At 46.5% G+C, this 70843-nt stretch overlaps 2 protein-coding genes and 1 long non-coding RNA gene across 15 annotated transcripts in view; 1 reads left to right on the top strand and 2 right to left on the bottom strand.

The window, feature by feature from the left end:
* Window positions 1–556, bottom strand: part of LOC121020506 (uncharacterized) — a 14012-nt gene extending 13456 nt beyond the window's left edge. For both annotated transcript variants that reach the window (XR_005786169.1, XR_005786168.1), the window contains exon 1: window positions 136–556. This is a non-coding gene — a long non-coding RNA (uncharacterized LOC121020506). The remainder of the gene's footprint in view (window positions 1–135) is intronic.
* Window positions 1–12007, top strand: part of PHACTR1 (phosphatase and actin regulator 1) — a 567250-nt gene extending 555243 nt beyond the window's left edge. For all 10 annotated transcript variants that reach the window (XM_040460558.1, XM_040460556.1, XM_040460562.1 and 7 more), the window contains 4 exons: window positions 772–833; window positions 5209–5349; window positions 8146–8222; window positions 9032–12007. In XM_040460558.1, coding sequence (XP_040316492.1) covers window positions 772–833; window positions 5209–5349; window positions 8146–8222; window positions 9032–9047 — 296 coding nt within the window. In that variant the 3' untranslated portion in view covers window positions 9048–12007. The remainder of the gene's footprint in view (window positions 1–771; window positions 834–5208; window positions 5350–8145; window positions 8223–9031) is intronic.
* A 16465-nt stretch (window positions 12008–28472) lies between these two features.
* On the bottom strand, window positions 28473–55435 carry TBC1D7 (TBC1 domain family member 7). 3 transcript variants are annotated; one of them, XM_040460563.1, is made up of 9 exons: window positions 55218–55433; window positions 53279–53398; window positions 52200–52280; window positions 48648–48835; window positions 42721–42858; window positions 35008–35153; window positions 33543–33672; window positions 31036–32490; window positions 28473–29254 (listed from the first exon to the last, which is right to left on the bottom strand). In XM_040460563.1, the coding sequence occupies exons 2-8, from the start codon at window positions 53388–53390 to the stop codon at window positions 32404–32406; spliced, it is 882 nt and encodes a 293-aa protein (XP_040316497.1). In that variant the 5' UTR covers window positions 53391–53398; window positions 55218–55433; the 3' UTR covers window positions 28473–29254; window positions 31036–32403. The 3 variants fall into 3 exon arrangements, with proteins under 3 accessions (XP_040316497.1, XP_040316498.1, XP_040316499.1); XM_040460564.1 differs by having other exon boundaries at window positions 32219–32490; XM_040460565.1 differs by lacking the exons at window positions 28473–29254; window positions 52200–52280 and having other exon boundaries at window positions 32012–32490; window positions 55218–55435.
* Between the last annotated feature and the right edge of the window lie 15408 nt (window positions 55436–70843).

Below are 70843 nucleotides of genomic sequence, written 5' to 3'. Positions count from 1 at the left end.
GGCTCTTTAAACATCTGGTGAGTAAGTCACCCCGCATATCAAGCCAAGAACGTTTAGACTCCGAAGTCTGCTCTCCTAAGACACTCCTTAAAAGTCTAAATGCAGGCCATTGTGTCCCACACTCTGGCCTCACACCTGCTCTGTGGACTTCTTGGAAGACTCAAAGAATTAATGGAATCAGGGCTTGCGAAAGGTGAGCGTTTTGAAATCCCTCTCCGCGTGCCCAGTGCTGCATTCGGCCTCAGCCGTGCCTGGTTTCATTTCTGCAGCCAGTGGCAGGCCCCCCCCACAGGCTGTTCTGTCCCCACAGAGCACCAGACATGAGGCCACATCACAATGAGCCCCCGTCAGTCACTGTGAGGCCCAAGGCAGAGTTGAGCCGGCCTGAGTCTTGTCCAAAGAAGGGAGCCTCGCCTCGCTCCAGAGGCCCATGTCCCTGCTAACAGCACCCTCATCCTGTTAGGACCTACCTCCCTGCCTTAGAGCCATACTTCTCAGCCCGGCATTTCTGCCTGGAGACTTGAAAACCTGTGACACACACGGAAAACACAGTAAGGTCAGCCAGCTCACCATCAATTTGAAACAAGGCAGGCAGTTTGGAAAGCGTCCCATAGGCAGGAGGGTGGCCGCGGTGGGGTGGTGGGGGACAGGAGCTCGCTCTCCCCTTGTTCAGGTCGTGAGGGGCTTGGCCTGGAGCCTGCAGAGGTTCAGAGGGTACACTTGCGTGTGACACTGTTCCCAAAACCAAAGCATGGTCAATGTTTCTTGCAGCTCGGAATGAACAGGAGGAACAAGAGGAGAAAAGAGAAATCAAGAGGAGGTTAACTCGAAAGGTGAGCGGGTTCTCCAGGCGGGAGCTGGGACAGGACAGCGCGGGCCACCCTTGGCTCCCGGGCCGCCCTTGGCTCCCGTGCCGCCTGCGGGCCCCGGTGGCCTTGCAGCTGCCTGGCCTGGAGGAAGTTCTGTCAGTGGCCCCGCGCCTCGGCTGTGAGAGTGAGCGGCTCTCTAGATTTTCTGGGACTCCCCCCGGGGATGGTGGTCATCAGCTCAGTTTCATGGCCTTCAGTGCTTTGGGCTGGTGACATTCCACTGCTTGATTCTGTGACACCCATGCCTCCCTCCCCCCAGGCAGCTTGATGTCAGGTGCATTATGTTTTCAGTTACCGCGAACATTTTGTTTTTGAGAAATTCACCGTAATGCCACCAAGCATGGGAACGTCATGATCAAAATCGGTAGTTCAAATGTAATGCAGTTATTTGCTGTGACCCTGGGAGAGTAAGTTTTCCTTGCCTCCCCTGATACTGTGCCTTACCTATGAACTGAGAACTACTTGGTTTTATTATGCCAGATCCAGCTTGAATTCCTGAATTTAGGAAAATGCCCAAAGAGCTGATAAATTTACTGCAGGTGTTTGAAAAGCACTTAAAGTCACAAAGCTGGAATTCTTATGTATTTTCACCCCCAGAATAGGTGATGCGGCAGTGTGACACAGACCCGAGTGGATCTAATTCCATATGAGTGGCCTCTCCAGTAACAGACTCTTAGTTGAGGCTATTCCTGGATGGTGTTGACAAGTTTAATCAGTTGATAACACAGGAAATGGAACTATGTTCTGTTTTTAATCAGCCTCCTACAGTGACCTTCTTGAGAGAAAGATACTCAAATCTTAGAGACAGTTAAGAGACCCATTAAAATTAATTTTCAAAGGTTTATGAATGGACTTTTCTCCCTAGAAATATTATGTAAAGGAAGAAATGCAGAGATCCTAAAACATCATGCCAGTTATTAAGGTGATGATTTGTGCGTCTCTGACTTTGTCTCCCTTGGAGCATCCCAAATACCCAGTGACAAGCCAAATGCTATCCCAATTATAAGGAAAATAAACAAGAGCCTGAAAGGCCAGATGACAGGCTGGCGTCCCCCTGGTTGGGAACTCGAACAAGAGCTAAGTGACCTCACTTTGTCCAGGTGCCCTCACCCAAGTCAAGGTCTGATTCTTTAAATCCCTAAGACCACCCCATCTTTGGAGGCAGGGCGTCCTTTCTCCCGAGACTGAGTAGTGAGGAGGACTGGGGAAGATATGCCGCCTTGTTTTAAGTGTGTCCTTGAAATGACTTAGACTATCCAGAGGAGGCTGGTGATAACCCCTCCTTTCTGATACAGAAAGGTCTAGACATTTCAGGAAAAAAAAAAAATCACATTTTCATAAAATTCATTGGGGTTGATTGCTGCGCCCAAAGTCTCCTAAACTTGGGGGTTTCTTGCTAAAAGCTAGAAATAGGAAAATACTTAAGACTATATTTAGCTCGTGTCTTTTTAAAAAGAGTATACAAAAAGTCAGCTAATTGCATAATTTGGCAAGGGAGGAGGGTTCCCTCCCCCGCCATCTCCCGAAGGATGGGTACCGCTAGGGACAGGTGCCCCCAAATAGCCCCTCGTTTTTGCAGGTCTCCAAGGCAAGAGAACTTCCTTCTCTTCCTCCCGGTCCCCTCTCCCTCCTTCTCCCAGGAAAGCTGCCTTATAATTTCGGCATTTGCCCTCCCCTGGGACTGGCTTGGGGAATGAAAAATGACTTTAAGGGAAGGGAGAACCGCTTTGAAGGGGAAGACTGGAAGGCACTTTCACCTCTGTTTTTGCCGACAGAGATGTGAGCCTGCCAGCAGGTAGGGAATTCTGTGGTGCCTCCTGGCCCTGGGCAGATCTTTCTCCTCTGGAGCCTTGAGCACGGCAAGACCAGATGCCAGGGACCATGGCTGTCGTTCGGTTACCCGCAGCCCTAAGGTTTCCTCAGTTCAGTTCTATTTCGTTCTAACGCAGTAGGAAGAGGAATGAGAGCCAGGAGCTGATACAGGACACTGATAGCAACAGACCAGTCGTCTTCTTCAGCCACATTGAGACTAACCTAAAAATTATGTGCTCTGTCTTTTAATAAATGCCAGCCTCCCCCTTTGGGAAAAAAAAAAAAAAAACATGCTGGCTAGCTAAATGGATAGATGGATGGGAAGAAGAAAAGAAGGGAGGGAGGAGAGGGAAAGGGGAAGTGCGCTTGGGTCAAGTTGTATTAGTGGATCTGGGGCCTCAAGTAATTTACTTTTCAGTATTTGGTTGCAAGTGATATTTCTGCCATAGATTGAAACATAATGCTTCCAACCTCTGCCCCCCCCACCCCCCCCCCCCCGCCCCTTCTTCTAGCCCGCCATCCCCAGAAAACGGACTTCGGCCACAAAGATCATTTCCTCGCCATCTGAGGAAGGACCCTAGGTTCATGTACCCCAAAGGCAAGCCAAAGGCACATCTGAGCACTAAGTAGCCAGGGGCACGAGCCCATGCTCGCAGTGGAGGGTCCCAGGGGGCATTGGTTAGGTGGCCTACACACCACCCGAGACCCCCCCCCCCTCCGGGGGAGAAACCTGTCCCCTCCTCATTCCTTCCCTCCTAGCACTTGGGAGCAGCGCCTTATCGATTTGGAGAGATCGTGTCTAAAGTCTCCGATGGAACTCAGGCATGAAAAATAGCCCCTGACCTTTGGATCTAACATTTAGTTTTCTGTTCGCTCCAGACTGCCACCAAGTCTGTTGGTAAAGTATCCAGAGCATGATTTCTGGAAATATAAACTAGAACTTCCGTGCTTAACCTTCCTCTTGTCACAGTACGCTTAGAAATTAGCACCATGTGCCCAGCATTTCGCGGTAAATCTTGCTAGTCCTAAGAAGCACAAGAGTTGTTGAGCAGGAGTCCTTGTGTAGCTGGGGAAACAGGAAATGTTTGCATGTATTTTAACGAGTGTGCAAAAGCTGCCTGAACTCACATTGCAGAGGGCATGTGTTTGAGTCCGGACGGACTGTTCACGGTACCCCACGAAGCCTGGGACAGCTGTGGGTTTCCTGCGACAGGCCAGCACTGACACCAGAAGGTCCTGTCCCAGGAACACCAGGGCTGCCTCAGCACAGATGGGAACCACTCTGACAGGGGGCTGCGTGTGGCCCAGGCAAGTGGGCCACAGCCCGCTAGGCCTCTGATCCCCCACATCCCCCCCTCCCACCATTGGCCAAGAGGGAGCCGCAGGCTGCTTTGGTCCCGCCTGCAGCCTGGCCGTACCCGGCTCCATTCTGTTTGATCCCAGCCAGGCAATCATCTAAATCCTTTTCCGCGTGCTCTTCCACGGTCCACCAGCTGGCAGCGGGCTGGAGCACGCTGGCACCACCAAAGGTGTGTGGCAGCCGCGGGAAATCGAGTCAGGACAGCCAGGGTGGTTGGGATTCACTTGTGCGTCTGTGTGTGTTGTATAGGCCTTTGTGGTGGGGTTGTATCTGACTGCACTTTCTGTTGATAGAAGTATATACAGCGTAGGGCTTGGAGGAAAAAGTGCTTTAAAATAACGTCGGTTAAACGTGCGTTCACAGCATCCTGAAGACACGGTGACGGTGTTGCTCCAGGAGAAATAAACCCAGTGACAGGAAGCGATGATAGAAACGTCAGCCTTGTGCCGCCCAAGTACAAAGGGAGGGTGCTCGTGACTGGGACCGCGAGGCGGCTAAATAAATACACATTCTCGTCCTAGTTGTTGCACCCCTCACCGCAGACCCGTCCTGAAGGCCTGTCCCATGCCTTCCTGGCCTAAACCCAGCCTCGCCCTGCATTTGCGGACAGACTGTGAGGAGCAGGGTCCCCTCTGGCCTCGTACATCATGGCTGCGGACCCCTGAATTTGCATATTGTTTGCACATCCGCCCTTTGGGGGGTCTAAAACACACGCATTTAAAACGATTTCCAGCCCCATCCTGCAGAGCACACTCAATCTGACACACGGGCATGGGCTTACAAATCCAAAATGAGACCGAAACCTGGTGTGAGGTTCCCGTCCCCGAGTGGGAGGCACAGTACGGGTGTGGGAAAATCCACAGCGGACGCCTGCACCCACGCGGGCAGACAGGCCGCTTACGAGGAGACGCTGCAGTGTTATTAAGAGTCAGCCTACCTGTCTATCCGGATGAGCCTGAAGGTAGCTCAGGGGATAATAAAGCCCTCTCTCTTTGAGTTCTGGAAAAGTCCCAGGTCCAGGAGTCAGAAGCCCTAGGTCCCCACCCCGGGCCCTGCCCCTCACTTGCTGAGGGATGTGTTGGTTGCCTCTCAGGACCTCGTTTTCCCACCGACCCAGCAGTCTACACTCCTCTGGCTGACCGGGTCCATCTCTCTCCCTCCCTGCAGCTCAGCCAAAGACCCACAGTGGAAGAACTTCGAGAAAGAAAGATCCTCATCCGTTTCAGTGACTACGTGGAGGTGGCTGACGCTCAGGACTATGACCGCAGGGCCGACAAGCCGTGGACCCGCCTCACCGCTGCCGACAAAGTAAGCCGAGGGGCGAGGAGTGGGGTAGGGGGTCCTCGTGCCTCAGTCTCCCCCCGCGTTGGCGTTCCCGCTTGCTGCCGGGACCCCGGGCTGAGACCAGCAGCGAGGCCGTGGTTGCAGTGGCCGTCATGGGGTGCCGAGCGCCCCCTGGGCCTGCTGAGGGTGCCGCTTCTCCCAGGGCTCCAGATAACCTGCGGGGAGGTCACCGAATTGATTCTCCACTGCCGGAGAGAAGGCACGCGACAGTCACATAATGTCATGCTGAGTGACAGCAGGAGGAGAGGCCGCGTGGGTGGCTGTGCCCACAGAAACAGAACATCTGTATGGGCCCAGAACGGTTCACGAGTGCGAGGCTCCAGGCTTCTCGCAGCCCTTCGTGGAGAGGACGCTGTCCTCCGCACCCAGTAGGATTCGCAAAACTAAAGAGAGACCAACTCACTGTGTCTGCGATTGTTATACCCTAACGGTAGAAACGGGCCACAAATCACAGAGACGGCAAAACGTGCCTCGCTACGCTAAACCGTCATCCGTTTGGAAAACAAGAAGAATCTGAGGCTGAGTTTTGTAAGAAATGCAGTGAAGCAAAAGGGAATTCTCACCTGTCCCCTGGACCATAAAGCGAAATGAACCTCTGCTGCGTAATCCTTTGGGACCCTAGTCCAGTCACTGTTAGGAACTGGAGAGCTGAGGGCCTTTTAAAACAAAATCTAAAATAATGACCACGTCTGGTGTGCAGGTGACACTGGGGAGACTCTGGCATACATCGGGGGCCTTCTCTTGAGTCCTGCCTTCGCCCCACGAATTCGCAGGGCCGGTGCCTTTCTTACGTGGGCTGCGGGGCGAGGCCGTCTACAGTGCAGACTCTGGCCTGATGGAGTGCAGGGAGTTTGAACACAGGGAAGCCGCGGCACGCGGGTGGGAACACTGGGGCCAGAAGCAGGCTTTCCAGAAATGCCTCCCACACGGTGGGTCCACCCACAGGTCCCGATGGAGTGGAAGCCTCTGCCCTCCTCTTAAACGTAACACTCATCGCTTCCCCAGACAGGCATCTGTGGTAGTGACCCCAGGAACCGGCACCACCATCCACCAGACAGACACACAGACCCAGAGGCCCAGCCCCCAGGCTGTTGTGTCACAGAAACGGGAACAGAGGAAGGAGCCCTGGCGCCTCCTGCCTTTTGTTCACAGCCTGACTGCAGCGCCCTTGCTGACCGAGGATGAGGGAGGGTATCAGAAAAGCGGGGGGAAAGTACAGCGCGTCTCCCCGTGCACGTGCTGAAGTTGTGCGTCGCATTCAGGGGACCCAGTTCCTCAAGAGCTGCAGCACAAGAACAGGAAGTGGCGCCCACAGAGGGGGGTGTGCCTGCCTTCTCTGGGGGGAGCCACTCTGATCCTGCCTGCCGGCCTTTCCGGCCTCTCAGTGCCTTGACAGTCCCATCGAAGGAAATACAGCAAAACCTCGGACTGTGAGGAAGACAAGCACACATTTCTAATAAATGTTAACTTGATAAATGAGCGACATCTTGGAATGTGAGTAGAGCGTGACGCCGAACGTCACATGATCACAGCTGAGCCAGTGGTTCTTGAAATTCGCTTTGGGACACAAGTGCTTTGGATTGCAGGCGTGTTTCCAGAATGAACTGTGCTCACAAACCAAGATTCTACTGCACTCCCATTAGAAGGAGCTCTGGGAGGGAGCGCCTGGGTGGCTCAGTCGGTTAAGCGTCTGACTTGGTCTCAGGTCACGATCCCACGGTTTGTAGTTCGAGCCCCGCGTCGGCCTCTGTGCTGACTGCTCAGAGCCTGGAGCCTGCTTTGGATTCTGGGTCTCCCTCTCTTTCTCTCTGCCCCTCCCCCCCCTCAAAAATAAATGAACATTAGAAGTAGCTCTGGAAAAGCGCGCATGTTTAGAATTTCAGTGCCTGGGGAGGAAGTGAGGTTTTCTGCAGTGTCAGAACCTTCTGTTCCACCTCCTCGTCTGTCCTTGCATCCTGCCTGCCTGCCCTCCCTCAGCCACAGCACATCTACGGGTGCTGCTGGAAGCGGGCAGCTACTCAAACGACGCCATACCCTGGATAATGGCATAGACCACCTCCGAATCAACAGAGCTGTGAAAGAGCGAGGTCTTTGTAAATCAAACGGAAAGGAGGCAGCTGGCAATCACCCATTCCCTTAATTTGAGGAATTTGACCCACCCCTTCTAGAAGGACCCATCCTGAGGCAGCACAGTGCTTGTGCTGAGCTTAGATTGTTTGCCTACGGAAGATGAGGGGTTGACATTTAAATGTGCACTCGGGGCATCAGGTGGCTCTGTCGGTTGAGCTTCTTTGTCTCAGGTCATGGTCTCACGGTTCGCGGGGTGGAGCCCCGCATCAGACTTGATGCTATCGGTGCGGAGCCAGCTTTGGATCCTCTGTCCCCCTCTCTCTGTTCCCCTCCCCTGCTCGCACTGTCTCAAAAAGAAAACATTGAAAAAACACCACAACTTTAAAAGTGCACTCAAGACCCCAGGAGTGTGGGGCAGATCTGCATGGCCTCTTGCTGCCCCGGAGGCGCTCCTCGGAGAGAGGAAGAAAAAGACACTTTGGGCAGTAGGCCAGATATCATTTGCGATTTACATTTAGGGGGCGGGGGGATTCTCTGTCGGTTCCAGGTGATTTTCTTTCCCCTCCCAGTGAAGGAATTCATTTTCCATACTTATACTGGGTCGTTCAGCTTTGTCAAACAAAACAGGTAATAAGCGAACTCCCTTCCATCTGTCTCTTCTGCATATTCACGGACCTCTCTTCATTCCAGGCTGCCATTCGAAAGGAGCTCAATGAATTTAAAAGCACTGAAATGGAAGTTCATGAATTGAGTAGACATTTAACAAGGTTAGTAAATTGAGGGGTTCTTTTCCCTTTTTTTTCCTTCAGATGGTCATACCTGCTTCCCAACTAACTGCCATCTGCTGCCGGATTACAGGTGGTGTGGTGGGGAGGGGTGGGGGATAAGAGAAGGTCCGCTGTGGTTTCTGAATCGAGGGGAAGGAGCACCGCGACCTTCTGAAGGCCTGGTTTTTCACTTAAAGATCTGTTAAGTGCCAGACCACCCATAACCCCAGAGTGGGTTTTTATGGAAACCTAAGCTGAGAAGAAAAGCCCGTTGACATTGATATCCAGTCAGCCCAAGCCAAGCCTGGGCAAAATACCAAATCCACACAGGACTTCCAGAGTGGGTTTGCTGCTGTGATTCCGTGTGCCCATATCCTCCTTTGGGGAAACTTAGGCAGAGAGAGATTTAAGGGGCTGATACAAGGTCACATGGCTAGCTAGTGGCAGAGCCATTGACTTAATTCTTAGGACTCCTGTGGCGAACACTTAGAGAAGCAGGACGTGCCGACTGGCGCCTGGGCTCAGCCTTGCTGCCGAGTCCAGGCTGAGAGCGTGGGCCGAGGGCCACCAGGGCCGTCCGGTTTGGGCCCCCAGGAGCTCCAGATGAAACTACTCCCGAACATAAGTTGAATTCCGTGGGGGCTCGAGTACTTGAGGAGTTCTGTTAGGGATGTGCTTTTGGCCGGAGGTTTAACCAGATTTAACCTGCCACTCGTCAGCCACGGGGAGTCTGAGGATGGGAAGCTCGGGCTGTGGCATCAGGCATCTCTAGCAGCCCCTTGGTCTTGACTTAATTATTTGTTTTCTAGGTTTCACCGACCTTAACAGTCAAATTCCTCCTGAGTGCTATGCTGTCTTCGAAACATAAATTTATAAGAACCATAAGTGCTGGTATTTATTCACTTCCCCATTATGATGTAAATCTTCTGAACTGCCTTTTTTTAAAAAGAAGAAGAAGAAAAAGGAAACCCGATCAGGATTCTCTTTGCGAAAGCCCAGTGGTCACCACTCCGCGGTCAGAGCTGCTGGTACCGCCGTGGACTCCGAGGGCACTGGCAGGCCAGAGTGGAGACTTCCCGGCGCTCGGAGCGGTCCTGGTCCTCTCCCTCCAGGCCTGGCAGGTGCCGTGTTCATTTAGGCTCCAGCGAACCTCTTCCCCTCAAGTGTCTGTCACCTGGGTCCAAAGAAAGCTGAGGCGGTGGGTTCGGCCTGGAATGGACTGTGCACGTGGTCTGGTTGGCTTTCTAGACTTGGCCAAACACACTGGCTCCGGGTGTGGTGTCCGACTTGGGGGCCTCTTAGGAGGAGGAGGCTGAGAGGGAGCACTGTTCTCAGTCACCCCTGTCCTTTCTCTCCCGTCAGCCGTCATCCATACCGTGAACAAAAGGGAAGATGCTTTTCTGGGGGAGTCTGTGGTCGACTGTCTCGAGAGTGTGTGGGCTGCAGGTATGGAAGGCCGGCACTGAGCACCTATCCTGTCCCCTCAGACTGAGTGGAGCTGCCTCCCGGGAAGCTCTGGTGTGCACAGGGGAAGTTGTCATCTGCTCAGTTCGAATTGACCCATCTGTGTTCAAAAAGCCAAATGTCACGGGTGGTCTTGTGCACCCGGCCACTGCTGTGGGACGCCCGTGGCAGTGGTGCATCTGAGTGTAAGGAGCCTGGTGAGGACGGAGAGGCTGGGGAGAGAAACTGCTTGGCTGATGTTCGTTTTCTCCACGCACCCCAGGGCCAGTGACTGTATGGGTTGGAAGGTAACAGCTTCTGAGTGTAGGACCAATGCAGGCAAGCCAGAAACCATTCCTGAAAGACTGGCTTGCCGGTCTCTGACGGACTGGGACTCCAGAACCACCCAATGGCCTCCTAGTCTCCTTTCTCTGCACTGAAGAGTCTCTGTGGAGGGCCTTCGGGGTTTGGCATATGCCAGAATGCGCAAACACCAGCCACACCTGCCTGTGCTGTACCTTCCTGCTCCTACCCATCTGGAGAGCATCCTTCCTCTCCCTCGTGGTGCTGGTAAAGCTGATGGGAGGTGTATCTCTAGCTGTCCCATTCGCTTGGGACCACAGGAAGGCAGTGCCCTCCTGACGGGGACACCCCGGGTAAGATGTGCAGTGAGTGGAAGGACAGCCCCCAAACCCTAACCACTCTCTTCACGGGGCCCGTCGCGGCTGCTTCTGTTTTCCTGCCTGACCCTGTAGGGCCCTCTGTCACCAAGCCCTGCCTGGACCTCCGTCGTGGTCTCACAGTTACCGTGATTTTTCTCGGTAATGGCTTGCTCTCCTCCACACGTGCCCGAGATTTAGAAAGATCCCAGACTGGCCTTCACAGAAAGGAGTTGACCAGTTCCCACCCCAAAACGTGTGGGAAGCAAGTTACTCTTGGGATGCACACCCATCGGCGAGGCCGTTGTATTCTCGGCAGCCATTAACAGCCCCTGTGGCCGCCGTTAACCCAGGAGCTGTGCAGAGTCTGGGGGGAGCTCAGGGCAGTTCTTCAGGCAGTGCCCAGTAGCCGTCGCAAAGTTGTCCCCGTACCACCGGGAGTGAGCACGCCGCTGCCTGGCCCAAGGAGGGGCCGTCACTAGATCTTTTCTCTTTGAATGTGGAATCTGATAGTTCAGGGAAAACGTGGTCGGGATTTTAGCGTGGCTGTAAACACAGTCTTCCCGAAAGGCTTACTGACGTTTGAATGTGCAAATGGTGTGACGAAAGATGTAGGGCTCTTTCGTTTAACTTCTCTACAGCAGGCACGTATTCCAGGCGGAGGTGCCTGCCTTGCCCGGGTTGGAGTCTGAGCTTCCTGTAACTCACAGCTGTCTTCATGCGGCTCACAGGGCCCTGACATGATGGCCAGGCCTTCCGCGGGCCCAGGAGCGAGTCCTACGGGAACTCATTCCATCGCCTGGACTCCTCCCTCGAAGGCCAATGGCTTCTTTGCTGGCTTTGATTTTTGGGCCTCTGATGCCCTGGGAACGTGACGCCCAAGTCCGTTTCCTGCAGCCAGCCAGCAGCCCAGGTTTCCTGCCCAAAGTGCCCTGTTCTGCAGTCCGCTTGGAGCTGGGGAGAAATTGAACACAATCTCAGCCTCCATCCCCGAAGAGCACCCTTTGGGAGAAGTCAGTTGCAGGAATTAGGGTGCACCTGCTGTGCTACAGAAATCCCACCCGCCATCAGGGTGGGCGATTATTTCAAGCCCAGCTCAGGGGGCTCTGCCACCTCCGTGGACCACAGGTTGGCCCTCTGCCACCTCCTCCCTTTCATGAAATCCTGAGGTCTTTCTAGAAATCTATCCCAATTTCTTTTTTTTGCCATATCGTTAGGACAACTGGAAGAGGTGTTACTTTCTAAGATGGCAAATTGACAATTATAAAAAAAAAGGGGGGGGGGAAGAGATGGGCTAGATGGTTTAAAATGCATCCCCTTTTCTGAAAAAAGCTGCGATTCTCAAAGGTCTTGTGCGTGTCAGTTCCCAGTTGAGCCTTCTGTCCTCTAGGTCAGTGTGAGGAAGAATGTGAAGTTTCTCAAGAGGTTTCCCTCTTGAAAGCAGACATTGCCCCATGCTCCGCACCACCTCCTGTGGCAGAAGGGACTCCTGTTGGCCTCCTTGCTGTGTTTCAAAATTGCTGATCGATTCCTCTCCAAAGCCCTGTAAAACTTTTAAAACGTTAGCCTTTATGTCCAATTAGAGAAACCAAACAACGTGATGGTAGGTGTGATAAAAAAAAAAAAAAAAAAAAAAAAACCAAAAAAAAAAACCTCTGGGTTTATTTTTCTCCCGCTATGGACGTGTATTTATATTTGCCGAATGAATATTGTGCTGTGTGCTTCGATGAATGGGATTTCAGACTCTCCCCGTGCACAGCCAGTGGGTGGAGGTCACCTCCGATGACTTTTTCTTCCCATCTGTCTGTCAGTCCCCAAACCAGTTGCTTTTTCCAGTGGCTTCCCCGGGTGTCTGTACATAGTTTGTCTTCGTATAGGAGCGCTCTCCTGTGTTCTAATTTAACAGATGATGGCTGTGTGAGGAAGACGATGTAAATACAATACAAATTAAACTGGATCTCTATGGCCTAGGTTTTGTACATATAGAAACTGCATGGTATTTAAATTATTGTTTGTCTCTGATGTATGCAGTTTCTTTAAAAACCAAAAAAAAAAAAAAAAAAGTCTAAAAAAAAAAAAAAATCCTTTCCTTGGCTCCCGTGTGTCTTGTCAACCACCGAAAAGAGTTGGGCTACGGCTGGGATGAAGGGCAGGTCAGCTCAGCAGCAAAGCGTCAGAGTTATGGAGGCAGACAACCTCCTCGTGTATCAGGTGTTACTGGGTGCAGGGAGGACGACTGCATGTAAATTAGCCTTCTAGGACTTTCTAAGACCTACTGCCCAGCTGCCCTTTAATAAACTGCAGTCCCTCAGAGTCCTCCCCATAAGAGCAGCTATGAGACAGCTTTGGGTACCAGCAGTGCCGTGGGGTGTCACTGCCCCAAAGCAAAAGCCACCAACTACTTGGCTTTTGAGTACTTTCTCGGTCTCTGGGCGAAGTCTGAGTATTTGTCCTGTAAAGCTAAGAGCTTTATCGCCTAACTTTCTGGTCCTGACTTGTCTTTTTGAAGTGCTGGGGGGGAGGCAAGACAAGTTTCAGTGCTTGTTGGCTGCATTTTTCTAGGTGGATGAAGTGACCGGACAACCGATGTTTGGCCCGGCCCTGGAAGAAGGTGACCCTGGGGACAGGGAACTTACCCTAGCGCGGCTCCCCTGTGCCGCTCCTGGGAGTCCTGGTGAAGGTCTTACCACGCAGGTGCCAACTCAGGAAGTCTGGGTGGGCCTGAGAGTCTGCATTTCTAGCTAGCTCCCAGGACATGCTAATGCTGCTGGTCCAGAAATCATGCTTCTGGGTAGCAAGGGCTGGGACGACAGGAGCCGCTTTTGCTTCGCCTGGGAGTCTCCAGCTCCGAAGACCAGAGTGAGCACACACACCGCTTACTACTTTGCTGAGCAGCGACCACAAAGCCCGCACTGGCCCTCAGCACTCCGCAGCATTGCCTCAGAGGGCACACAGGCTCTCACCTGTGCAGGCGGAGGGACTCTTGGAGCAGGAGTGGCTATGGCAGAGGGGGCGAGGGGTTACAGAAAGGTTTTCACATTTCGTGCTGAGAGCTTCGGCCCCATTCTGCCCCTGCGCACCTGCAGAGCTCTCTGACTCGTAATAAATCTAACCAGCAGGACAGAACTGCAGGTACCGAAAGGCGTGGAAGACCTATAAAGAGAAGCTTTGGTGGCGCCCCCAATAGGCTTCGCCCTGCAAGACGGAAGGAAACGGGCCATCATCCTGAGGGAGCCCTTGCTGAAGTGAACAGAGGCTATGGCTCTACATCCCCAATAGGTAGAGGTGGCCGGGCGTGTCCCATCCTGAGATGTTTAGTCATCCTAGGACAGACAAGTGGTGGCTATGCCACAACACCTAACCAAGCAGTTTGTCCGAGTCATTTTACTTCTCTGGGCCTCAATTTTCTTACCTGGAAAATGGGGACACAATCAGATGTCCTATGATGTCCTTTAGGACATCAGCTTTCTATGACTTGGGTTCATCTGAATTTTAAAACACTACGTCCCAAAGAAAGAGTAAGCTTTAGGTAAGTCCTGGCAGGGCAGTCTCTTAGAGAACAGTCTGGATTCCTCTCCTTCAGACCACCCGCAAGGCTAACGTGCATGCCTGCCACCCCTCCTTGCCATAGGTTGGCCTCCTGGAGGGCTCGTTGCTAGTGGGACCTCCCTGCCCTTTCCCAGTGTGCCTTCGTGGGAGCTCATCCTGAAGCTATCAACCAGACTACCTTCTGCTGTCCCACCTCCCCCTTCCTCTGGGCAAAAAAAAAGCATCCTGGAGGGGCTTGTGGGCCCTGAGCAGTGATGCTTAAGACACAGTCTGTTATCTTCTACACACCCCAACTTCGGGATGCATCAGTGATATGCTTGCTTACACCTGATTATTAACAGAAAGGACAAGTTGGACACCAGAAACACTCCCTCGCTGGCTCTCCACAGGTCCTAAGCACTCGCCTGGCCTCAGATGAACCACAGGTCTACAGATACAGCTCAAATCTACCCTGAGCTCCTGGCCAGGGTTTCTGGATGTCACAAAGCAGCCGTGGAGCATATGTGTTAGGAGCATGCAGTGCTGCTACCCTGGGACCACCTGGCTTGCCTGGTCACACCCTGTGTGGAGCCCTCCAGGCCCCCAGGCTGCACCTGCCTTGGCTAGGGTACTCCCCATGCAAAGCAGCCTGGGACCGTTCAGCCTGCACCCTGCTTCAGCTGCTCCGCCAGGGCACCCTCTACATGGGGTGGCCCAGTACCCCTGGCCTGTGCCTGCCTTGGCTCCAGAGGCTCCATCAGGGTGCCCTCTGCATAGAACACCATGGGACACCCCAGCTCATGCCCACTTCAGCTCAGGCCATTCCACCAGGGCAGCCCCAAGCACAGCCTGTCCTGGGACCCCCCCCCCCCCCGCCACCCATGCCAACTACAGCTCCAGCTGGTCAAAGTCACCAGGCGCACACAGTCTATACAGGGCATAACCATACACAAGACCATTCTTTCAAATTAGGGGAAGTAGGTGCTCCCCCACCCCTGCCCCGCCATTCACATAAACACAAAATTGAGCAAAATGAGAGGAATATGTTCCAAACAAAAGAACAAGACAAAACCTCAGAAAAAGAAAAGGAAATGAAGATAACCAATGTACCTGATAAAGAGTTCAAAGTAATGGTCCTTAAGACGCTCACAGGACTGGAAAGAAAAGTGGATGAATTTAGTGAGAACTGCACCAAGGAGAAAGAAAACTTTATGAAAAAGAACCAGATCTGAAGAGCACAATAAATGAAATAATCAACAGTATATTTGAGGATGCAGAACAGATCTGGGAGATAGGATAATGGATGTATACAAGCTGAACAGCAAAAATAAAAAAGAATTTAAAAGATGAAGATAGGTTAAGGGATCTCCTGGACAACAGGTCCAGCAAACAAACGTTGGCATTACAGGGGTCCCAGGAGGAGGCGAGAAGAGAATGGGGCAAAAGGCTTGTTTGAAGGAATAACAGCTGAAAACCCCTAAACTGGGGAAGGAAACAGACCTTCAGATTCAGGAAGCACAGAGAGTTCCAAACAAAAGGAACACAAGCAGGTCCACACCACACCACAATACATAATAATTAAAATGCCAAAGATTAAAGAGAAATTTAAAAGCAAGAGAAAAGCAAAAAGTTACTTACAAAGGAAACCCTGTAAGACTATACAGTTTTCCAGACCAAAAAAAAAAAAACAAACAAACAAACAAAAAACCATCATCACTAAACCAGCCTTATAAGAAATGTTAAAGGAATCTCTTTAAGTGAAAAAGAAAAGGCCATAATTAGAAGAAAATTACGAAAAGAAAAAAATTTCATGAGTAAAAGCAAACATACAGTAAAGGTAGTACAGCGGTCACTTATAAAGCTAGTATGAAGGTTAAAAGACAAAAGTAGTAAAATCAATTATACCTAAAAAATTAAGGGTAACCACAAAATTGAGAAATGTAAGTGTACACGCAAAATGTGGAAGGAGGAGTAAAAATACAATTCTTTTAGAATGTGTTCAAACTTAGGTCACCATCAACTTAGTATAGATTGCCATATATTTAGAATGTTATATATGAACCTCTTGGTAACCACACACCAAAAACCTGTAATAATAGGTACAAAAAAAAATAAAGCCAAAGAAAGCCAAGCATAACAATGTCATCAAACACAAGAAAGCAAATGATGCAGAGAAGAACTACAAAACAGAAAACAACAAAATGATAATAAATACATACCTACCAATAATTACTTTAAATGTAAGTGGCCTAAATGCTCCAATCAGGGGCGCCTGGGTGGCACAGTTGGTTAAGCGTCCGACTTCAGCCAGGTCACGATCTCGCGGTCCGTGGGTTCGAGCCCCGCGTCAGGCTCTGGGCTGATGGCTCAGAGCCTGGAGCCTGTTTCCGATTCTGTGTCTCCCTCTCTCTCTGCCCCTCCCCCGTTCATGCTCTGTCTCTCTCTGTCCCAAAAATAAAATAAACGTTGAAAAAAAAAAATTTTTAAATGCTCCAATCAAAAGACATAAAATGGTGGAATGGATGAAAAAACAAGACCCACCTATATGCTGCCCACAAGAGACATCAGATCCAAAGATGCACACAGACTGAAAGTGAAGGGATGGAAAAAGACATTCCACACAAATGGAGGCTGAAAAAAGCCAGGTATCAACACTTATATCAGACAAAACAGACTTTTTTTTTTTTAAGTGGACTTCACACCCAGCATGGAGTCCAATGTGGGGCTTAAACTTAGAACTGTAATATCAAGACCTGAGCTGAGATCAAGAGTTGGACACTTAACCAACTTAGCCACCCAGGTGCCCTGGACAAAAGAGACTTTTAAAAAAAGACTGTAACAAGAAGGGCAATATATAATGATAAAGGGATCACTTCAAAAAGAGGATATATAACAATTGTAAACATCTATGCACCCAACATTGAAGCACCTAAATACGTAAAGCAAATATTAACAAACATAAATGAAGAAACTGACAGTAATGTGATAACAGTAGAGGATTTTAACACTTCACATCAATGGATAGGTCATCCAGGTAGAAAACATGGGAACAGTGTCTTTGAACAACACACGAGACTAGATGGACTTAACATATATACAGAACATTCCATCCAAAAACAACAGAATACAATTTTTTTCAACTGCACATGTAACATTCTCCAGGACCTATCACATATAGGCCACAAACAAGTCCCAATAAATTTAAGATGACTGAAATCATATCATGCATCTTTTCTGACCACAACAGTATGAAACTAGAAAAAAATTACAAGAAAAAAATGACAATAAAAACAACACAATGGAGGCTAAACAACATGCTACTAAACAACCAATGGGTCAATGAAGGAATGAAAGAGGAAATAAAATACATGGAGACAAATGAAAATGAAAACAACAGTCCAAAATCTTTAGGAAGCAGTGAAAGCAGATCTAAGAGGGAAATTTATAGTAATACAGGCCTACCTCAAGAAACCAGAAAAATCCCAATCTAATCTTATACCTAAAAGAACTAGAAAAAGAATAAAACTCAAAGTTAGTAGAAGGAAACAATAAAGATCAGAACAGAAATAAATGAAATAAAGACTTAAAAATTAGAAAAGATTAATGAAATCAAGAGCTGGTTCTTTGAAAAGATAGACAAAATTGATAAACCTTTAACCAGACTCAAGAAAAAGAGAGAAAGGACCAAATATATCAAACCAGAAATGAAAAGAGGAGAACAACCAACACTACAGAAATACAAAGGATTGTAAAAGACTACTACGAAAAATGATATGTCAACAAATTGGACAACCTAGAAGAAATGGATACATCCCTGGAAATATATAATCTTCCAAAACCAAATTAGGAAGAAATAGAAAATCTTAATAGACCAATTACTAGTAACAAAATTAAACCGGTAATAAAAAAACTCAACCAAAAGTCCAAATGGGTTCACAAGTGAATTCTATGAAATATTTAAAGAATTAACACCTAATTCTCTACTCCAAAAAACAGAAGAGGAAGGAAAGCTTCCAAATACTTTCTGCAAGGCCAACATCACCCTAATACCAAACACACTGTTTAAAAAACAAAACTACAGGCCAATATCCCTGATGACCATAGGTGCAAAAATCCTCAACAAAATACTAGCAGACCACATTCAACAATACATTAAAAAATCATTCACCATGATCAAGCAGGATTTATTCCAGGATACAAGCATGGTTCAATATTTGCAACTCAATCAACATGACACGCCACATTAACAAAATAAAGGATAAGAATCACAAGATCATCTCAATAGATGCAGGAAAATCATTTACAAAATTCAGCATCCATTCATGATAAAAGCTCTCAACACAGTGGGTTTAGAGAGAAATACTTCAATATAATAAAGACCATGTATAACAAACCTACAGCTAACATCACACTCAGCAGTGCAAAAGAGCTTTTCCTCTAAGATCAGGAACAAGACAAGGATACCCACTCTCACTGAGCTCTTTTATTCAACACAGTACCAGAAGTCCTAGCCACAGCAATCAGACAAGAAATAAAAGGCATCCAAAATATAGGTTTAGTTTTTTTTAGGCATCCAAGTTAGTAAGGAAGAACTAAAACTGTCACTATTTGCAGATGACATACTATACACAGAAAACCCTAAAGACTCTACCAAAAACGATTAGAAATCTTAAGTTAACTCAGTAAAATTCCAGGCTACAAAATTAACATACAGAAATTTGTTGCCTTTCTATATACACTAATAACAAAGGAGCAGAAATGTAAACAGCAAACCATTTACAATTTCACCCAAAAGAACAAAGTGGCTAGGAGTAAAGTTAACCAAAGAGGTGAAAGACCTGTACTCTGAAAACTATAAAACATTGATGAAAAAAAACTAAAGATGACACAAATAAATGGAAAGACATACCATGCTCATGGATTGGAAGAATATTGTTAAAATGTCCATACTAACCAAAGCAATATATAGATTAAATGCAATCCCTATCAAAATGCCAATAATATATCTCCTAGAACTAGAAAAGATACTAAAATTTTTATAAAACAAAAGACCCCAAATAGCCAAAGCAATCTAGAGGAAAAAAAAAAAAAAAAAAAAAGGAAGTATCACAATCCCAGATTTCAAGGTATACTACAAAGCTCTAATATTCAAAACAGTATGGTACCGGGACAGAAGGAGACATTTAGATCAATGGAACAGAATAGACAACCAAGAATCAAACCCATGCTTATATGGTCAATTAATCTATAACACAAGAATACACAATGGAGAAAAGACAGTCTCTTCAATTAATGGTGCTGGGACAAGTTAACAGCTACATGCAAAAGAATGAAACTGGACCACTTTCTCATACACCATACACAAAAATAAAGTCAAAATGGATTAAAGATGTAAATGTAAAACCTAAAATCACAAAACTCCTAGAAGAAAACATAGGCAGTAATCTCTGACATCAGCCTAGCAACATTTTCATAGATAAGTCTCCCTGGGGAAGGGAAACAAAAACAAAAATAAACTCTTGGGACTACACCAAAATATAAAGAAACGTCAACAGAAGATACACAACCTCCTGAATGGGAGAAGATAAGAGCAAATGATAAATCCAATAAGGGGTTAATATCCAAAATATGTAAAGAACTTACATAACATCAAAAAATAATCTTATTAAAAAATAAGGAGAGGGGCGCCTGCGTGGCGCAGTCGGTTAAGCGTCCGACTTCAGCCAGGTCGCGATCTCACGGTCCAGGAGTTTGAGCCCCGCGTCAGGCTCTGGGCTGATGGCTCGGAGCCTAGAGCCTGTTTCCGATTCTGTGTCTCCCTCTCTCTCTGCCCCTCCCCCGTTCATGCTCTGTCTCTCTCTGTCCCAAAAATAAATAAACGTTGAAAAAAAAATTAAAAAAAAAAATAAATAAATAAGGAGAGGATCTGAAAAGACACTTTTTCCAAAGAAGGCAGATGGCCAACCAGACACATGAGAAAATGCTCAACATCATTAATCATCAAGGAAATGCAAGTCAAAAACCACGATGAGCTATCACTTCATACTTGTCAGAATGGCAAGCATCAAAAACGCAAGAAACAGGTGTTGGTGAAGATGTGGAGAAAAGGGAACCCTGTGCCCTGTTGGTGGGAATGTAAATTGGTGCAGCCACTGTGGAAAACAGTATGGAGGTGTCTCAAAAAAAATTAAAAACAGAACTACCATAAGATCCAATAATTCCACTACTATTTACCTGAAAAAAAATGAAAACATGCACCCCTATGTTTATTGCAGCGTTTATGACAGCCAAGGTATGGATGCAACCCAAGTGTCCACTGATAGCTGAATGAATAAGGAAAACGTGAGTGAGAGCGAGAGAGAGAGAACCATTTGCAACAACACGGATGGACCTAGAGACTATTACACGAAGTAAAATAAGTCCAGTGGAGAAAGACAAATACCATGTGATTTCGCTTACATGTGGAGTCTGAAAAACAAAACAAATGGGGGTGCTTGGGTGGCTCAGTCAGTTAAGCGTCCGACCTCAGCTCAGGTCATGATCTTCGCAGTTCATGGGTTCGAGCCCCATATCAGGCTCTGTACTGACCGCTCAGAGCCTGGAGCCTGCTTTGGATTCTGTGCCCCCCTCTCTCTTTGCCCCTCCGCTGCTCACACTATCTCCCTCTCAAAGATAACATTAAATTGAAAAAAAAAAATCTTAAAAAACAAGCAAAAACAAAATGGACAAAAGCAGACCCATAAATATAGAGAACTGCAGTTGCCAGAGGACAAGGGGGAGTGGACAATTGGTGAAGACAGAGAGAGATCTAGGCTTCCAGTTCTGGAATGCATAAGGCACAGGAATAAAAGGCACAGCATAGGGAATATGTCAGTGGCACAGTCATAGTGCCGTATGGTGACAGGTGGGTACCTACACTTGTGAGCACAGCAAAACACACACACTTATCCAGTCACTAGGTTGTACACCTGAAACGGGTGCAACATTGTGTGTTGACTCTACTTCAATCAAGAAAGAGAAAAAGAAGAAGAAACAACATATGGCACTGAGCCCAGAAGCTCTGGGGTCAAATTCTGGCTCTACCCGTTACCAGCTATGTCGGGCAGGTCAATTTCCGCTGTGCTGGGCATGTTACACTGTGCCTCAGCTTTCTCATCTGTAAAACGGGAGTAAAGGCACCTATTTTATGGGGCTCTGATGAGGGTTAAATGAAATACACATAAGGTGCTTAGAACAGTGTCTGACACACTGTGAGCTCTTACCGACTGTTAGCTGTCACGCGTGACACACGTCTCCCAAGCACCAGGCTCAGTTGTGTCTCACACTTCTGTTTCCACGTGTTCAAACCCTGCACTTCTGCCCCAATCCTCTTCCTCCTCTTCCTTCCTTTTCCGGTGAACGGCATCACCTAGAAGTCGCCTTCTCTCTTCCACTTCCAGCTGCTGATGAACACCTGCCAACTGGCAGGAGACAACTGGCCGATCGTCTCCGGCCTGAATGATCACAGTCACAGCCTCCTCGCCTGTGCCTCTACCAGTCCACAGGTGCCCCTGTGGTGACCACCTCCGGGACAACAAAGGGGCTTCAGGGACTGAGCACCTAGGCCTCCTTGGAGTCCGTGAGGGGGCTCGCTTAGGTGACCCTGGACTCTAACGAGGAGCCAGAGTACTCGTGCGTGCAAAACCAAAACAGCTGATACGAACAAATTGCTGTCCCCTGTGGTCCCTGGCGTGTGGCCAACATCTAACGTAGGCTGTGTGGGCACCACACACAGCTCCCAAATATTAAAATGCTCATTACATACCCAGACTGTGCTATGCCATTTTCATGCATGATTTTATTTAATCCTTACAACACCTGGTGGCTTCCAAACCAGGTCTGACTCTAAAGCATCGCTCTTAACTGCCCTCCTAGGCCAATGGCTTTCCTGAGCTCGCTTTCTCAGCCCCGCACCCAGTTGTCCCACCTGCTTAAGTAGTAATGTCATCATCTGACATTGATCAGGAAACACACCCAGCTCTCTCCAAGCCTCCAGGTAGAGAGAAGCTGTTTCCCTAATAGCTCCACCCTCTCCCCTCCGTGCACAGCCTGTGACTCCCACCCGTGCGGACCTCACACAGTCATGAGCCAGTCGGCCAGTATTTATGACTTCCTGCAAGGGAAATAATGTTGAGCCAGGCACCGGCCTGGCATGGGTCCCACCTGGGGCTGTGGCAAAGGCAGGAAGAGAACAGCATGCTGTTCAAAGCCAGATAGGACGACCATATCTGACATTTAATCAGTCGTGGACACGCAACCAGTCCCTTTCCCAAATACTATTTTTGGTAAAGGGGGTTCTGCTCTTTAGGTGCCATTAATTTAAAAAAAAAATTCCACATTTCACAGTAAGAGGCCATGATCATTCATACTTCCATGGGGCAACACCCCAAATTAAGGCAAAGGGCCCTTTTAAATGAAGCAGTGAATTTGTTCGCAGAAGAGACAGGAAGAATAAACCACAGAAGCAGAATTGAACGGATTCCTCTAAGTTGACAAACCCGTTAAGACGCGTGCCGTGCTGAGCTGCAATTCTGCACACTCGTTTCCCTTGTCCCCTGCAACAGATCAAGCCTCAATTTCGTGTTCTCCCGTGTGGAGATACCCTTGCCGCCGTTGTTCCTTTAGGAAAAGACAGAGGACGGTATGGAAGGGAGGAAGATTCCGTCCGTTCCTTAACCACCACCCCGGAGTGGGAGTGAGACGGTTGTCACTGACACCTTGTTCAATGGGGGTTTCAGGTGATTTCACAGCCCCCCTCCCAGAGGAGGGCAAGCGAGTTTTCTTCAGCTAAGCAGGTAAAAATACTTCACACCCTGGTGAGGCCCATTAGCTCAGAAAGTCCCTCCCGTGAACAGAATCAGGGTCAAAGGCACTTATCCCAGCATCCCGGGGCGGGGCGGTGCATGTACAGGAGCTGGGGCTTTTCTGCCTTAGCCCCTGGGCCTCTGCAGAAGGAAAGCCCCAGCCGGGGTGCCAGCTCTACAAGGCCCTGTGGCTAAAATAGCAAAAATATCACCAGGCAGGAGGCTGGCCTTGCTCACTTTACGTGCTGCCTTGTTGGGGGGGGGGGGGGGGCGCCACCTTTCCAAGCCACCATATAAAATGCTTATGGTCCTCCCCGCTGGCCCCCAGGCTCACCCCACCTTGGGACACCCACCCACCCACGGCACAAAAACCCTCCGGCTACAGGTGAACTCTCTTGGGTTTTCCTCAATTCTCTCACTGACTTGGTTACGACAGCCCCCAAAGCAGGCGGGACACGCTGTCCTTTCTTCCTAGATAAGCACATGCAACCCCATGCTTGTGTTTAGGCGGACAGGAGGCTTCTGAGGAAGGGAACCTGGGGCTGTCACTGTTCACTGCATGCCCTCTCGCCCTGGCTGCCTTCTATCCCCACATGCACACATCCCTCTTCCACTAAAAAAGAACTTAGTTACAATTACTTAAAAAAAAGAAGAAGAAGAATTTAAAAGTATGTATAGTACTGATTACCTTTAGTCGTGCCTGAGCGAGGAACATACCTATGTGTAATGTTGTTTACTTGGACAAACCTTATTTTGAGTATGTCAAAATTTAAAATCTGGGAACAGACCACAATAAGGAAATGGAGGCATTTTTCAGACCATCTGGCAGCTGGTCAGGCACATGCAGCCTCCTGGGGCCCAGCAGTGAGGTTCCTAGTTCAGGTCTCCGCCTGCCCATCACCTCCTCCCCCTGCCAGGCTGGGAGATCAGGCCGCCTCTGCCTCTCGGTGGTTTCAGTTTCTTGTAAAGACATAGTTTTGCCCCCCAGGAACCAGCCAGCTCTGCGAGAGTGGAAACAGTGCAGGTGCAGAGCATGATTCGCAGAGCATGATTGGACGGTGGGGGAGAGAAATTTGAAGCATAAATAAATAAATAAATAAATAAATAATAAATAATAAATAAATGGTCCCTTATTTGGATGGAAAAGGTGCGGCCCGTTCCGCCGTGGCTGGAAACACCCCTCTGTGGGCCCCGGTCAACAGGAGAGGGAGCAGACACGGGCCCATTCCAAGGGCTCGGAGCAAGGAGATGCTGTCAAGCGATTGGCGTTTCAGCAGCAAAGCGACGAGCGGAGGGGAGAGGTGGGCTGAGCGGCCTCCAGGGCCTCGGCTCACAGCTCGCGAGCTGGCAGAGGGAAGAGGCGAAGGCACGTTTCTCGAGGCCCCCCCGAAAGCTGTTTGTGCTCTACCGCGTCCCCTCAACTAAATCACACGGACAGAGCGTTAACGCTCACAGGGGCACGTCGTCCAGCCCCCCTGCTTGCGGCGGAGGCAGCAGCGTTCGCCGGCCCCGGCACACCGAGGTGCCCGCCTTGATGGAAGCACTGGGTGGTGGGTCCCTGCCTCCGCCCCAGCCGCACCCCTGCCTCCCTTCAGGTCAGCACCGGCCGCTGCTGCCGGGTTGACCGCTGCGCCCTCACACCGTCATCCTGAGACCACCCCAACCCCAGCCGACATCAGCTCTGCACCCGGCACCGTGCTGGACACTTTCATCTCCTCCCCGTTTGACAGGCAAGGAGACTGAGGCTTAAAAAGAACGGGATCACGCAGCCAGGGAACGGCAGAGCTAAGAACCCCAGGCCTCTGACTCTCCATCCAGGCCCCTTGCCCCTACATGACTAGGGAAGCCCACAAAGGGTGCTCAGAAGGGGGTCAGATGAAGACGCCCATTTAAACCCGCATCTACCCTGCTGAACCGCATCTGCTCTGGCAGTGTCAGCAACGGGCTCAGCAGCCTTCAGAGAACAGGAAACCCAAACTGTGGCCCAAACAACTGTACTTATTTGTTTGTGCAAATGAAGTCCGGAGCTAAGCAAGGAAAAGCTCGTGACGTCATCAGTGAGCCGCAACTCCATTTTTCTGCCCCATCATCCTTATCATGTGGTTTCCATCTTTGCGGTTGCCTCATGTTCCAATGTGGCTGCTGGAGTTCCAGACGCCATATACGTGTTCTAGGCAGGAAGTAAGATGCCGATTACCTGCCCACTGAGTAAATTCTCTTCAAATAAAGACCTTTTCTAGAAGGTCTTACCTAATGACTTTGCCTTCCGTCTTACTATCTGTCCCTCTTTGCACAAGAGGCTGGTACATAAAGTTTTCGTAACATACTCCTACCTCAAATAACCTGAGGTCTGGTTAGTAAGGAAGGAAGAAAGGATGGATGTGCCCGGTCAGCTATCCTTGTATGGACAGCCACACAGCTGTCCTTGGTAATGAGCTGACTTGTGATAGGTTATAGTGAAGGCACTTCCCGTGGCCCAGGGGAGAGAGAACAATTCATAGAGAACATCCACATCACAGTACTGAGACTAAATACAGGCTTTGATGAAGTGCTTTATAAACTTTTAGTAATATCCCTACCATCACCTAGAAATGAAGTCAGACTAATCATTTAAAAACGAGAAAACTGGGGCACCTGAGTGGTTCAGTCCGTTAAGGATCCAATTCTTGATTTCGGCTCAGGTCATGATCTCACGGTTCCTGGGATTGAGCCTTGCGGTCAGGCTCCTGCTTGGGATTCTCTCTCCCTTCTCTCTCTGCCCATCCCCCACGTGCGCTCTCTCTTTCAAAATAAAGAAACTTAAAAAATAAAAATAAGAAAGAGAAAACGGTACAGGAAGGCGGCATTGTCTGCGGTGTATTTCTTTCTTTGTCAGTCAGAGTTAAACACTGTACTAGGCAAAACCTACTTTCCCTAAATCCTTGTACTCAAACTGTGGTCCCCACGTCCAGAAGCATCGGCATCACCAGGAAGCATATCAGAAATTCAGAACCTCAGCCCCCCACCCCCAGTACTAAACCAGAATCTGCATTTTAACAAGGGCCCTAGGGGATTCCTCTGCACATTAAAGTTGAAGAAGCCCCATTCAAAATGCATGATTTAAAGAACCGGTAACGGGTCCGTAGTCTCCTAAAAGCCTCATCTCAGGAAGCAGACTCGTCTAAGACATTTCGTCTTTAGTGAGACTGAAAATGCCGCCTCTATGAGAAGAACGGACACGTGAATCGTTATCACCGGTGAGGCAGTCGCACCTAACGTTTATTGAGAGCTTATTCTGTGCCAGGCACTGATCGGAGGACAGTGTGCATCCTTCTGCACTTTTCCCTAACAGCTCTGTCAGGTGGCTACTGTTACCATCATCCCCCCTCTTTACGGATGAAGACGACGGCCACGTCACCCAGCCAGCAAGCGCCAGCTGGGGGACACCCGGACAACGTTTTATCCCGATGAAGGGACCCTGAGGATCACAGAAGAGACTGGGGCACTGCTTCAGGGTGAGGGAGCAGCTCGGTGAACCGAAGTACACCCCAGCCAGGAAGCAGGATGCCTGGGCTCTAGAAGCTGCTTGGCTATCTGTGGTGACCTTGAATAGCCCCCTTTACCACCGGAACCTCACTTCTCTTATCTGCACCCTGGGGAGGGGAGTGTGGAAGCAGACGACTTTCAGGCTTTCGTCCAGCTCCGACATTCCTCAGGTCTAGGTGTGCCTCCCCTGTGATCTTGAAATCAGCCGGCCATAGCGGCTGCAAACCCTAACTGACCTGACGCAGGTTCACCCAACTGCCACCAGGTCTGGCCGCCGCCCGACTCCGTTCTGAGACCCAGACGTTGGCCACCCCGGGGAGGAACATACACCCTCCCAAGCAATCAGAGGCAAATAAACACAGCTGCTCCACTCGTCACCAAGCCCTCCCACTTGACTCAGCTTGGGGGAAGGAGCTGGGTGAAGCCAACTTTCTGTAGAGTTCCAGAATGAAGTTAGACTTGATACAAAATGTCCACAAACGCCTAGCCCTAGGAGACAGTTTGCTGAAGTTCCTAGTGGGGCATTCCCACTCTTCCTACCCCATCTGAAAGAGCTGGATGGGCCACCCTCCGACCGGTTGTCAGAAACCAGAAATGAGTGGTGACCAGAAACATCACTCAGACTTCGTTCAAGGCAGAGGCGCCTGGTACCCTTCCTGGCACCTTTGCAGGGTACGTATCCAGTTAACAGATTTGCTAAATGGAGAGGAAAGCTTTTCAGAGTGTCTTCTCCGTTCAGAGTGGACCCCGTAACAATGTCCCTCCCTCACCATCCCTACACTGCCATGGACACAAGGGAGGCTCCCGGTAGCCACATGGCTGCTGAACGACCCCCTCCGTTCCCACGGCTAGAGATGACCGGTCTGTGGGTAGCATCAGACCCGAGCTGGACCACAGACTCTTTCCCACAGTCTGATGAACTGGGACCGAGAGCCTCTGTCTCCAAAGACTGGACCTACGGCAAACCAGCTTGGGATCTTAGGATAAGGCATCTTCTACCAGAGCGGTCCGACAGCAAGGAGGGGGAACACAGCAGACACACAGATTAGGTCGAAGAGAAGAAAGTCCAAGAGCGCAGACTCTCTTTACCCCAGATCTAGCCCTAAGCCCTCTGGGTCCTGACCCTCACCCTGTGCCCTAAAATACACATCTCCTGTAAGCCAGCTAGCCCCAGAACAATCCCACTGTGTGTCACCACAGCAGTCCTCATCAACACTGAGCCGGGCACGTACTCGAACTCCTGTCCACGGCGAGCCCAGGCAGGCTGAGACGTGCTTGACTCTGAGGGAAAGGAAAAGGGAAAGAAACACGATCTCTACCCTTGAGGGGCTCACGGGCTAGTGTGGGACCTCAGCCAGTGTACTAGAGGACACAGAGTGCCAGGAAGGAAACCAGCCTGGGGCAAAAGGAAAGGGGCAGGGAGCCGGGAGAGCTTTTTGAGGAGGGGCTCCTCGAGCTGAACCTCAGAGACGGGAGCCCGGCTTCAGGGAGTAGACGTCCCTGGCAGAGGTGACCGCACACCCAGGGAAGGGCGGGCCAGCACGGTTTGGGGGAGAAAACACGCGTGAAAAGCTGGACTAGGTAAGGTGGGGATTGGGGAAAGGGAACAAGACACTGGCCTCAAGAGGCTTGCAGTTGAGAGGAAAACCGCATGGAAAACTTAGTAAAAGTCCAAGACTAGCAAACAAGGGACTTCCAAACAATCACTACAAAATAAGTGGTGCCTGAAACAGTCCAGCAGCTGAGAGGAAGGAGAATGCCCTTCCAGCTTAGAAGTTTACAGAGACTTTCAGAACGGGCAGAGCGGAGTTAGGCCTTGAAGCACCGTGTGGAGTCGGAGGCAGCGCCCGGCCACATTCTTGCACAACATGCTGTTAAAAATATTCAGTATTCTACAGAGCTCCAGATTTCTTAAACTGCTTTCACATCAAACTCGTTCGATGCTCGTGGGCACACAGAGGAGAGAGGTCAGGAGTGTAACAGAACTGCCGTCTGGTCATAGGGAAGCAAATACACACCGAGTGAGCCCCTCAGGTCACAGAATTAGCGAGGGGCACAAAAGCTCAGGCCTTTCCCCCACACCCTGGCCCCGGCCCCCGATTAATAAGGGACAAGGGACGGGGACAAAGAACCACACACGTCAGAGTAATCCTAACCCTGGTCCGGAATTTCTGGGCCAACCCACGTTACCTTCTCCCCTATGGGGCACAGAGAGGATTGAAGAGTCCCTCTTAAGGACCAAGAGAACACAATGCATTGGGCTTGTTTAATTTCGTATCTGTCTTCCCCGCGTGATTAAAATCTCCAAGAGGTCAGACACCCCATGACTCGTGACTCGTTCAGCAGTTCGGCTCAGTTCCTGGCCCATAATTAGGAGTGTGTTCATACCGATTTCAATGACTGAATGAGAACTACTAGCAAAGTAAACGAGCCAAACAGAAGGGAAGGGGGAGAAGGGGAGGAAGGGGAGGAAGGGGAGGTGGGGACGGACGTTCGTCACGGCGTTGAGGGCAGCCTTCTGACATCTGGAAGTGAACTGTCCAAAGCTCTCCTCCTCCTCGCTGCCCCCCTCACAAACCTTCACGGCATCAAGTCCCGAGTGCAGGCAGAGGTGGGAAAAGAGAGACGCCAAAGCTACAAATGCCAGGTTGCTACTTGCTAACCCTCCGGGAGAAGGAGGGCGGCGGGAGGGACCGAACAGGGGGGTCAGAGGCAAGAGGCGAGCGTGTGAGCCTGCGGTCCCTGGCGTGTGTGCACACAAGTTCCTGGTAAACGACACGTTCGTACCTCCATGTCAGGTGGGATCTGAGGTCTGAACACTAAGCACCCACTGTGATACTCTATTTGGAGTTCTGCCCGTTCAGGACAAGTTGCTTGCTTGAAGGATTTTTCCCATGTTCTTCTCGGATCACACTCTCCAGCTTCCTCCTGTGGTTACCCTACAGTAAGACCGGCTCCCAGGAGCAAGGTGGGGAATCCTCACCTCACCGGGCAACTAACTGTCCACTGACTTTTTAACCTCCAGAAGGCAAGGCTGAAAGAAACCAAAAAGGAGAGGGAGGAGCTGATCAGGAAAGCAGGAAAAAGGCAGGCATCCCCACCCCACCCTGTGGTCCTCCAGGAAACTTCCCAGCTCCCTCCATTCTGACCACCCCTCTTCCTTCCCACAGCCCTCCCTCCCACTCAACCGGGCGCTGACTGTGGGGAAGCCAACAGCAGACCTAGGGAGCTGAGGCTGCTGCCAAGAGCCACAAGCAGTTTCATTTGGCACGGCGTCTAAAGGAGAAACAGCTCTTTGTTTCATCCACCGGGGGGAACGCCGACTCCTGCTACAAAAATTCCCACAGTCCCCTCTCTGGCGAGGCAAAGGACAGTGTCCTCTGGCCCTTCCAAACCCAGAACATCCAGCTGAAGACAAAAGCGGCTTATCCTGTGTGACCACCGGCAGATGCAAAACGCTGAGCCAGAGGACCCACCGGCTGCCCACACCCCCAGCCTCCCAGAGGCTGCCTCTGGCTGCCAAAGTCTGGGCTCGCCTCCTGCTTGAAATCTCACGGCACCGGCAGAGGCTGTCACTTGGAGCAAGAGGCCAGTCCAGGGCATATATGCTCTGTTTCTGCCCTCCTCATCCTCATGGACTTCCCTCCAGATCCTTCATTTTTAGGGAGAAAACAAATCAACCCCTCACAGCGGGGACGTGACGACCACGTGACGGGGGACAAGTCAGAACCAAGGACGGACTCCTACGTAAGTCAAGACGTGGCGGCAGGCATGTAACAGGATGGGGGCCTTCAGGGCTCTTCCTACACATCCTATGACTTGAGGGTCCCCCCATGACTTTCAGGCAAACTTTCCATCAACAACAAAAGCACTTCACTCTAATGAACCCAGCCCCCATTTACTGAGGTAAAGTCAGACACACCCCCACAAGCCCGTGGACAATGTGTTGATTCCATCCGTTATTAGTCAGAAGCCACACACCCCCAACCGTCCAATGGCCCTCAGTATCTCCTAGCAGAGCAGAGTTAAGAGCTTTTTCATCTGTGTTTATGAAGACACTGTAAAAAATAAATGAATGAATGTGTGTGTGTGTGTGTGTGTGTGTGTGTGTGTGTGTGTGTGTGTGTTAAGACATTGTGGAAGGGAAGGACTAAGCCTAAACAATGTTAAACTAATTTTCCAAGGGACAGGGAGGGAGAGCCCCCACGTATTAGCTGAAACAGTTTTGGTTACAAGAACCCTGGGCTGTAACAGAGGGGAAATTCTGCAGTATCCTGGCAGAAAGTTTTGAATAATGGGAATATGGGCAGATTTTCATCGGGAGCTGTCCTTCTCACCAAAGGCAGTGGGCAGAAACGTTTTCAAAATACTTAGGCTCTCTGCAAGATAAAATTCTGATACCAAAATGAAGTTGGACCCTCACCTATTCTATCACTGGGGGCCTTAAAAAACCCTGCCGCTGAGATGAGCCATTTGGCTAAGAAAACTGGTGATGGTATCAGATTGACTCACTTTAAAAGAAAATCCCCCAGACCACAGCCCATAGCCAGAAAGGTTTGTCCAACCTGCTGTGACAGAAGATACTTGCAGAATACTTCTGTTTTGATCCCTTCGTAGGACAGTAAGAGTCTTCCCTTCAGTGTATCTAGACCCTCCCCTAAGTTGTAAAGAGGAATACCCCTGCCCCCTGAGCTTCTTTCCTCCCAAGAATCCCAGGCGCCCCCTGTGCCCCTCTCCCCCCCCCGCTCCTTCCAACCCCTGCGCTATGGCATGCTAGTCTTTCCCCAGAATCCGGGATGAAGCAAGAGCACATACCTTGAAACTATCCTCTTGTTGAGAGGTTGCTAATTCTTTGTTTCCTCTTTTTCTGAAGTTGAAATTTACTATCACTTTATAATCTGTATTTTACTAAAAAGTTGTACTAATGTTATGCGGCTATAAATTAAATAGAAATAAAATTATTTTTGTTATAGGACTTGTCTGTGAATTTCACGTATCCCCCAAAATCACCAAATAGTAGACAACTGGAGCAGGAATCCTTCTTACATGTTTTCTCTCAGATCTCCAACTGGCTGGAAAGTTCTTTGGGGGCAGAGCCAGTCACTGAATGAATGCAAAGCATCAACTGTAGGCAGCATTTTGCTTTAAGAAGTTTTCTTCTGGGTGTATTTTTTTGTTTTAAAAATGAAACACTCTTGGATATGTTACTATACAGAAGTACCAGCTGGTTTCAACAACTCGACTCCCTTCTGAGTTTTTTCCCAACAGTTATTTTACACATCAGGGAAGGAATGAATTGTCCGAATTACAGCTCCATAATTTTATGGTCTCCCTCCTCTTCTGGGTACAGGGTCCAACTCACCCCTCGGGCTCCTGCAGGTCTGGCAGCTGAATCAGGGCCTCGTCTCACTCACCACTCTCAATGCCCGTAACTGCTCAATGAACAGTCACCATCGTGTGGCACAATATGGCCCAGGCCTGTTAGCTGTTAACCTTACTTAACCTGCCACTTCTCATATTCCAATTCTAGGTGGCAGAATGTTCCCTAAAGCCCACCCGACATTGAATGACCCATCAGGAAAAAGCAGGAGTCCAGCAGGACATCAGCAAGCACTCTCTCTCCTAGTAGGTAAATTTAGACATGTTTTGTTCAATAACTGTTTCATTCCAACTGAAACTGAGAAAAAAAAAAAAAAAGTAAGGCTTTTATTTAAACCGATTTGGCAAGACAAAGCCTCAGAAAGCAGCCGGCTTAGATTTCAACAAGTACTGCACGAACGAAAGCCGAATCTGAGCTGTCAACAAAAGGAAGTTGTTCTTTATTCCAGAAATAGACCTTAGAAAGTAACAAGCGTGGTGCTAATGAGACAGAAGCAGGGCGGGCTTGCTTATACACTGCCTACCGTGGCACCCGCTCACCCTGACTGAACTGCTTTGCAAACAGAGAGGCATTTTCGAATAACCCTTTTAAAATGCTATTCAGAGTTGAACTTTGTACCTCTGTACACCCAAAAGATGCTGCTCCACAACACAACGTCATCAGGTGTCGTAAATCATTTTACTGGAAAAAATGATGCTTTGAGTGCCAAAGCAGAACCCTATTTTCAATGAGTTTAGTAGACCGTGTCCTGAGAGCACACTGCTCAGGGGGGACCTGGCAGGCCGTGCACGTGTCGGGAGTGGTCAGGCTGAGTGCACCGGGGTCCCACAGTGCTTGTGCCATAAGTCGATGGCCTTGCTCACGATTGCGTCCGAGCTGTCCTGGGGAATCTGTGGACAAGCAAACCAGTCTCTGTGAAATTTCAGGGTTTATAACTTCATCATGTCCCTTATTCACTATGGCAGAGCACTTAATTCCCACCGGAGTTTCCACTACTTGCCAGAGAGTATCGTATAAAAGGCTGCTGCCAGGATCTTTGTTTCACGGGCCACCTGAGGACACACTAAGGAGCTCTGGACAGACCGCCTGGGTTTAAAACCCGCCTTGCCCACCGTGTGCCCCTGGGCAGGTTACCGAAGCTGCCCGAGTTCACATCCCATCTCCACAATGGGGCAAACGACAGCCTCACTTCCTAGGGCTGTTTAGGATTACATGGGAGAATCCATGAGAAATACTTAGTATGGGCCCTGGCACTGTTAGCCACCAATACAATGCTGATGATTCATTTACTCATCACACGTTCACTTAGTACTTACTATTTACTAGGCCACTATTCAAATGTCAATAGTGACCAATTTAAAAAAAAAGAATAGACCTGGGGTCCAGTGAAATTCATCCAGATTCATTCATCCATGAATCTCTTCTACCTCTCGCCTAGTTAAGTTTATTTATTCTAAGATACACAGAGATTCATTTAGACCTTTTCCAACATGCACTAAGTATATACTTAAGCACATTAACAAACCCAACTGAGGTTCAACCAGAGACAGTAACAATAATGAAAAGGCTTACAAGCCACCCCCCCCCCCCCCCCCGCCCAAAAACCATCAAGCTTCCTTTCCACTAAAAAGGATTATTCAGCCTCACATGACAGACCTCACCTCTTCCTTTTCTCAACAAGCCTCTGAGAGTCACATCAGGGGAGGAGACTCTAGTCTTCAGTGCACACGACAACGGTCTCACTGCTCAGACCATCATCCCCCAAAGAGAGAATGCAAACTGTAATCCACAGACCAACTTTAAGCTAAACTTTTCCAAGGGGAAAAAGTATTTCTTATAATGTAAAAATATCAGAGAAAGAATGTGATGCAATAAAAAAATCTGGCTTCCCAAACGACTTCCTTTCTAGATTCAAAATCAAATTTGAAAAAAGCATACTTACATTTTCCAGAAACTTTGTTATCTTCTCTGCACTGTTCAGAGCCATTACTTTTATTTTAAAGGTTAATAAAATTTCCACAGCTACAAAAACTAAGATCTTACAGGATCCACTTACAACTTTATCCCAAACCCTATAAAAACAAAAAGATACAATAAAATCATTTGAGTGTGAAATTTATGTTTAGCTAAACATCTCAAATTACAATATTAAACCAAATTACTTCTTTTAAGTATAAACTTCAGAGAAAAGCTATAATGAAATAATCATCAAAAAAACAACAAAATAAATCAGCCATTGGAAACTTATTTCAGACACAATTAGCACTGGAAGGGAAGAAGGAATAATCACTAAAAGGTACTTGCTCTGCAAGGGATCTACGAAACACCCATTCCCTAATGTTTTAAAACTGACATTTTAGGGAAAGGAAGTCTTTTTTTTTTTTTTTAATGTTTATTATTTAATTTTTTGAGAGAGAGACAGAGACAGAGTGTGAGCTGGGGTGGGGCAGAGAGAGGAGGAGACAGAATCCAAAGCAGGTTCCAGGCTCTGAGCTGTCAGCACAGAGCCCGACATGGGACTCAAACTCATGAACCGTGAGATCATGACCTGACCCGAAGTCGGACACTTAACCGACTGAACCGCCCGGGTGCCCCTAGGGAAGGAAAGTCTTAAACCAAAGTTTGGATTTCACTAATATTGTGTAATGCTAATATAATCATTAAATACTAAGGAAAACAAAAGCATCATTTGAAATAAGATTGGTGCAACGGTTCCAGCGGTTCAAATTCCTAAAACTTCTCTAAGAGCTTAAGGAGCTAGTTATTGATCTCAACCACTCTAAACACAATTATTCCGGTAATTCTTCAAGCTGGTGTTACACTCTTTGTGCTTAGTCACGTACTGTCTTGTGATGTCCTCTGTATGTCACCTCCCCTCCCAACCACCTCACACGGTCTTTGAGCGGGAAGGCCCGGGGCTCTGAACTACTGGCAGCACGTATCTGACCTGAATGAGAACGGAGTTTGAGTCTTAGCTCTCTGCCTGCCTTCACCTACTTTAAAGATGCCAGATGGAACTAAGAAATAGGAAGGTTTGCTTGGGATTAGGATCCCTCACATTTCTGGCAAAGGAAAGCCTATATCCATATATACTCCTAGAGACGGTTTCAGATGTGAATAACCTACAGCATCTAGCATATTGAGGGCCTTCAAGTTTTCTAATGTTATATTCTAATATTTCCAGCATTAACATCAATTTGTATTCATATTAGATTAATATTACTAACGTTCTAGTATTTCTAACTGTATAATAAGTAGAATCAAGTGTTGCTCTGTTGTCTGCCAGAGAAGTTCGCTTCAAACTATGGTATTGTTCTAAAGCAAATTCATACTTTGAAGGCTGATCATGTGAAAAACCAGGACCCTTCTCTGACTCCAGGCCTTCAGAACATCCATGAAATACTTGCCTCTGTAAACTGGATTCGGGCAAGCACCCTGCGAAGCACCTCTTGAACCAGAGATCATAAGGAAGTTTGGACAGCGCAGAACACGTCTTCAGATGACTCAGCAGTCGGCTATCTTCCAGATTCAAGTATTGTTCAAAAGCCTTTGGCTAGTGATTAAAGAGGAAGAGAGATTACTCGTTTCCTGTGACATAACATTACCCAATCTTACAGCCTGTGGTGAATAAAATGTACATGCTGACTGCAAGTAAGTGCTAGAAAACAAAATTTCAGACTCATCCAAGTCATTAGTGACGCAGGTTTCCCAGGTCAGCACCATCAGAGCAATCAACAATCTGGGGCTCAGGGGTTTTCCGGGTTGTTACCCTAATGCTAACGGCACTAATAAGGTTCAACTGAAGGTCAAAGTCCAAAGCAAAATTCAATTGTTCTGGGGAACTAAGAACGGCCCATGACACTCCTGGCTGCTCTAGAGTAGATGATATACTCAGGAAAAAGGGGGAAGGGGAAAGGGTAAGATCAGAGAAACAGAGTGGGACCAAAGCGGGGAGACGGGGTTCGGAAAAACTAGACCAAAAGAGCTGGACGTGAAACGGGCCCACCCGTCCCTGGCCACACCGATGCCGACCCATGCTGAGCACTGCTGTGCACCATGCCAAAGACACTCCTACAAGAGACGTCCACAGGAGGAACTCTGAACCCCACGTGCAGGAGAACTCTCAGGAGGCAGAGAAATAACGGGAAGGGAACGAAGAGCCTGGATTCCATCTGGTAGCCTCTCCCACAGAAGGTTAAGCAGCAGCCAATTCTAGAAGCTGGGAGAGCTAACAAAGCTGGCTCCCAGACCAGCCAAATCCACCTTGCACAAGCCGCTGCATTTAGAGTCCGCTGGCCAAGAATGGAGCCTGGGGGTCAAACTCTTCAAACTCTGAAGTCTGTATTCCCTATCCAAAAAAAAAAAAAAAACAACCACATCCCATATCACCTAAGCAAATACAAATGTTTATTTTCCTAAATATCTGCATCTCAGCCAAAGAAGTAATTCATATCCCTTACCATGTTCACTACAGCAAACACTATGCTACATACAGGGAACAGAGTGAAAGAAAATATGAAGCCCCTGCCTCCAAGGAGCTTGCAGTCTGCTTGAGATAAACATGTAATAAAGCTATCATGGGGTAAGCACAGGATGCTGGACACATCGAGGTGGGAATCCTAACCCAGCTTTTAGAAGCCATCAACAGTCTCCCAGAAAGGTGACATGTGAGTTGGCTTATAAAGAATGACAGGAGTGAACCAGGCAAAGAGAGGCTCACATATTAATATGGGGCCCAGTTTTCTCCTCTCTCAGGGGATCTCGAATTTTTTCTGTTTAACCAACTTTCCTACACGACCTAATAATTCCTGGAGCTTCTCAAGAACACTACACACAACTCCCCCCAAACCAGAAGCTTTTCTCCAAAGTACAAGTCAAAGGACTCTTGTCCTTGCCTTTCACCTCTAAAATCCTATTCTAGAATTTTCGTTGGTTCTGCCAATGGAATGTTTTTTCACAAACATGGATGAAAACACATATATCACGCATTTATATGTTACGTCCCATAGCAAACAAACTCTCATCTAAAAGTCAGTACAAATAATAGATAGGGAGGAGTGAAAATTTTAAACCATTACCTTTTTCCCTCACCACAGTGTCAGCTCACTAAGGGCAGAGACTGTGTATCTATTTTGTTCACTGCTACTTCTCTGGTACCTAGAACATTACTCAGCATTGTAAGCACTCAACACAGAATTGTGAGTAAATGAATATCATGAATTAAATGAAATGCTGAAATACATTAATCAACATCTTTTTTTGAGAGAGAGAGAATATGAATGAATGAATGGGGAGGGGCAGAGAGAGAGGGAGACACAGAATCCAAAGCAGATTCCAGGCTCTGAGCTGTCAGCACAGAGCCCGATGCGGGGCTCGAACCCATGAACCACAAGATCATGACGTGAGCCAAAGCCAGACACTTAACCCACTGAGCCACCCAGGCGTCCCTGTCAACATGTTGATAATCACTCAATGTACATCTTTTTGCCAGTCTTAAGTTTTTCTAAACATTTTTTCTTGATTTATAATATGTTCATTATAAGAAATCTCGAAAATACGGTAAAGAATAACAAAGGATATAAAGATCACTTATACTCACTACTGATAATGTACAGACCGTATAGCATCCGACTGTTTTCCTGTCCCTCCCAGCTTGTGCACACACGCACCTGCACACTCTCTGGCTTAACAAGCACAGCAATGGCAATGAAAGGAAACTCACTTACTTTAATGACTACACACAATTAAGTCTGAGATGGCTTACAGACAGTCTGCTCTGAAAAGAGATTAACGAGGGAGGCCATCCACATCACAGGATGGTTTCTCTTCTCCCTGCTGGAGAGACCTTGTCAAAGAGCAGAAATTCCTAAAGCTTGTAGAGAGAGGAGTGGCTGTGATGTAAGCCTATGAATCAGAATACCGCAACATAATCAATGTGTCATCACCAGATCGAGTCTTGTCTGATGCCAAAAACCCATCACTGCCCATTGCATATGCATTTCGCTAGGATTACAAACCAAGCTGTGCTTTGTGATAACCACTTTAGTTGGTAACAAAAACCTGATGATGATAGGAAAGATTATAAAAACTCTCCTTTAACAAAATCCAGGAAGAAGAGGTCGACTAACCACAGTAATGCAAATTTTAAGGTAGACCAAACACAGTTTAAATAAAGAGAAAAGTTCAAGTAAATGAGTAAATCAAACAGCAACGCAAAGGAAATTTAACTTTTCTTACACATTCTGAAGAACTTTAAAAAAAAAAGCTTCATAACAATTTAAAACTATGTGCTGGGTACTATAAACATACATATTAAAATAAACCTCTCTTTTGAAAATGAAGAAATCGACTTGGGAGGCATTAAGTATCTTGCTGATTTAAAATTCATTTCTAAAAAGCAAAAAGAGTTCAAGCATAGCCAGAGCACTTTTGAAACAGGAATGAAATTGAACCACTTTCTTACACCATACACAAAAATGAACTCAAAATGGATTAAAGACCCGAATGTGAGACAGGAAACCATCAAAACCCTAGAGAAGAAAACAGGCAACAACCTCTTTGACCTCGGCCACAGCCATTTCTTGCTTGACACATCTCCAAAGACAAGGGAATTAAAAGCAAAAATGAACTATTGGGACCTTATCAAGATAAAAAGCTTCTGTACAGCAAAGGAAACAACAAAACTAAAAGGCAACTGACAGAATGGGAGAAGATATTTGCAAATGACAATATGGGATAAAGGGTTAGTATCCAAAATCTATACGGAACTTATCAAACTCCACACCCAAAAAACAAATAATCCAGTGAAGAAATGGGCAGAAGACATGAACAGACACTTCTCCAAAGAAGACATCCAGATGCCCAACAGACACATGAAAAGATGCTCATCACTCATCATCAGGGAAATACAAATCAAAACCACAATAAGATACCACCTTACACCAGTCAGAATGGCTAACATTAACAACTCAGGCAACAATGGTGTGGCAAGGATGTGAAGAAAGAGGAACCCTTTTGCACTGCTGGTGGGAATGCAAACTGGTGCAGTCACTCTGGAAAACAGTGTGGAGGTTCCTCAAAAAATTAAAAATAGATCTGCCCCTATGACCCAGTAATATCACTACTAGGAATTTACCCAAAGGATACAGGAGTGCTGATGCATAAGGGCATTTGTACCCCAATGTTTATAGCAACACTTTCAACAATAGCCAAACTATGGAAAGAGCCTAAATGACCATCAACTGATGAATGGATAAAGAAGATGTGGTTTATATACACAATGGAATACTACTGGGCAATGAGAAAGAATGAAATCCTGCCATTTGCAACAAGGTGGATGGAACTGGAGGGTATTATGCTGAGTGAAATAAGTCAGGCAGAGAAGGACAGATACGGTATGTTTTCACTCATATGTGATCCTGAGAAACAGAAGACCATGGGGGAAGGGGTAAAAAAAAAATAGTTACAAACAGAGAGGGAGGGAGAGAAACCATAGGAGACTCTTAAATACAGAGAAAAAACTGAGGATGGGGTGGGGGAGAGGGGAAAATGGGTGATGGGCACTGAGGAGGGCACTTGTTGGAATCACCACTGGGTGTTGTATGTAAGCAATGAACCATGGGAATCTACCCCCAAAACCAAGAGCACACTGTATACACTGTATGTTAGCCAACTTGACAATAAACTATATTTAAAAAATAAAATAAAACAAAATATAAATAAATAAATAAGTAAGTAAGTAAGTAAGTATTTTTAGGGGCGTCTGGGTGGCTCAGTCGGTTAAGCATCTGATTCTTGATTTCGGCTCAGGTGATCTCCTGATTCATGGGATCAAGCCCCGCATCCAGCTCGGTGCTAACAGTGGGGAACTTGCTTGGGATTCTCTCTCCCTCTCTCTCTGCCCCTCCCCTGCTCATGCTCTCTCTCAAAATAAATAAATTTAAATAAATAAATATTTTTAAAAGTTAGAGCAAAGTTTTTTTAAAATCTGTTTTTTAGGAGTGCCTGGGTGGCATCCGACTCCTGATTTTGGCTCAGGTCATGATCCCAGGGTCATGGGATCGAGCCCTGCATCAGGCTTCATGCTGGGCATGGAATCTTCTTCAGATCCTCTCTCTCCCTCTGCCCCTCACTCCCACTGGCACATACCCTCTCTCTCTCTCTCTAAACAAAGCATGCTTTCTCCCTCTCTCTCTCTCTAAAAAAATAAAAATTTCAAAATAAAACCTGTGTTTTAATCTTGGAATTAGAAAGGGCTTCCTAAATAAGAAAAAGCAAAAAAAAAATATCGACAGATCCAATTGTATCAACACTGAAAAATCTCTGTATGACAGAGAGAAAATATTGTCAACATATGTAACAAGGGATAAATATGCAGAGCATATCAATAACTCTTACAAATTAAAAAGAAAGATGCAAACAAAATAGAAAGGTGGACAAATACAAGTGGCCATTAAGCATACGCAAAGCTGCCCAGCCTCACTAGAAAATGAGGATATGTAAATTAAAATGGGAGACCATGTTCACTATCAGATTAACAAAAATTTGAGAAACTGATACCATCAAGTATTGGCAATGGAGTGGAAAACAGAAAATCTTCTAATCTGTTGTGGGAAGCAAAATTGATATGTCTTCTGGGGTGAGCAACCTGGCAATTAAAAAATTTAAATACATCTTTCAACCGAGTAATCCCTTTATAGGTGCCTGACCTACAAAAACATATATGTTTAAGGGATCATATACAAGGGCATGCTGACTGTCAACACAGATCTGTTATATTAAAATATGGCAAATTCTTAACAGGCAATAACATCACATTTTTAAGAGGGAAAAAAAAGTTGGTTCTGGATGAGTGGCTCTCAACCCTAGCCATACTCAAGAATCACCTGCTGCTTTTTCAAACATAGAATTCTGAGCCCCACCCACCCCCAGAGATTCGGACTTAATTGGTTTGGGTGGAGGAAAGGCACTGATAAGTTTTTAAAAGCTCCCAGGTGGCGCTAATAGGAAGTCAAGGCCGATCTGCACTGACGTGGAGAAGTATTCCAAAACATTAAGTCAAAAAAAAAAAAAAAATGTTCATATGTTGCACCATATGAACAATGTTATAATATTTATGTATTTTTTAAAGTTATACATGTAATAAATACATGAATCATTACATGGACGTATGTGTATATATTTGTGTACATGTGTGTGCATGGATGCATTCCATCCATCCTAATGTACATAAGATAGTATAGGATATATACACTGAGCTAATGACAATATTTACTTCTTAGAAAGTAGGGGATAAGGAGGTATTGGTACAGATCTTTGGGAACACTGGATTTATCCAGATTGTTTAATACTTCAAGAATGTACTTATTACTTGTGTTATCAAAAATAAAGAATTCTGGGGGGCGCTTGGGTGGCTCAGTCAGTTAAGCATTCGACTTTGGGTCAGGTCATGATCTCACGGCTCGTGAGTTCAAGCCTCGCGTCCGGCTCTCTGCTGACATCTTGGAGCCTGGAGCCTGCTTCAGATTCTGTCTCCCTCTCTCTCTATCCCTCCCCCACTTGCACGCGCACTCTCTCTCTCTCTAAAATAAGTACACGTTAAAAAAAAATAAAGAGTTTTTTAAACATAAACTAGCAAAATGCTACTGAATTTGCTCCAATACAAAATAAGAAAATCTAATGAAATCATGGTATAATCTGGATCTTTTGATTCAATTGGGCAGCCAACATTATGCTTCCCTCACCACGTTTGAATTATTTTTATTGAAATCAACTGTCAATTAAATTTTAAAATTCTGAAAATCAAATTTTACTTAACTGAAATCTAGAAAATACTCTTGTAACAGTGCTCTACAAAGCTGAAGGGTCTTGCCAACTGCCCCGGTAACTGTTGTAGTTAGCACAGTTATCCTCGGGGCTCAGTTGGCCTCCATCAGCGCCCCCTCATGTGGCCCTGCAGCCACTATCACGGTCACTGATTTCAAAAGAATTTTCTAATGGAACAAGTCACTGATTTAAGAAAAAGACATTCATACAACACACAGTGCTCATCCCAACAAGTGCCCTCTTCAACAGCCATCACCCACTTTCCCCTCCCCCACTCGCCATCAACCCTCAGTTTGTTCTCAGTATGGACACCAATTTGACAAATTATATTTAAAAAAAGAAAAGAAAAGGAAAGAAAAAGACACTCATTTTTATAAATGAGAGAAATAAAGGAAAAAACTAGAAAAAGAGAATGGCAAAGAGCCACTGGCTTATGCTGACGGAGCAAGTGGCCGTAGTTCTCTGGACTTGCGGGTCAGAGCACAGCCGCCAGCAGGCTGCCTCTGTCACATCCAGTCACCTTTCCTTCTTCAGTAACAGAATCCTGTTTTCACAGGAGATCACAATGTGATCCCAGCCTCTGCTGCAGACAGAGGTGACCGGGTGCCATGGTCCTGCCACTAACAGAGGTGCAGAAGGAAAGTCTGTCCAAGGAAGACAGACTTGACTGGCTGTCCCTTCCACTCCTTCCCTTTGGTCTTTGCCCTTCCCTTTCTACCATCTTAGATCATAGATGTCATGGCTGTCACTCTAGCATCCATCTGTGAACAGAGGAAGAAGAAGGGTCACACCTAAGAATGCCAGACCAAAAGGACAGGAGCCTGGGTCCCCGCAGATATCATGGCACTATGGCACCCGCTCTGGACTGCCTTCCCTCTAGACTTCTGGTTACAGCAGAGAAAAAGATAAAGCTTCTGTTATTTAGGCTATCCGTTATATGCAGCCAAACGTAAACCTTAAGTAACAGAGAGGCAATCTTAGATAAATCCAGTATATTCTAGACCGGGATAAGGAATACAAAAGAGCAGAGGTTGCAAACTATGGCCTGCAGCAGGCCAGATGCACCGCGACCATTCTTGCATGCATTGTCAATGGCTGCTTTCTGTGCAACAACAGCAGAGCTGAGTGTTTGCAACAGAGACACAGAGACCATCTGGAAATAGTTACTGTTGACCTTTTGCGGAAAACAGTTTGTAGAGAGTCCGCTCATAATTGCAGCAGCACCAGGAAGTAAGGCTATGTCCCTAGTACCACTGTCCACCGCTACCCTCAAGAGAAAGAAAAGCATCCCTCACCAGCTGGGGTAAAGACTCCCGGTACTTGTTATTTAATTGGTTCACAAAGCATCGGATGATCCAGTAACAGTCGACGCTGTCCTCTACCATCTCTTCCACGGCTTTGGCAATGGCAAGAAATACTTCATCTTCTGGCTCCTGAAAGAGGAGTAATAAATCTCTGGTTAAAGGGCGGAAGCCAGCAGAAGAGAGGAATACATATTTCTTTGATGAAAATGAAACCTTACCCCCTAACTTTTGAAGAGGCTGCATTTATAAATCAAAGTGGAACTGAAAAGCACATGGTCCATGACTAAACAGAAGACTAAGGCGGAGATAAGGTTGGGTAACCAGAGAAATTTATTTGGATCAGTGGTGCTCATGACTGCCCAAGTTTCAGATTAAGCACTCAGAGATCTTCCACTTTCTAACGTTTAAGGTCATCAAAGAAAACATAAATCATAAGCAAAGTGCTGGCTCTCTCCACCCAAAAATATTCTCAGGGCTAGAAAAGAATTTCTTCCAAAAGGATGTGATAAATATCATCAACAGTAACCGGAGACATCTGTTAATACAGTAATTTGCAAAAATCAGATGACTCCAAAAAGACTAATAAAGCATTTTCTTTATTGGAAAGCATTCATACATACCTTTAGAATTTTGTTCTGTCTTTAAGCAACTAATAAGTTAAAATGTCCCTAGAATCAGAATTTTAGGAATGAGAAAAATGGCATTTCTCAAACATTGTGTCAATACTCAAAATATGAACATAAACCTTCAAGTAAATTTAAACAAGGTAATCTTATAAAAACTAGAATCTACTAAAACCTATTTTGTTTTCAAACACCATATCGTACACAAAATTATGTTTTCATCTAGGATTTAACAGCCAAAGGATTTTAGTGTTAAAAACAAACTAAAAAGCATCTTTCTATTCCTCTTAAAAGCTCCAAGTTAAATCAAAATTCCCATTTTGTTTTTTTTTTATGAACTAAGCTCTATGCTTTATTTGGATTTTATTAGTTCCCCCACCACCACCACCAATATCCTTTTTTCCATTCCAGGATTTTTTTTTTTTATTTGCATCCAAATTAGCATCTAGTGCAACAATGACTTCAGGAGTAGATTCCTTAATGCCCCTTCCCCATTTAGCCCATCCCCCCTCCCACAACCCTTCCAGCAACCCTCTGTTTGTTCTCCACATTTACGAGTTTTGTCCCCCTCCCTGTTTTTATATTATTTTTGCTTCCCTTCCCTTGTGTTCATCTGTTCTGTGTCTTAAAGTCCTCACATGAGTGAAGTCATATATTTGTCTTTCTCTAATTTCGCTTAGCATAATACCTTCCAGTTCCATCCATGTAGTTGCAAATGGCAAGATTTCATTCTTTTTGCTCTCCAAGTAATACTCCATCATGTATGTATGCCACATCTTCTTTATCCATTCATCCGTCGATGGACATTTGGGCTCTTTCCATACTTTGGCTATTGTGGATAGTGCTGCTATAAACATGGGGGTGCATGTGTCCCTTCGAAACAGCACACCTGTATCCCTTGGATAAATGCCTAGTAGTGCAATTGCTGGGTCGTAGGGTAGTTCTATTTTTAGTTTTTTGAGGAACCTCCATATTGTTCTCCAGAGTGGCTGCACCAGCTTGCATTGCCACCAACAATGCAAAAGAGATCCTCTTTCTCCGCACCCTCGCCAGCATCTGTTGTTGCTTGAGTTGTTAATGTTAGCCATTCTGACAGGTGTCAGGTGGTATCTCATTGTGGTTTTGATTTGTATTTCCCCGATGATGAGTGATGTGGAGCATTTTTTCATGTGTCAGTTGGCCATCTGGATGTCTTCTTTGGAGAAGTGTCTATTCATGTCTTCTGCTCATTTCTTCACTGGATTATGTGGTTTTTTGGGTGTTGAGTTTCGTAAGTTCTGTATAGATTTTGGATACTAACCCTTTATCTGAGATGTTGTTTGCAAATATCTTCTCCCATTCTGTCAGTTGCCTTTTAGTTTTGCTGATTGTTTCCTTCGCCGTGCAGAAGCTTTTTATTTGATGAGGTCCCAGTAGTTCATTTTTGCTTTTGTTTCCCTTGCCTCCGGAGACGTGTTGAGTAAGAAGTTGCTGCGGCCAAGATCAAGAGGTTTTTGCCTGTTTTCTCCTCGAGGATTTTGATGGCTTCCTGTCTTATGTTGAGTGAGGTCTTTCACCCATTTTGAGTTTATTTTTGTGTATGATGTAAGAAAGTGATCCAGGTTCATTCTTCTGCATGTCTCTGTCCAGTTTTCCCAGCACCACTTGCTGAAGAAACTGTCTTTATTCCATTGGATATTCTTTCCTGCTTTGTCAAAGATTAGTTGGCCAGACGTTTGTGGGCCCATTTCTGTGTTCTCTATTCTGTTCCATTGATCTGAGTGTCTGTTCTTGTGCCAGTACCATACTGTCTTGATGATTACAGCTTTGTAGTATAGCTTGAAGTCTGAGATTGTGATGCCTCCTGCTTTGGTTTTCTTTTTCAAGATTGTTTTGGCTATTCGTGGTCAAAATTCGTATTTTAATAAAAGCATATCATTTTAGGTCTCCTTTCAACTCCTTAATATTCTAGAAAATGTCAAGAGTAAGAGAATCACAGAAAATAACATTTTCTTAACATTTAATCAATGTCAGAGGAAGAGAAAGAAGAAGGGAGACTCCCTTCCCAGACTCCCACCCAATACTGGACACTCTGCCGGGGGCTCCCGAATGTGGCAACTCACGGGCTCCAGGACGGTCTGAGAGGCCAGGGAGGAGGACCAATGTCCTCGACCGTGTTCCCAGGCCTGTGTCGAGCACTGTCACGCACTCTGCTATACAGGAATACTAAAGAGGCTGCGTGGGGCTCAATGACTGGGGAGATGTGGGGGCAGAGCCAACACCAACACTTTGAGGTCACACTTGCCACAGGCCGCAGTAGAGGTGTCGGCTTGGAGCACGGACCAGCTGAGTAGGGATGAGACCCATCACTTAGGTTTCTTGAACTAATAGATAGTCTAACCTCATTTAATATATAATTTAAGAACTTGCAGAGAACTATCCACTTCGCTTTGTCAGAGGTAAGCAAAGTTTAAAGACGTTTGTTAAGAGTTCCAATTACTTTCAGTTCTCTCTTGATAAACTTAACAAAAGTGGACAACAACCTAAGCTCTATCCGTGGGAACCACATCATTAACTTCAAAAAGAATGAATAAGTCAAAACTCTCAAAGTGCTATACTGACTGGTAGGCTGTAAACTGCCATGAAAAAATAAGCTTTGGGGGAGGCACCTGGGTGGCTCAGTCAGTTGAGTGTCTGACTTCAGCTCAGGTCATGATCTACGGTTAGTATGTTGGAGCCCTGTGTGGGGCTCTGTGCTGACAGCTCAGAGCCTGGAGCCTACTTCAGATTCTGTGTCTCGCTCTCTCTGCTCCTCCTGTGCTCGTGCGCTCTCTCTCTCTCCCTCCCTCCATCCCTCTCTCTCCCTCTCTCTCTCAAGAATAAACATTAAAAAAAATACTTAAAAAAAATAATAAGCTTTGGGGCACCTGGGTGGCTTAAGTCGGTTGAGCATCTGACTCTGGATTTTGGCTCTGGTCATGATCTCGTGGTTCATGAGTTCAAGCCCCTCATCGGGCTTGCACTGATGGTGTGAGCCTGCTTGGGAGTCTCTCTCTCTGTGCCTCCCCTACGTGTGCACACGTGTAGGCATGCACCCTTTCCTCTCAAAAATAAAGAAACTTAAAAAAATGTTTTATTGAAGAGCACAGCTTGCAGGCAAATCCCGATTGTGAGCAGTGTTTTAGCCACATACAGACACAAAAAGTTAAAACGCCGAAAATGAATTTCGAACTGCATTAAAATAGCCAAAGCCCAAGAGTTATCATCATTCCTTTGCCTGAACTTCTCCTTTTCCGCTTCTTTTCCCTTTACGAACAGCAAGCAGTCCAAGTAACTGGAGTAAAGGTTTGTCGAAGACGGAAGTTGAAAAAGCAGGTTGGGGCCTACAGGCGAGGGCTGGTTCCGAGACGAACAAGCAGATCAGTAAGTGTACCAAGGGGGACCAGAGCCTTTCATATTCGCAACTGTCAGACAAGGAATTTGCACACACAGGAGGGTGAAGGCTAGAGGCACTCGTGGTACTGGACTGGAACCAGAGGGATCAGTGTGAACGGGGGGCATCCAACACCCAGGGCCAGACACACAAACACACCTAGGTGTGTGTGAATGGGTGTGGGTGATTCTATATAGCGAAGGTGCACATGTGTCCCAGCTCTGTCTATGGACAGGACCTAGAAGCCCCACACACCAGCCACAACACGAGAACATCCGCTGCCCTGTAAAACCACACTTGATTCAACACGGAAACAGCTGATCTGGGGCCTGGGTAGAGAAAATACAAGATGGGTTGGGAATACTTTTTGTGTCGGAAAGTACAGAAATGCTCAAAACGATGGGAACTTATCATAAAGAGAGAGGAGTCGATCTGAAGGGGCTCCCACTGGCCTAATCTGACACAAGCTGAACATCAAATAAATAATAGGAGTAATGGATTGCAGGCCATTGAATAAAAGAGGAAACCATAAATTCACTCTGGCATAAATAAATAAATGAGGGAGAAGGGAAAACCCTTCCTTTTAAAAGAATGCCAACTAATAAATGCAGAAGAAAAAAGCAGTTAGAAAATCACCATCTGGCAACCAGCAAAGTAAAAGTTACCTCAGGCAGGAATCATTAGTGGATGGACATTGACTTGGTCTCAAAGCATCTCCTCACAAATGACTTCTTAGTTACAAAAGGAAAAATAATAATCTTACTTTGAAGAACAAGGGCCGACCCCACTTTAACCAACTGGTCAAAGTTAGCGGCAACAGTAATTAAGTATCATTCTTCTGCAGTATTCCTGCCAAAAATTCATAATCGAATTTTAATCATGAGGAAGCAACAAATGAACCCAAACTGAGACACGCTCTACTGCCCAGTACTCTTCAAATGTGTCAGGGTCATCACAGACAGACCAAGGAACTTTTTCCAGATGAAAGGAGACGAAGATGTGGCAATAAATGCCACCTGTGAGCCCACACTGGATTCTAGACCCAGAAAAGGAAAGCAGCAGGACATTCAGTAAGGTCTACAGATTCATGGTATTTTATCAACGATAACTTTATGGGTTTGATAATTATGTAAGATGAAACATTTGATGACACTAGGTAAAAGTACATGGGAACACTATACTATTTTTGCCAGTTTTTCTATTTCTAAAATGGTTTTTAAATGGAGAGTTAAAACACTTAAAATGTTTTTTAAATCATCAACAAAGGTTAAAACTAGTGGGTGAAAGTTTGGTAAGAAAGTCTGATAAGTTCTGAACAAAACTTCTTGTTGGTCGGTGATACAGGGCAGTATTGGGACAACTAGTCAAATGTGAATGGAGTCTGAAGATCAGATCTTAATACTGTATCAATGTAAACTTCTTGTTTTCAATGATTATACTATGATTATCCTATACTGTGGTGACCTAGGGGAGTGTTATTTTCTTTAGGAAGTATATACTGAAGGAATTTCAAGTAATGGAATATCATGTCTGCATCTTATTTTCATATGGTTTAGAAGAAAATATGTATACATAACACAGGGAAAACAACAAAGCAAACATGGTAAGATATTAATGACGGAGAAACTTGGGTAAGGAGTATATAGGATTTCTTAGTAGTATTCTTGCAAGTTTGCAATTATTTCAAAATAAAATGTATTTTAAAAAATTAGATTCAGTAGGAATGTGCAGGGCCACGAACGCCAGGGAAAGATGTATTGCTTTTATTGCCCAGAGAGAGGAGAGCCACTGAGAGTTTCTAAGGTAAAATATGATGTAGTCAAATGCTAGCAGGATGGGACAGTCTAGACTTGAACTAAGTGTTCAACAAAAGTACCACTAACCAGTGGAAAGGAAGGACTTCGAGGCAACTTTCCAGACTCCAGCTGGTACATGCGGAGATAGACTTCAACCTGAGGCGTGGCCTCAGTGACACAGCGAACGACTTTCAGGGCGTGAAGGACGTCACAGTACTGCTCCTTGCGGTACAACATCACCTGGGCATGGGACTCATGGTGTGGAGGCAGGATCCCTATATGGAGACGGAGGGGGGGAAAGAAAGTGCAAAAACACTGAGATGCAAATCCAAATCGCCCCTTTATTGGAGAGAATCAAGTGAGAAGCTGCCTATTACAATCAGACTAGAATCACACAGATATTTAGTTACCATACAGATTCTTTTTAGAAATTCTCTCTATAAAACAATCTGAAATTTTAAGTACTATCATTATTTCAATGGTACCTGCATCACTGATATTTAAGAGAAATGAAATGGCATCATAAAGCCCTTGAGTAAGTGTGCCACTTAAACTCAAGATAACCACATCAATCATCAAGACGATTTAATTAAATGTATGGTTGTCAGCCCGGGGCCACCCTCGGCTCCTACAGACCGGTCTCCAGTTGTTGCATGTTGCTCCTGCTATGCACTGAACTGCTTCCCCCAAAATGCAGATGTTAAAGCTCCACCCCAGTGTGGCTAAATGTGGAGACAGCGCCTAGAAGGAGATTAAGGTTAAATGAGGCTGTAAGGGTGGACTGCAATCCAACAGAGCTCCTGGCCCTTACAAGAGAAGGAAGAGATACATTTGCTGTCTCTCTCTCTGCCATGTGGGGACAGACTGGGATGGTGGCCATCTACAAGCCAAGTGAGGCCTCACCAAGAACCACACCAGCCAGCACCTTGATCTTGGATTTCTCAGCCTCCAGAACTGAGAGAACATAAACTGTTGTTTAAGCAGCCCGGTCTGTGGTATTTAGTTATGGCTGCCCTAGCCAACCATACAGGCCCTTCATCTCAGGACCAGCACCAACGTATCAAATCCTTCTCTTCCCCGATGATCAAAACTTGCTCACAAAGTAGCCTAGCTTCGGGACCACAGAAATCTCTGATTTTCACTGATGAGACCACCTTCCATCATATTCTGATGCCATTTTATGCTCACTGACTCATTTAAACATGCCTACCTATGAGGTTTGGGGGCAAAAACCATCTTTTTTACAAACAAATGGCATGGAAAAAGCAGAGTGGGAGGAGCACCGGACAGGCTTTTAGCAAACATAGTTTCTAGTCCCACGTGTGAGAACACCAGGACTCTCAAAGTGTCTCTCTGGGAACTTGTTTCCTCAGCTGTCAGAGGTGGGAAATGGGATGGGTAAGCATCCCACCAAGCGTCCTATGCACAACACGAGCCCTAAAAGCCCGCATGAAAAGAAGGATGCCAGGGTCAAACAGGTTTGTAAAACGCTGACAATGAATTTTCAAGGCTCTAAATTCTGCTATAAAAAAAAAAAAAAACCATATTTATTCCGGCCTCATTAAATGTAACAAGACTGTACAGGAACATGGGACTCTGGAGTCCAAGTTCCTGGGTTTGAACTCTAACTCCACAATTAAGTGGCTGGACGGCTGTCGGCCACTTACTCAATCTCCCCTCAGAGAAGGCTGAGCTTCTCCATCTGAAAAATGAGACTAATAATATGTGTCATACAGTTGCTGTAATGAATAAAAAATTATATAAAGTGCTTCGAAAGTACACAACACATACTAAGCTAGTGTGTTAGCACATATCTGATAAGGATCACTCTTTTAGTAGAAAACACCACAGATACAGTATGCTAAAGAACAGTCTGGAAAACAAAAGGTGGGTGAGCACAAGAGACTTTAGCTAACATGACGCAATGTTAACATTAGAACCTAACTCGCTTAAATGTTCTTTGTCCTGACAGAAAGCTTCACCTACCTTAGCTTTGGAGTTCCGTACCAGGCTTCCGCAAAAGCCAAGGGAATACACTAACATGTCCTCCAAATCTGGGCTAATAAAGATTAAACAGCTGTAATTACACCCTCCTCATACTACTTGAGGCAGCACAGTGCCTCCCATGTTCAACCTCAAAGAGCTAGTTCTAAAGTTCTGATAGTTACCTGAAATGGTATCAGCAGGCCTGACAAGGTCCCTGAGTAATCAACCCCTGTTCTAGGAAGAGTCAGCCCGTCTCCTTACACGGCATGGCGGCTCCAAATCTCCAGTGTCTTTACCACAAAAATAACAACAAAGACTTACCTGGTAAAGACAAGTGGGGAAAACAGGGGTGACGAACAAGCCTGGACACTCTCGAGGTGTCACAAAGCACAACTGTACGTCTCCCACCCAATCCACCGGTGTTAGTAACTAATAAGACACATAGTATTTCCCAGCAGAAAGAGTGTCAGCATCCCTGGAAGGCATTTATTTTGATGGCCACTGGAAACACCAAGATTTAAGAACAAAGGCTCAAGATGTAAGAAAAACTAAAATAGTTGATACCTGCTCTCTGGGCAGTAACTGCACTGTTACCCACCAGACATACGAGTGCTCAAAGACTGTCGGGATGCACAACAAAGCAAGGCATTCCACTTTCTAGAATGGACTGTGCTTGCTCGCTGCCTCCACATTACATAATCAGACTTAGGACAGCAGATGTCTCAAGTCCTGCAAATACAGTACATTTTGGAAAGAGAATGAGGTCGACAGTCTATCTTACCTTCAAACGGGCTCCACCAACCTAAGTTCGAATCCTAGCTCTGCCACTTACAGACTAGAAGGCCCCAGGCAAGGGATTTAGCCTTGCAGTCTTTTCTCCCCATCTGCAAAACTGGGATATTAATACCTACCTCACGGAGAATTTGGCGATTACTCGAATTATTTGTTTGCTTAAGGAAGAAAGAAAAGGAGGATGGCAACAGACAGGTATTATAAGCATCAGCAGGCCCAGCAGAAATCGAGAAAAAAACACTTGGCTCAAAAGGCCAGTCACCTGTGGCCCCTAATACACTTTTTCTCCCACAGAAACTGAGCAGGCGCATTTCTCCTTCTCCTTCAGCCACTCGTCACTGGAATGTATCCATTTGTGCTTCTAGGAAGTAAAAACTCTTCCATTTCTTTCTGACTCTGCTAGCACTCATCAGGAAGTTAGACCCCCTAGAGCTGGGAATCACAGAAGTAACAAATTGAGAGCCACAACCTAGGAGTTAATTTAATTTAGCTCAGTAACCTCATTTTACAGGTGCAAGAGCTGAGGCCTAGCCGGGGTCTTCCTCAGGTTTACCCAGTTGACAGTGAAGCCCAGGCCAGCTCTTTCTCCAGTCCAATGCTCTCCCCGCACCTTGTTTTAGGAACACACCTTACTTCCTCTTCTATTATTACTGACGCCCGTAGAGTAATATTTAACGTACTGCTACTGAAATCACCTTCTTAAAGGCTTTCACAGTGAGCAATAATTCAGTCTCCTGACATTAGGCCCAATATGCAGCAAAGGGCCTAGAAGAATCCTCTCTTTCCTGACTGATAAGAATGACAAATATCCCATCACTCAACATTTTTGAAGATAAATCTTCCAACTCTTGGGTCTCATACCTAGAAGCACCTTCCATACCAACGCACGGTACATGGACGGGAGAGGGAATCTCTGACTAAAAGTACAAAGTTTCTCGATATCTAGAGGAAGAAACAAAGAACAATTGGTTAGAAACTTTTTATGCTGACGACGTGAAAGTGCATTTCGGTTTTTTGTCTGTTTGTTTGTTTAATTCAAGTACAGTAAGACATTTCTCCAGAGGATGTCCACTACAGTCAGTAAATCTAGAAAAGGCAACACTGGTCTGATTTCTAGCCTGGGTGTTTCACCAACTGGCTACTTGAAAACAATCAGTGCTTCACAGCCTAGGAGATGCATGTTGCATACATTACTACATTCCCTGTGTCACATTAGCAGTAGTTACTATTTACAGAATTTCATTTAATCCACACCGCAAGCTTGTTGGGTAGTTATTGTTTTAAAGCTGCAGAAACTGAAGCCCCAAGCAGGTAAGTGACTTTAGTTAGCAGAGCTAGTGAATGGCATGGTCAGCCCTTAGATCCCCACATTCTCCAATAAACCACACTCAACTGTCCTGAACCTCAATTCCCTGTGCTCGTCAAATTCCAGCCATGCTTAAAACACAAAGATCAGGAGGGAAATGGTTTTGAAATTTTAGAAGCATTCTATGCATATAAAGTACTATTTTTACCTATGGTTCAGTTTATTTTACTTTAGTCAGCAGAACAGACCTTATTATTACTACAAAGCAACTAAGATGTCAACACATAATGTAGTCTCACGGTATTTGCCTCGGAGAAAAATCGTGGGGAGAGTTATGAATTTACCCAGAAGCTATGATAACAGCTCTGAAAACAGAGGAAATATATGGGTCTAATATGAGAAAAAATACCACAGCCTTCTTAACAGTCCTTTCAAAGACATCCGACTCAGCCTCAGCAAATAGAAGCTTGAAAAATCCATAACCTCTCCCAAAATACACCATTTACCTGTTATCCTATCACTAAAAAATACAGCAGGTAACAAATACTTCTGAATGTCTTTTAAGATACCACTTCTTTCAGGACAGCTGGGACGACTAAAACCCAATAACCTCAATCTAACTTGTAAAACTCACCGAGCCGGTCATCTTTTAGGAGAATCTCCAATGATTTCTTTTCTTCAACTCCACGAAACCCCACTTTCTCATAATACACTGAACGGAAGTTTCTCTGAGAGTCCTCAGTCATGTTTCATTCTTGGAGAGAGAAAGAGGAAGGGAGAGGGAAAGAGTGAGCTTAAAAACAGAGACTGGACAATTTGGGAACTTTTCCAATGATTTTCTCAAACTTCCCCACAAATTCAATATACTAAAATAAACTGGCTGCCTTTGCACAGGACTCAACATTATCTATTTTTTTAATGTTTATTCATTTATTTTGAGAGACAGAGAGAGAGAGAGAGAGAGAGAGAGAGAGAGAGAGAGAGAATCCCAAGCAGGCTCCACGCTGTCAGCACAGAGATGAACAGGGCTGGATCTCACAAACCATGAGATCATGACCTGATCTGAAATCAAGAGTCACTTAAATACTGAGCCACCCAGGCGCTCCTAAATGTCTCATTTTAAACAACTAACACCACCTCACCTATGTTCCTTGGCCAAAAACCAGGACATAAAACTAAAGTCCTCTGAGCTGCTAAAACAGATTTCACAAGGTGCATGCACTAAGGCTCCTACTTTACTTATGGGAGTTCCTGGCCATTATACACGTTCAAAGAAAAGAAGGAAAAAAAAAAAAACACTAGTGAAATACGAGGACAAGACGTCATACAAAAGGGGCTACCAAACAGTCTCCACTAGGAATTGTTTTTGTTTTTACAAATATTCTGCATTAAAAAAAATGAAACTGTATTCTAAAATGCTGGCATTGTGTCTTTAGGTAGGATTCCGGGTGATTTCCTTTCTTTTGCTTAGCCGTTATTTTCAAATGGGCCTTCTGTGAAATAAAAAACTAAACCATAAAAAAAGTAAAAACAACAACAACAACAAAACAAGCTTCTCACTTAGTTTTCCTTTAAACACAACCCTACCAAATGCCGTTATCGAAATCCGAGCCCACAAGAGACGAACAGCACTGAACTGTAAACCAGAAGGGGGGCAGGAGTGAAGCCTATTAATAAACGATGCCACAGAACTGAAGACAGAATGACGACTTAAAATCTGCATTGGGACTCAAAAAGTTCAGCATTGTCAGGTTCCTTCACAATAATGTTCATAGAACTGACTGCAAGACATCGGGGGAAAGGTGAGATTAGGCTGGCATTTTAAGAATAAAATGGATGTAAGGCATTTTGCAGAAAGTATTACACTGCCTGAAATCAAATACTTAAAATGTCAGTGCAAAAAGGAGTCTAATCCTCAGGTTTTAGAAATCCTTGACAAGTCCCCAGCGAGGAAGGGAGGGTTGAGTTCCAAACAAGCCAAGGTCTTCCTTATCGAAAACTCTGCACCCCTTCGGTCTCAGGAAAGGTAAAGATTCGTTAAAAAGGAGAAATTCTAAAGGGTTCTGAGCTTTGGGGACCACACGTTTTAAACAAAAACAAAAACGAAACAAAAAACAAAAATTCCAGGGTGGCTCAGCGGGTAAGCATCAGACTTTGGCTCAGGTCGTGATCTCGCGGTTTGTGAGTTCGAGCCCCTCGTTGGGCTCTGTGCTGACAGCTCGGAGCCTGAAGCCTGCTTCTGATTCTGTGCCTTCCTATCTCTCTGCTTCTCCTGTGTTCATGCTCGCTCGCTCTCTCTCTCAAAAATAAATAAGCATTAAAAAAATTAAAAAAAAAAAATTCCAAAGCACTAAAACACCAAATGAGTTCGGGGATTTCTTTAAAAGCAGCAAACAGCTGCAGGGCGGTGCGGTGCCCGTTACCTACACACACGATTCTCAGATTGCACTACGATGGCTACAGGTCCTCCCGGAGGAAAATCCTGTAATTTACACGCCGGCCCCTGAGCGTCCACCTGAGGAAAAGTCAACACACCCTGCTCCACGACCCCAGGTCCCCCTGTTATGCTTCACCTCTAGCAGTGGAAACCACACCCGGGTTGAGACTAAGTGGTCCGGGGGGAGGCGGCGGAAACCAGGCCCAGCGCGCTGACCGGCCGGCGGGCAGCGGAGGCGACGTGAAGGCCGCCGAGGGGACGGGCGCGCCCGAGGGCGGCCCCCGGGGCGGAGGGAGGCTACGGGGCACCTGCGCCCGGTTAGCCAGCGCCTCTTCGCCTCCGCCGTCGCCGGACGTGACGTCAGCACCCGCTCGGAGGGGCGGTGCCGAGAGTGCGCGTGCGTGTGGAGCATGCGCAGAAGTTCTACTCGCGCCCTGAGACCGGGACGCTTTGGGGAGCAGAAAGCATCTGGCGTTGTGGGCTTAGACTCTCTCCGCGGCGCCTGCCAGTGGTAGCGGTCCTCTAATTTTCCACTCCTGGTCCGAAGAATCTGGCAACCACCTTATTCCTTACGTCCTGGCTAGTGTTTGGGATGCTCTCTCCTCTCCGGTCCTTAAGGTCCCCGCCTGCATGGGAGGGCGGGGAAAGCTCCTCGGCCCCGTCTGCGGTGGAAGACTCCTGCTTTATTTCCTTTTTCTCCGTCCACTATGTGGAAACAAGTAAAGACCAACCACACGAGAAACGCAAAGGCAATTTATTCAGAGCTTGCTATGCAAGAGAGCCACCATCGCTTGAGTTTTGGCAGAAAATCAAAGACAGGCAGAGGAGTGGGAACGGTTGGTGGAGAAAAAAAGGGAAGGAATGCTTCAGGCGTGCGCTCGTTGGAGGCTGCAGGGGAAGCGGTAGGGAGACTAGTTAGAAGTGGGACGTGCTGTGTGATCCCTGGCCATCGCCAGTTAGCCATGTATGGCTTTCGTTGGACCCAGGTCGGGAGAAAGATTAGGGAAGCTGGGAGTTGTTAATCACGTCCTGGCCATTTGGGGGCAATTGTTACAGTCTTTATTGTTTACCTTCCTGGGTGGTTATTGAAGCCAGCAGCCCGGCTTCCTGCAAGTCTGACTTCTAGCAGGCAGGCTTGCTAGGCAGATGACTATAGATAAGGGGTTGGTTTTGTAGCTAGGTTGCTGCAAGTTGTGGGTCAGAGTCCTATTTTTATATGTGTCTATTCAGGCTCTCACGTTAAACACTAGAAAATGAAGTTCTATGGAAAGTGAGGTTTAAAACCAAGGTATACTAAATACAAGCCCCAATTTATTAGATTCAGCAGACATAAAACTACTCTGTAAGATGGCCCCTGAAGTTTATAAACATTTTCAGTTTCCCTCCTTACCTTGTCACACACCAGCACTGGTCCTGGGGACATCCCTCTGAGCACACTGCCTGGGTGGGTTTTTAAATCACCACAGCTTGAGAGGTACCCCTTAGAGAAAAGTCCGTTTTAAGGGGGGTGTTGCCCCCTTAAAAGCCCAAATCTGTACAGAACAAACCCCACAGAGGCCAAGCTCTACAGGGAAACTTTGAAATCAGTGGTCTGGAAGTCAGTCCAGTTACGGTGTCCGTAAGTTTGTGGTGTAACGGCTAAATAGAACTTTTAAAAGAAGCATGTGGTGGTGGAACTAAGCCCTTATGGTCCTCCCAACCCCCCTACCATCACCGTCTTTGGTTCCTGAGTATTGGGGTACTAAGCCTTGCTTGGGCAGTGTTTCTTCAAATTGGGAGGAATTCTTTAAGTTACAGCTTTCAAGAATTCCACTTTATTTACTTCATCTGAAACTGGGACATTTCACTAATTTTACAATTTCCTTTTTTTTATTTTAAAATTTTTAATGTTACTTATTTATTTATTTATTTAGATTTGAGAGAAAGAGAGAGAGTGACAGAGTGTGAGCAGGGAAGGGCAGAGAGAGCGAGGGAGACACACAGAATCCGAAGCAGGCTCCAGGCTCTGAGCTGTCAGCACAGAGCCGGACACGGGGCGCGAACTCACGAACCGTGAGACCATGACCTGAGCCGAAGTCAGACGCTTAACCGACTGAGCCACCCAGGCGACCCCCACTTTTTAAAAAAAATTTTAAAATAGAGCTAATCATGGTGACAATATCATAGAGGTATTGGAAGGATTAAATGAGAAAGTGCTTGGCTCAGTGCCTGGCACTTGGCACAGTGAGGGTATATGCACAGCAGCTGCCAATAGCTGAAGGGTGACAATATGGTTGTCTTTAACTGCCATTCACTGTGCTTTTTGATGAGCTGATGAACAGAATGTTTGGAAGCTTCTATAGGAAATAAGTCTCTTAGAGATTGTTATTAACTTTGCAGCCAGAGTGACCTTTTTTTCTTTTTCTTTTTTTATTTTGGAGAAAGCGTGAGCAGGGGAGAGGAGCAAGAGAGTGAAAGAGAGAGAATCTTAAACAGGCTCCACACTCAGCATGGAGCCCAACACGGGGCTTGATCCCACAACCCTGGGATCATGACCTGAGCCAAAATCCAGAGGCAGATGCTCAGCTGAGCCACCCAGGTGCCCCAGAGTGACCCGTTAAAAATGTCCTTTCTCAGGGCACCTGGGTGGCTCAGTCGGTTAAGCGTCCACCTCTTGATTTGTATTCAAGTCATGATCTCGCAGTTCGTGGGTTCCAGCTCTGAGTCTGCTTGGGATCCTCTCTTGCCCTCTCTCCCCTTTCCCTGTCAGCACATGAGCTCTTCTCCCCCTCTCTCTCTAAATAAATAAATAAACATTTTTTTAATGGCCTTTCTCTGCTTAAAATCCTCTGTGCCTCTTTACCTCAACCTCACCTATCAGGCTCCCTCTTGCCTTAGGACTTTCTCACGTTTGTTCTCCCTTCCTGAAATGCTCTTTTCCCAGACAGCCACATAGCCTGTTCCCTGACCTCAATTTTGGTCAAATGCTTCCTCCGAAAGGCCTGTTATAACCACCCTACCTAAAACGGCAAACTCATTGCCCAAATCCCAGTTTCCTCCCACACTCTACTTTTCCTTTCTTCCGCATCACTTACCACCTCACGCACAACGTAATCCGCATGCTCATTTTAGTTGTTACTGAGTCTCTCACCAGCATGCCCCGTTTCACAAGGTGAGGAACCTTTGCCTTGTTAACTGATGCATTCCCAGTTTGTGGGACGGGGCTTGGCCCGTAGTAAGTGCTGGACTGAGACTCCAATGAAAAGAGATCCCACACTGTGAGTGGGCGGCCATTCTGTCCTTCTTTAATGTGCGCTCAGAGCTCCTAGAACCCTTGGAATGTCCTAAGTGTAGAAAGTGATAAAGACGCCTTGCGTCATGTTAATGAGGTGACTTGGGAACCACACCTGAGGATGGGGGCTGGTTGCCTGGAAAACCAACCAGGTGATTAAAGGGTCAGGACTTTCAGTCCTGCCCCCGTGACCTCCAGGAAGGGGAGAGAGGCTGGAGGCTGACTCAGCCCTCAATGGCCAATGATTTAACCACCCGTGCCTGTATAATGAAGCCTCCATCAAAACCCCCAAGAGGAGGGGCTTTGGAGAGCTTCCCGGTTGGTGAATGCTTGCAGATTTGGGGATAGTGGTGCACGCGGGGAGCGCATGGAAGCCCGTGCCCGTTCCCCCACACCTTGCCCTAAGCAGGTCTTCCATCGGACTCTCCTTTTATAATAAACTAGCAATCTAGTAAGTGAAGTGTTTCTCTTAGTTCCGTGAGCCACTCTAGCAGATTAATCAAACCCAAGGAGGAGGTGGTGGGAACTTCCAGTCTACAGCTCGTCAGTCAGAAGCCCAGGAGACAGCCTGGATTTCCAACTGGAATCTGAAATAAGGGTGGCGGGACACCCATTTGTAGGACGGAGCACTTAATCTGTGGAGTCTGATGCTATCTCTGGGTAGATAGTGTCAGAATTGAGTCAAAATGTAGAATACCCAATTAGTGTCCCAGAGTTGCGTGGTGGTGTGGGGAAACCATCCCCTCCGCACGCTCGCGCGCACACACACACACACACACCAGAATTGGATGACACAATCTTAGCGGGCAATGCAATTTTCACGAAATTTAATTGAAATGTGAATTTTTCAAAGTCACAGGTGCGCTTCATTCTGACCGTATACCTTGCTGCCCGGTTGTGGCGTCACTTCTCACTGCCTTGTAACCTGACTGCCCCCTGGTGGTTAACTGTCCTCACTAAATCCCGGGAATAATTGTATCGCTAGTCAGTCCATCAAATCTGGTTGGAAGGGATTCAGAGTCAGCCAGTCCCATTAAATGTGCAGACACCTAGACTTCAGGGTATGAAAACAGAAGAATATGTTTAGGAATGGCATCATAGCTTTCCAATTTTGAGTTCACTTTCAGCAGGCTAGTATTTACCAAATATCATCTACCTCAACCCCTGGTGTTTTTTTCAAGTGATAAAGAAATGGAGACCCAGTGAGGTTATAGCTCTAAGGCAACTGTCTTCATTTTGAGTAGCAATTAAAATTGATCTAATGACAATCCATTACATCATGATTGGTGGCTATATAAATTCAGGTACTTGATGTATTAAATCGCATCTCCAAAACATCGGAAGAAAGACACATCTCGGATGTTCGTGGAGGCTCATTTTCCTGGTCATTTGACCAAGAAATGGCTCAGCGGGTCTGAGTTGGCTCAATCAAATAGGCAGATAGCAGCTGTGGGACTCTGGATGTTCCCCTATTCTGACCGGTCATAGAAGTTCTCTACCCCACTCTGATCCACCACTGTAATGCATATGTAAAAAATTAAGGGCAGAGGGGCCCCTCTTGATTGGAATGTTGGACCCTCTATGACTGGCCTAAGCTCTGGGATAATTAGATTTGAGGGATTGCATGCAGTTGACTACTTTCTACGAGAAGGTTTTTCTCTAATAAACCTGCATAGGTTTATTGATTTATAAAATAAACCTATTCTATACCTGCAGCATTTGACCCTACAGGTGTTTCCATGACCCTTTTCCATGATGCATGACAATACACAGGAGTGTCCTGTGTAGGAGGAGACTTCCGTCGACCTGTCAAAAGTGCTACCATGTGTGTTATGTAGATATGATTACAGACTTCAGTACTGTCCCTATGGTTAGTCCCATAGGCTACCTAGCGCTTAAGGAGTGATTTAACAAATAATGAATCCATTAGCCACTAAAAATTATTTGGCCTTGGCCCTGATAGTTTGCATAAATCTTTGGCCCTTTTAGTGTCAAGATGGCATGTAAAGTCAGCAAAGTAAAAAGGAAAACTCCATTTTCAGTGAAACTAGAAAAAAATATATATAAAATAAGTGAAGAAACTTCCAAAAACAGTGGAGAATAAGCAGGGCTCAAGCAGGAGAGAGAAGCTGTGGGTTCGGAGACAGTTTCAGTGGCTTGATTTTTCTTCCCATTATGAGTGATATTTTCTTCTCTCTTTTCATGCTTGGTAACTTTTTATTGGATGCCAGACTTTCACCTTTTTGGGTGCTGAATATAATTGTGTCCCTGTAAATATTCTTGAGCTTTGTTCTAGCATGCAATTCAGTTACTTGGAAACAGTTTGATGCTTTTGGGTCTCGCTTTTAGGATTTGCTAGGTGGACCCAGAGACGCGTTTATTCCAGGGCTAATTATTTCCCACTTCTGAGTGCTCTACCTGATGCGCCATGAATTATGTGGCTTCCCAGTCTGGATGGTGGGAAAAGGCACTAATTCTCCCCAATCCAGTGGATACAGTTCTCTCTAATCCTTTTGGATGATTCTTCTTCCGAAGGTTGTCCCTTTTCACATATGCAACGATCAGCACACTACCGGGAGCTTGAAGGGGACCCTCTGTAGATCTCTGGAGTTTGCTGTCTGTGGTTCCTTCCTCTCCAATACTCCGCCCTGTGAACTCTAGTTACTTTGCTTTCCCTGGTCTCTTAGCTCTGAATCCTCAAACCAAGGAGTCCACCAGGCCCTGAGTGGTCTCCCCTGACTGCACCATGGATTAGAAACTCTCTCAAGGCAGTAAGCTGGGGTTAATATCATGGGTCATACTTCATTTGTTGCCTGATAGCCAAGGTCTTGAAAACTGTTTTGTTTATTTTATCCAGGTTTTTTGGGTGGTTGATTCAGGTGAGAGACACATCTGTCCTTGTTAGGCTACATCGTGGTTAAAAGCAGAGGACCAATAATTATTTTTAATTTTTATCCTTTTCTTTATTAGTTCCAAACATGTCAACAAAACATTTTGTCAGGGGAAAAAATGTTAAGAAATTTACCCAAGTAACAACACATTTGATACTGGAAACCTTAGTACGTAAGAAATGCCATAGAGGGGTGCCTGGGTGGCTCTGTGGGTTCAGCATCCAGCTCCTGACTTCATCTCAGGTCATGATCTCACGGTTTGTGGGTTCGAGTCCTGCATTGGGCTCTGCATTGGCAGCACAGAGCCTGCTTGAGATTCTCTCTCTCCCCATCCTACTTCTCTCCCCCACTCCCTCTGTCCCTCTCTCCCTCTCCCTCTCTCCTCCCCCCCCGCCCCTCCTCCATTCACACAGTCTCTGTCTCAAAATAAATAAATAAACTTAAAAAAAAAAAAAAGGCACAGAAGTTTAAGCCGTGTTTCCAAGAATGGGAAGAGAAGACGCTGTGGAGGGAACAGCATTTGTAGAAAAGGGGATATTTTTATCTACTCCTGAAATCATTGTGACACTATATGCTAACTAACTTGGGTGTAAATTTTAAAATAAATTAAAAAAATGATTAAAAACAAAAAATTAATAAAAAGAAAAGAAGGGGTATTTTTGGCAAGAGATATGGCACCCACCGAACCGCAAAGGTTGATGATGTGTATTTGGAGAATGGAGTCAGCCTGTGGAGGCTGTGTGGGTGTCATGACAGATAAGCCTTGAGAGAAGGAAGGTCGGACATAGAAGGCCAAAGGAACTTGGACCAAGAACGGTCAGGGGAAGAGGTGACTCAGATCCGAGGGAAACCTTAGAACAGATCTCAAAGACCTATAAAGGGGAGAGACCTGGAGGGAAGAGGGCCTTGCTGGAGGTGCTAAAAACCATTGCAGAGGGAGGGCAGGACGGGCTCCAATAGCTGAGAGAATATGAGAGGTCGCAGCCAACCGGGGACTCAAATCTGGGACATCTGGGAGACAGTGGCACAAAAAAGCCAACATGAGGAAGTCAGCAAGGAGCAGGTTTGAGAACTGGCCGGGTTCAATCCCAAACTAGCTAAGCCTGAGATGTGACAAAGGTCAGCATTTGATGACAATGTCCAGATGCAGCCGAGGATGGTACACCCACGGGGGAAAAAAAAAACCGCAAAGCTAGGATGTTACATGCATTTTAAAATGAATTCTTGGGCATTCCATCAAATCCTGAACAAAATGCCTATCGAGAATCCCCTCCACGAGGGGTTTAGATTTTCCCCGGTTTCCAGCAGTAGAAACTGCCTGGTCCAATTCTCAACAGCAGCAGCAGAGGGTAGCAACGGCAGGTGGTTGGGAGATTCCTCCTGAGGCACCCGAGGGACTTGGAGTTCTGCCTCCAGGTATTTCCAGATGCTGGGGAAGAGCAGGCTGGCCCGGGCTTGCCAGGAAAGCCACACATCCATCTTGCGGAGGGAAACGCTGAGCAAGACAACAGGGACCTCTTTATTCCCTCAAGGAAAAAGCAGACTAGCTAAATTTCTTGAGTGCCTACTATTTCAAGAGCTATGTGTATATTAAGCCACTTAATTATCTTCACAACCTGAAGAAATTGCTGTTATTATTACCATCCACATTTTGTAGGAAATGAGTTCAAGTGGACACAACTTGTAAATAAATGGTTGATATCTGGTCCCAGAGTCCACATACTTCAACATTACATTGTATTCCGTCTCCAGGAAGCGGTATTGTTATTGGAGTGTGTGTGTGTGTGTGTGTGTGTGTGTGTGTGTGTGTGTGTTTGCATTTTGGTGCCGAGAGAGTTTTTGTTAGTTTGTTTACATTTCGGGTAAGATGAATAACTTGTAGATATTTTTATCTTTTCTTTTGAACTAAGATACCGTAAGAAACAAGTTACTTTGGTTTGCGAGAGCAGAGCCACTCAAAGCGTGTTCTGGGGACCAGTGCTGTTCCCTGAACTATCATGGGTCTGCAACAAGGAAGTACAGAAATTCAGAGCAAGCATTTAGGCCCCCTTGTAGCAATTCGACAGCAATTTTAGGCCTGTTGAATCTAATAATGAAAATTGAGGGCTTGTATTTTGTATCTTTATTTTATTCCCCTAGTAGTGTATATTTATTATATTTGAGAAAAGTGAAATCCACAGCAGATTGGACTTTTTTATTTTTGAAAAGCTGGTTCTTCGCCGCAAGATTGCTTGAAATCACTGCAGTAGAGTTCATAACACAGACATAACGGTCTGTAGGGTTTGGGACAGGTTCCTTTTACAGCGGAAATGAGCAGCTAACACGGTTATTACAACATAGAGGTGCTAAAAAATTATGAAAAAACAGATGGAGTATGGAATAACTTTTTAAAACCCTGTTCTCAGGTATTGCTGAAGTGCAGACATTTGATACAGCAAAGGATTCTGAGGTCCATGTAATAAAGGAGGCTTTCGTCTTGATCTATTCCTAGTCACTTACCTTAGAAAATACCTGATTTTCAGTTGAAAGGTGAGCCCTTGGTCTCCTCCATCCAGCTTTAGTATCAAAAAGTTACTATTTAGGAATGTAGGGGGAAAATTTTTCTAAAAGATGTGGCATTTCTCAGGGAACAACAAAAATCAAACAAAAAAACAACTTGTCAAGGCATAAGTAAAATTTTAAAATGGGGGCAGTGGGGCGCCTGGGTGGCTCGGTCGGTTAAGTGTTGGCCTTCAGCTCAGGTCATGATCTCGAGGTTCAGGAGTTCGAGCCCCACATCAGGCTCTCTGCTGTCAGCACCCAGCCCGCTTCAGATCCTCTGTCTCCCTCTCTCTCTGCCCCTCCCCATTCACTCTCTCTCAAAAGTAAATAAACATTAAAAAAAAAATTAAAATGGGGGTGGAGTTTGTTAGGGTAAAGGAGAAAAAAAGTGAACCGTTCGTGGCTCACTGGCAAGTGTTTTCCTCCTCTGAGGAAATAAAGGGGAAAATGCTTAGTTGTCTTGGTTCAGGAGAACCCGCTTCAGAGTACACCAACACGGAGTAGATATCCATCCGTGTAATATGATTTGCCAGGATGTGTTTCCCAATTCCCGCCCCCCCCCCAGCATGCCTCCCCTGCTCCTGCTCTGCATTTAAATGCCCTTCTTTGGGGGTGCCTGGGTGGCTCAGTCGGAGGAGCGGGTCCGACTTCAGCTCAGGCCATGATCTCACGGTTCATGAGTTCGAGCCCCGCATGGGGCTCTGTGCTGACAGCTCAGAGCCTGGAGCCTTCTTCCTATTCTGTGTCTCCCTCTCCCTCTGCCCCTCTCCCCCTCACGCTCTCTTTCTCTCAAAAATAAATAAACGTTAAGAAAAAATTACAAATGCCTTCTTTGACTCACGATTCTGCCCACTATCAGAAAGCAAGGAGCCCTGGAAGGACCAGTACACGCAACCAAACTGATCGCTTGTATCCTGGTGTGGACAAGTTTATCAGACCGACCAAGAAAGTGGGATGGGAAAGAAGGGCTCGAGGGGCCTGGCAGTGCCTCAGGTGTTCATTCCTATTGAGCAAACACTCCGAGTCACCGCTGTGTGCCAAGCACCGGGAACGCACATCCCCGCCCCCAAGGAGTTGACCGTCTACTGAAGGAGATACAAATGAATCCAGAAAAATCACGCAGATGTTGGATGCTTTCACGCATATACAAGGTGATATAGAGGGGTCAGAGGATAATGCATGCAGCCTGGGGCAGAGGGCGGGGCTGTGCCAGCCGTAGCCAGAAAGGTTAATGGGGAGGTGGTTGGAGCCTACTGGTGACTGTGAGACCTTGGGCCTTTTCTCTGAATGAAGAGGGGAGCTTTCTGCAGAGGGGTGACATGATCAGACTCATATTTTACTAAAGAAGAAAACAAAACAACAACAACAACCCAGGGGCGCCTGGGTAGCTCAGTTGGTTGAGCACCCAACTCTTCATTTTGGCTCGAATCGTGATCTCAGGGTCATGGGATCAAGCCCCACACTGAGATCCGTGCTGAACATGGAGCCTACTTAGACAGCTGAAGTCGGGTCTTTGAGGAGTGACCTAAATCAAAAGTCAAGTCAGGTGTGGCCACTGCTGAGAATTTGGAAGCTAGCTCTTGGTGGGTCAGAGTGGGGGAACTTCCTGTCGGGGTGTCACAGGGCCGTCAGAAACAAGACCGAATTTCTCAGCCTTGCAGGCAGGTGTGGCCATGAGACTTAAGTCCTGGACCAAAGGATGTGACAGGGGCGGTATGTGTAAAATTTGGGGTCATACCCTCAAAGAGAAGGGACACGTTCTCCCATTTACTTTTTCCTGCCACCTGGAATGCAAAGACAGGGGTGAGCCATCTAGAACCACCCAGACAAAGTCAACTTCCTTTGGAAAGGAAAGACAGAGCAACCAGACCAAGAAGCCAGGTGCATGACACCTTAGCCGAGAACACCCACTACTCCTGCTTTAGCTGTTACAAGAGAGAAAAATATCCTTATCTTGCTTAAGCCTCTGCTGTTTTAGACTCTGTTTTATGCAGCCAAACTTATATTCCAATGAACACAGACTTCCAGAAAAATATCCCCCCAAGACCACTGCTTTGAAGGCCATAAAACCAATTTGAACAGAGATGTGAACACAAAGGTGCCAACTTTACATCTGGAAGAAGGTCAGCGACAGAGAGAGATCAGAGAGCTCTTTGTGGGCTAAGAAGAAGTCTCAGCAAGATCCACTCCCACCCCCGATTCTGAGCGCTTTTAGCCTTGGAGTGCTGTTAAGTTATTCTGAATCTAGTCCTCTTTCCATCTCTGTGAAGCCTTTACTCTCTTCATTTTCCACCCTTATCCAAGTCATTTTGCCATCACTCCTCCTCCAAAGTGCCTGAAACGAAGCTAATCTCTCAGTCTTACGCTTGACCCGATTATCCTAAATTTCAAATCAGAGGCGACTCAATTCCAGTCTCCCAAAGGACTCAGCACTCCTCCCCTATGTCCTCACACTTCCTCAGATTGGATTCTCCTGATGTGTGGTTCCCAAGAGGACCCTAAAACCATTTGCTGAGCCCAGAGGTGGCTTACCCGATGTAAGTTCACCCTTTCTCCCTCTTCCCACAAACATGTATTAATAAGCCCTTATTCTTTGCCAGGGATCATACTGGGCACCAGCCTGGACCACTGGCACCGGGCGACACACGTGCAAAGTCCAGGCATCATGTGACACAGGTGTTCGGTGACTCACTTCTGTCTGTAGGATTTAAGGCCGTATGTATGTGTGATGCAGATACGGGGAAGGGAGTATGTGAGAACTTTTCTGCCTGGGGTCGGAGCAGAATTTCAACACAATGTAAAGAATGAAAGTCTAATTTTAAAATTAAAAAAAAAATGTTTAAATGTTTATTTATTTTTGAGACACAGAGAGACAGAGTGTGCGTGGGGGAGGGTCAGAGAGAGGGGGAGACACAGAATCCGAAGCAGGCTCCAGACTCTGAGCCATCAGCACAGAGCCCGATGCAGGGCTCAAACTCATGAACTGTGAGATCACGACCTGAGCTGAAGTCAGATGCTTAACCGACTGAGCCACCCAAGCGCCCCTTTAAATTTTTTTAATGTTTATTTATTTTTGAGAGAGAGAGAGAGAGAGAGACAGAGTGCAAGTGGGGGAGGGGCAGAGAGAGAAGGAGACAGAGAATCCGAAGCAGGCTCCAGGCTCTGAGCTGTCAGCACAGGGCCCAGTGTGGGGCTCAAACTCACCAACCATGGATCATGACCTGAGCGGAAGTTGGACGCTTAACCAACTGAGCAACCCAGGTGCCCCTGACAGTCTAACTTTAAACAGGTGGGTGATAGGTAGTCCTAAAGGAAAGCCAGCTTAGAATTTTAGGACATTTCCAGAAATCAACATGCTAGTACACCTTAACATTTATTTATTTTATAAAATAAATTGCACTGCAGACCTCAGCTCAAATTAATATTCTATTGGGGGGGTGCCCGGGTGGCTCAGTCGGTTGAGTGTCTGACTTCGGCTCAGGTCATGATCTCCCTGTTCTTGAGTTCAAGCCCCGCATCAGGTTCTGTGCTAACGGCACAGAGCCTGCTTGGGATCCTCTCTCTGCCCCTCCCTCCTTCTCTCTCTCTCTCTCTCTCTCTCTCTCAAAACTTAAAATTTTTTGAATAAAAAAAATGAGTGTCCTCCTGGTTTATCAAGCAAGTCCAATGGGAAGTCAAAGGGGTCTGAATATTTCTATCAACACAGAGCTGCAGTTTGCAAACTGTGGATTGTAAAGAGTCCTCTTTGCTTTGGATCACCAGGAACACTTTCTCCTTGGAAGTGGTCTCTCAAATGCCGCCTGGAGCTCTTGGCCTGGCCCTTCTCCTTAGCGCCTGGTCAGTGGGAGATTGTTAGCACTATCGGAGGAGGGAAGTGCTAGGGTAAAGGTAGCAGTGGTCAGACATCGCTGGCCTTTCGCAATGTAATCTGCTCTCCGAACAGATGTTGGTTAGGCTATGACATCTATCATTTGGTATCTGTGTTACCCGTGGCAAGTTGCTCAGCCTATCTGAGCGCTGGATGTGGAAGAGGGTAACCCACAGTGAGGGTGGTTGTAGGATTAAAGGAAGGCACCGTCACACTTGGCACACTTCTGTGGCTGAATAGGGTTCCAGCTCCTGCCAACTCTCCATGGACGAAGTTCTTGCCCTCCTACCTCCGCTCCCTCGTATATTCGTCTTTTCTAGCGAATCACTATAGAGTTACCGGCCCCACCTATGCACAGCCGGAGCCACACCCCCTCTCTGCACCACCGGCGATGGAACCCACTTCTCTATAAAGTCCTGCTCCCCCTTGGGGCGCCTGGGTGGCTCAGTCGGTTGGGCCTCCGACTTTAGCTCAGGTCACGATCTCACGGTCCATGGGTTCGAGCCCCGTGTCGGGCTCTGGGCTGATGGCTCAGAGCCTGGAGCCTGCTTCCGATTCTGTGTCTCCCTCTCTCTCTGACCCTCCCCCATTCATGCTCTGTCTCTCTCTGTCTCAAAAATAAACTTAAGCAAAAAAAAATTAAAAAAAAAAAAAGTCCTGCTCCCCCTGAGCAGTCCTGAGTGCCACACCACCCACTCACTCTTACTTTGGCCCCTGTCTTGGGGTCCCTCATCCACCAATCAGCAGACGCCAAGGCCCACCAGCCCTTATCTGTGCAGATTGTCTGTCTTCCATCAACCCCACGTAGGCCAATCAGGGCAAGGTAGGCACCCCTAGAACCTTGTGAAAAAGGTGGGGGAGACAGAGAGACTTGGCCCACCTCTCTGCCTTCCCCAAACCTGCTCCTTTTCAAATGGGTGCCATACTGAAAAACGATCTGATCAGTCAAGTATCTTTCAGGCAAAATCAACAAGCAGCTTTCATCGGGACTATTTGTACTTTAGTATGGGTAAACCTCTAGCCAGTAGGATGAAGTTTCAGCTATAAACAATAGGATGGGAAGAGAGAATTCCGGGAGTCCAGCCGTTCCAGACCCTCAAATCAGACTAGCTGGGCCAGTTTATTTCACCGCAAGGCAGGTTCTACTCATCGGAGGATTGTACAAGGAGCTTCTTGCCTAGGTGGCCTTGAAAAGATGTCTTAGGATGCACATATTATAAAACCAAAAGGTTGGAGAAGTTGTCTTAGAGGCCACTCTGTCTAATCAGGATTTAACAATAAATCCAGGGGCATCTGGGTGGCTCAATCCATTAAGCATCCCAATCTTGATCTCAGTTCAGGCCTTGATCTCAGCATGGGGAGTTCAAGCCCCATGTTAAGCTCCCCCCTGAGCGTGATGCCTACTTTAAAAAAAAAAAAAAAAGAACAAGAACCAAAATCTGTAACGAACTTATCAAACTCCACACCTGAAAAACAAATAATCCAGTGAAGAAACAGGCAGAAGACATGAATAGACACTTCTCCAAAGAAGACATCCAGATGGCCAACAGGCACATGAAAAGATGCTCGTCACTCCTCGTCAGAGAAATACAAATCAAAACCACACTGAGATACCACCTCATGCCGGTCGGAGTGGCTAAAGCGAACAAATCAGGAGGCTATAGGTGCTGGCGAGGATGCGGAGAAACGGGAACCCTCTTGCACTGCTGGTGGGAATGCAAACTAGTGCAGCCGCTCTGGAAAACAGTGTGGAGGTTCCTCAAAAAACTACAAATAGATCTACCCTATGACCCAGCAATAGCACTGCTAGGAATTTACCCAAGGGATACAGGAGTGCTGATGCAGAGGGGCACTTGTACCCCAATGTTTATAGCAGCGCTTTCAACCATAGCCACGTTATGGAAAGAGCCTAAATGTCCATCGAGGGATGAATGGATAAAGAAGATGTGGCTTGGGGCACTTGGGTGACTCGGTTGGGCGTCCAATTTCAGCTCAGGTCATGATCTCACAGTCCGTGAGTTTGAGCCCCGCATCGGGGCTGCTGACAGCTCAGAGCCTGGAGCCTGTTTCAGATTCTGTGTCTCCCTCTCTCTCTCTTCCCCTCCCCCACTCATGCTCTGTCTCTGTCTCTCTCAAAAATAAATAAACATTAAGAAAATTTTTTCAAAAATAAAAAAGAAGATGTGGCTTATATATACAATGAGATACTACTTGGCAATGAGAAAGAATGAAATCCTGCCATTTGCAACAACATGGATGGAACTGGAGGGTAAGTTATCAGTCAGAGAAAGACAGATATCATGTTTCAGTCATATGTGGAACTTGAGAAATTTAACAGAAGGCCACGGGGGAAGGGAAGGGGAAAAAAATAGCTATAAACAGAGAGGGAGGGAGGCAAACCATAAGAGACCCTTAAATACAACAAACTGAGGGTTGATGGGGGAAAGTGGGTGATGGGCAGGGAGGAGGGCACTTGTTGGGATGAGCACTGGGTGTTGTATGTAAGCCAAGTTGACAATAAATTATATTTAAAAAAAAAAAGAAGTTAAAACGTCCCCACAAATACAAAAACAATGACTCACAGACCCAAGCAAAAAACTGAACAGCACACAAAAACCCCATTAGTCATAAAGGCAGGAGGGAGCGCAAGAATGTGTGGAATCCGCACATCTTGAACGCTTACCTGTGTCCCTGAGAATTTCTAGGCGCCATGATGGAACTGAAGACCTGACGCCCAGCATACTAACCTCAGCCAACGGCAAGGGGAGAATATGGGAAAGAGGATTGAAGGCACCTGTCCAGACCAGAACACCAGACGGAAAGCATGGCCCTCATTTGTAGCCAGCTGCACTTGAGTCTCCCGAATTCAAGCTGAGAAAGGAAGGCCTGTGGGGTAGCTCGCTGGCTGTGGAAGGCCTTTTGCCTCTACCTCTCCTCTGGGAGAGGCACGTTCTCTACGACAGAAATGGGGTGGGCAGGGGGCATCTGCGTTGAAGGTGGGACACCGGTGCGTGCAACATGACATCCAGATCTCTGCTGTCTCCATGGTGACCGGGGCCACAGCTGGGAAGCTCCTAGGGTCCTTCCATTTTTAGTTTTTTTCCTTCTAAAAAAATTTTTTAATGTTTTTATTTATCTTTGAGACAGAGAGAGACAGAGCATGAGCAGGGGAGGGGCAGAGAGAGAGGGAG

The sequence above is a fragment of the Herpailurus yagouaroundi genome, unplaced genomic scaffold (assembly GCF_014898765.1).
Source record: "Herpailurus yagouaroundi ecotype Mexico unplaced genomic scaffold, PumYag 250, whole genome shotgun sequence".
Classification (NCBI taxonomy): Eukaryota; Metazoa; Chordata; class Mammalia; order Carnivora; family Felidae; genus Herpailurus; species Herpailurus yagouaroundi.
Note: the sequence above shows the minus strand (reverse complement) of the source record. Positions and strands in the feature narration are given on the sequence as shown.

Excerpts from the sequence above, each read along its gene's own strand:
- TBC1D7 (XM_040460563.1), bottom strand. The coding sequence starts at position 53,390 with ATGACTGAGGACTCTCAGAGAAACTTCCGTTCAGTGTATTATGAGAAA. Across the intron at positions 52,281-53,278 it reads CCTAAAAGATGACCGGCTCG|ATATCGAGAAACTTTGTACT; the intron begins GTGAGTTTTACA and ends TTCTTCCTCTAG. Across the intron at positions 35,154-42,720 it reads GGGAGTCTTTACCCCAGCTG|CCAAAGGCTTTTGAACAATA; the intron begins GTGAGGGATGCT and ends TTTAATCACTAG.